We start from the raw sequence: 69,878 nt of genomic DNA on the forward strand, positions 1-69,878 counted from the left end.
ATGTTATTTTGGGCATGCGCATCAAAATTCACGTAATTCACTGTGTGTATATATATATATATATATATATGTTACCTAATTACTTGTGTGCATGTGTACATATATTTATATAGTGTTTTTAATACCCAATATATTATCTTAATTGTGAAGGCCCAATATAAACACTGCAATAGTATCGAATAAAAATAAATATATAGTGATTATATGTAATAGATAATATAAGGCTCTCAACATATAATAAATAAATAACGTTACAGTTATTATTTAATCTACAAATATATTTATATAAAAAAATATTTTTTTTTAAAAATAAATATTATTAAATATAAACAAATCAGATAATAATAAAAATACCGTTGATAAATATGTTAATAGGTTAAATGCTACCCACTACATTATTACTCAAAATAAATAAGTTCAATTTTCGGACAATCGAAATATATATATATATATATATATATATATAAAGTTTAGACAGTATATTTGCACCAAAATATTCAAAATCTTCACACGAACAAACAATTAAAAAAAAAAAAATTCACATGCTACTTGACGAATTAAAAGTCTCGTGGCAAAGATTGAGAATCATTAGGCAGCAGATTGGTTCCTTTAAGCCTAACTATTTATATCCCTAACTGTTCGGTTAAGTACAAAAGTACACTACCAAACAGTTCATTTTACTGTATATATAATTGGCCGTAAGTGGTACTCATGTAATTCTGTTGGCCCTTTTTCGGAATTTCGTCTAACTCTCTAGTGGGGCCGATAAATCTATGCAAATGTTTGCCTTAAAGAAATTCCTGCTTGCAATCCAAGCAATGAAACCATGGAGATATATCAAGCATTAAAAAAAATAATAATAAAAAAAATAAAATAAAAAAACTCAGTTACAAAGTAAAATTAGCACTTCTTTTTGCTGTTGGCAATATAATCCTCCGAATTTTAAAGAAATTAAAGCAAAATAAAAATACAACGCTCCAAATCACATCAAATGCAAATATCAAAAATACTCATTTTTTAATAGATGGGTTTTTGGCTTAGCTACTATTAGACATTCTTCACATTAACTCTGCTCTTATAACTATATGAGTATGAATTATCTATGTAGAGGAAGAAATAAAGTGGCTAGTATTACAATTTAATATGCTGCAACTCTATGGAACAAATGTTTGTAGCTTGAAGATGAACCAGTTTGGTGTTCTTATTTTTTCCATCAAGGAAGATTATCACTATGAGTCAGCCGTTTTGTTTATTAATAAATTTTTTAATTACCTTCAGGGAAAAAATAAAAGAATAATAAAAAAAATTTTAATAAAAAAAATTTTAAAAAAAACATTTTTGAAGAGGAGTTAAAAACGATTGCCAAAGTTGTGGGTGATAATTGATTTCCCTCCACTTTATGGAAACTATTGATCTATTTATTGGGCCAACATCAATATCCCAGCTCAATTAATCTGTATTTTAAGTTTGGAGCCAGGACCACTTGTAGATCAAAGAACAGAAGATTAATATTTAAGAGCATATATTCCATGCAAAAGAAAACAAAAAGAACGTAAACAGTCCTGTTTACAGTAGCTTTGCCCCAAAACATAAAGAAAATTGTCATAAATTTAAAGAAATGGATGAATAAAAAATATAACTAACACAAAAAGTTTAGCACGTAAGACAAATAAAAACAAATGTGGTCCAAGAAGTGGATTGTGGGCTAGTATGTACGATATCTTTTAGGGTTTTTTGGAGCAATGCCTTTGCTTAGGGTAATGTTTTAAGGCCTATAATATGCAGCCTGAACACTTGGGGCCCATGAAAGATAATGTGTTTGAGCAATTGAAAATTGCAACATTTCGGTTTTTCATTATTTAGGTCTGCCTTTGTCCTTATCATGAAAGAAAAGGTTAAAAAAGGCCCCATTGTGAGAATAATAATACAAAGCATTAAAAAAATATATTTTCTCTGGAAAGGCTGGAATGATTCTCTTTCAAAAGGTAATAAGTCCACTAGTTTTTGCCGCTTTGGAAATAGTTGGGTGCAGGCTATTATTGTAAGGGAAAGACTGATTTTCTCTTTTTATTTTTATTTTTATATTTGATCTTTTTACTTATTTTTTGCTTGAGAGGGAACCCAAAAAAAAAAAAAAAAAAAAAAGAAAAAAGAAAAAGGAGTTGAGTTTTTTTGTTCAAAATCTATGCACAGAAATACTAGAAAAACCAAAAATATTAGCAATTTTCATATATTTAACAAATCTCATTGATGAGATCTGGATAAGTGATAGAAGATTAACAATAACAATAACAATTTGGGTATTTTTTATATCAGTTAAGAGTGTTTTAAAATATGCCCCAAATCTCATGAATTGAAACAAACGTTAATTGGGCTTTTTATAGAGTGGAAACTCCATAGAACATAAATATTTAAGTAATATATCTAGCAAAAGTAACATACTATAAATTAATAGCATTCTCGAAAGCAGTTTGTTTCTGTTCAACTTTCATGGACTTGGAATGATTCGAAATTGCCACTAAACCCAACATCTAAAACCTACTCGTTCAATACCAAAAAAACACCTACTCATTGACCCAAACCACAACCATCATGTGAATCAGTTGGCCTAACTAAGAGACTTAGCTTCTTAGAGTTCCCCAAACTACCTATGATGCCAAACCTTTGAAGTCATAAAAATAAAAAGAAATAACATGTAGACATATATTAAGTGCGTAGTCTTCTGGTTAGAGTTTGAAGGAGATGGCAGCTAATAAATGCTGAAAGAGCATCTTTCTGAAGATCAATGGGAAAAGGACATCAAATACCAACTTCAATCGACCATCAAATCTCTGTCTAATTGGAATTAGACATTTCAACTGTTCCACTATCTATCATTATAACCTAAACTGACCCAGAAAAGAAAAAGAATTTTGGAGGGATTTAAGGGTGAACCTTCTTTACAATCAGAATTCTTTACAATCAGAATTCTACTCGCACCCAATGTGATAAAGGTGCAATCTTTCCCCCAAAATCAGCAGTTCAGTACCACCACCAGCATAATCGTTGCCCAAACAGACAAACTACCATCAGTATAATATAAGTGCTGGTAAAAAAAGTAGAATTGGGACTTTCCTCAATACCATCAAATTTTATTTATTTATTTTTTTTTTACTGTACCATCAAAATCTATGTGCCTGATTTACAACATTGTACCACCATCAAGCTTCTTTCTTATCTTACTTAAAAGTGAAGCAAAACATGTCATTCAATTCAGGAAATCAGCTTTTCAGAGAGTGTACTTAAATACCGCGTTAAAAGGGCTTCTTTTCCTTAATTGATTCCCTGTATAATACTGAATGATAGAGCTTCAATGAATTACAGAGCACCACAAGAACTCCCAACCTTTTTCAATGGAAATTTACCACAAAACATTTGCTTAGAAAACACCACAATATTAACTATCAATTAATCAATGTACATAAAAAGAAAATTAAAAGATTTAAAAAAAAAAAAGATTAAAAAGGAAAAAAGAATTTCTTGGAAATCATTAATTGTAATAAAAATTTACAGAACAAGAGTAGGGGAAAGAGAGAGCAATTAAAGCACTCAGCAAAACCTACAGTGACCATGCAAGTACACACCGAGACTTTCTTTTTCTTTCTTTTTTGAAAATTTGGCCTTTTTTTTTTTTTCAAATCCAATAATTTACCTGGCTCAAAATCCAACCCCAGCCGCGCCAACCCCGAGCGTAGCCGGACGGTGCGGCTCAAGCTTCCTATTCTTCCAGAAACAGGCATCAGGTGGAGGGAACTTAGCCGACGACCTCATCGGCTCCGACTTGCACCGAGTCAGAACAAACGGCTCGTAACCCTTCGAACCCACCAGCTTCTCCTCAACAACGGTAGCCATGGAAGCTGGAGCCGCCGGAGCCGGGAAGGAGCAAGAAGACCTTGGCGGCTGCATCAGCTGGTTCGCTAATTGCTTCGAACAAGGTCGCACGGAATTCGAGTCCTCATTGTTGATGATGCTTAGCTGCTGCTGCTGCTGATGATGCTGATGCTTCTTGGGTTGATCAAGGCCGTTCCTTTGGTTGACTTTTCTCTCGGGCGGCCATCTCACGAAGTCAGTGCTACAGACCCAAGTCTCCTTGGAAACCTCCATGGATAGCTTTGGCTCGCACATCATCAACCGCAAGCAATCTGGCAATACCGGACTACTTTCTCTCTCTACCTTCGGCTCCGAACGCGCCACTACGACCTCCTCGTGGGTATTGTTCGGATATTCGGGTTTGGATTTTTGATGGATCACTGTCTCTTCTCTAGTCTCTTTCTCCTCCTTCGTTGACCCAGCAGCTTCTGCAAATTTTGCCTCAATCTCATTCTCAGCTTTATCATCCTCTCCTTCTTCTACTCCATGAATGTTATCTTTTTCTACTGGTTCTTGTTCTACTGACTTTACAGGCTCCGAAACGCTTGCTCTTCTCTCTTCCTTTAATTCTCTTTCTTTCTCTTCTTCTTGATGTGGCGGTTTTTGTTCATAGCTATTTTCTTTTTCAACTAGCTGAGCCGCATTTTCTTCTTCATCTAGCACATTCTCTGCATCTACTAGAATTTCACTCAAAGAAACATCGAAAACAGATTCTTTTTCCACTGCTAGTTGTTGGTTCGCTTCCAATTCTTGTTCTTCCTCTTCCTCTTCCTCTTCCTCATCCTCTTTTTTTCCCTTTTGTTTCTCTTCTTCTACTTCTCCTTCACTTTCTTCGCTTGGGTCTTCTCCGGAAGAAACAATTTCTTGTTGTAGCTCATCAAGTTCTGTGCTTTCTGGGTTTTCTTCAGCTTCTTCTGCAACTTCCTCCTCTTCCTCATCCTCTTCCTCTTCTTCCTCCATAGCCAAGTTTGCTTGCTGTTCTGCAACTTCCTTTGTATCTACTACCTCTGCTTTTACTAGCCCTCGTTCATCATCTTGTACTGCTTCCTTATCTCTGCGACCATCCTCATCATCCCCATCTTCTTCTTCGTCTTCACCTTCTTCATTTTTTGGAGCAGCAGGTGATTCCCAAAATCGGTTAGCAAGAGCAGCCATTTTCACAGGATCAGATCTGCACCTCATAAGAAGCAGAGCATTCTTAGGCGGGATACAAATACTCACCCTACCTTCTTCATCCTCCATACCACCCTCCTTACTTTCTTCCTTGATCTCAATCCCTTCGAGCATCTGTCTCCTCCTGCTACTGCTCCTCCTCTCCGTTGTCCTCTCTTCCTCTCCGACCACCAACTCTATCTCTCTCCCTTTTCCATCGCCGTCCTGCAACGCCACCAACCACCTCGCAAACACAGCACCACAGGAGCTCCCATTCTCCTCCGCCACCGATCTCTCTCCTCCTTTCTCTTCCTTATCTTTCTCGCTTGTCATACAAGAAGACCGGCACGGCAAGAAGCAGTTGAACTCAGCCCCAAAAGCCCTCAAAGCTTCACAAATCGTCAATGGCAGATGAACCCACCTCTGATTTCTATGGTGCGGCAAGCATTCCTGCTGTTGCAGATTCTGGAACTGAAAACCCTGATGATTATTCTCATGGTTCTGATTCTCTTGTTGTTGCCCGGAAATACTCTGCGAATTTTGCTCTGATTTTCTGAAACTGGGTTCGCTGCTTCTCCTTTTCGATCTGATTCTCATCTTCTTCCCCTGTTTCTTGGTCTTAACCCTGACTTGACCAATGCAGGTGACTTTAGGAGAAGAAGGTTCTGGATTATCAAAAGCACAACCTTTTTTTTTACCTCCGGTTGGGAACATCGGCGAAGCTTGACCGCCTTTGATGCTCCCACTGTTTTTCAGTCTCCGACTGAGAGACGAAGAAAGAGAGATTTGGGACGGCTCTCTGGCTCGGCCAGGACTGAGAATAGACTTGGAGGAGATCTTCATGGAGGAAGAAGAGAGACGCGAAGTGAAGCAAATGAACAACTCACTCGTACTACCACTGCTGTTGCTGTTGCTACTTGTAGTGCGATGGGGTCTTTCCAACTCCATTTACTTTCATGGAGTTTTCGCCATTGAGAGATTTGTTAAAGCTTTTTTTTTTTTTCAGAGAGGGATTGGAAGCTAGTTAGTCTCTATGGTAGAAGAAGATCTCTGTTTGGTTTCTACGGTTAGGCTTTGTGATTTGTTGCAAAGGTACAAATTTAGAGAGAGAGAGAGAGAGAGAAGGGTTTAATGGAAAGTGACGAAATGCTGTTTGTCCTTAAGCACAATGTAACTGAGCGACTCCAGTCTGTAGGGTCCTCCTGGGCTTTTCCAGTGAGACTTGTTTGTGCTGTGCTGTGCATGCTTGGTTTTTTTTTTAATTTACGGTAATACCCTTGGTGTTTCTATAAAATTATTTTGGACACTTAGTGCATTCTCTGGGCCTATACATGATTCTTACTCTTATGTCTATCTCCTATATCCAACACAACAGTCATAGGTGGGGGTTTATCAAAAAACAGTCATGTAGGTTGGGGCTCTGATCTGGTGTCTCAACGTGCATGAGATGCTTTTTTAGGTGGCCAATCTTGGCAGGCAAAAAGTTGGAAAAACAAAAACCAAAAAGGTCTTCAAAGCCTGAAGAATTAGAGAAACAAATACATCAGTACATTGAAAAGAAAAAGAAGAGGAAAGATAGAACTTTTGACAAATATGTCACCCTCTTGGCCCCTTTGCCTGATACTGCCTTCTTACCGGCACGAGCAATGTTTCCTCAGCTTATATGAATTTTTAAAAATTTAGTTTTTTTTAAAATAAATAAATAAAATAATTTTACTCCACATTCTAATTATTATTGTATGAAAACATGAATAAATAAATATAAATGCTATAGATACCACCAATTAATGTGATAATATGATTTTTTTTAATTTATTTTATTGATTGAAATTTTAATATAAGATAATAATATAAAAATATTATAATAACTTACTATATTGATTATTGATTAGTAAATAACTTACTATATTGATTATTGATTCTAGCATTATTGGTAAAATTATTAGGATAAGTTGTGTTATGTCATTTACCTCATCATAAAAAGCACAGGACATAAAATCTGATATAGAATACCTTATTGGTATTAATCATGCATCACCAAATCAGCATTCAAAGTTAATGATGATAGGAAGGAAATCTTTTTTTATTTTTTGAAAAGACAAATTCATCCAGCAAAAGCATAATTAATTGCTGAGGTGATATAATTGTTCCTTGGTTCAACCCCTCAAGTCACCTTGCCATCAAACAAAAAGAAGGATTAATTGTCATAATTGCACTATTAGATCACATGCTACACCGTTTGAAAACTTTTACCTTTTGATTAACTTCTCTCAACATAGGAGGCAATTTTGGAATATGTATATATATACATACACATATAACAGCCCAACAAAATTATAAAAAAACAAGCCCTTAATTTATACAACAACGATACCTAAACACTTTTTGGTAATGAAACCTAAACACTTTATTTACCAACAAATACCTAAACACTTTTTGGTAATGAAACTTAAACACTTTATTTACCAACAAATGTAGCAAATGATATCATATTATATTATTGATTTTGAATCAAATTTTTTATTTATTCATTTAAAATTTTGGTTATCTATACATGATTTGTATTAATTTTTCACTAAATGACACACCATTTTACCACATAGTTTAGACCTGGCAATTTGGATCATGACACGGCGACACGATTCGAAAACGACACGGAATAAATGGGTTTGGGTTTATTATAAATGGATTCGGGTCATAATCGGGTCAACCCGTTTAACACGATTATTAATCGTGTCATTTTCGGGTTAACCTGTTTAACTCGAAATTGACCCGTTACGACTCATTTATTAAACGTGTCAGTTTCAACCCGACACGATTATATACCTATTACAACCCATTTAAATTTAATTTTAAATTAATATTTTATCACTAATATAATATTTAATAACTAAAAAATATTATAAATTAAAATTTTTATAAAAATAATTTTCTATTACTAATTTTTTAAAAATAAAAAATACATCTTTAATAAAACAAAAACATAAAAATAAAAAATAAAATAAAAAAATTTTCGGGTTAATAGGTTAATTTTCGGGTTAACGGGTTAATAGGTTAGTTTTCGGGTTAATAGGTCAATTTCAGGTTAACGGGTTAATAGGTCAACACGACCCGTTAAAATAATCGTGTTAAACGGGTCGTGTCGTGTTGACCTGTTTATAAACAGGTAGGGTTAGTGTTTTAGGTACCTGACACGATTAATAAATGGGTCGTGTTCGGGTTAGGCATTTTTGACACGATTATTAAACAGGTTGATACGAACACGACCCACCAACCTGAATTGCCAGGTATAACATAGTTGGTAACTAATTTGGCAAACAACTTAATGCTTGTAGAGTTACTTTATTTTATATATGCATTTCATTTATCAACAAGCACAATAGGCAAACACAGAATATTATTAGTTATAACAACCAACAGAATTATACAAATTTACACACAAAAATAAGAAAAAACAAAGAATTATACGAAAATAAAGTCTCAATTTATATATCAATTTTATTTATCACCAACCAAAATAGGCCAACACATCGCTTTCGCATGTCATTCCTTCATCACAAAGATTAAAAAAAAAAAAAGTGGGCAACATTTTCTCTCTCAACAAGTCATTTTTTTAACTTTTGCATTACCTTTTTTCCCAAACAATGAAACAATTCTCGATCCTTTTTCCCCTATTTTTTTCCCTCTTTCCTTTTTGCATCAAAATCACACACGAAGCAAGATTGTGACACATCATTTTCATTGAGATGGAGTGTGATGGGTCCTCCACGTTAGTGCACTAACGTGGCCAGATCACAGGGAAGCAATAAAAACAAAGTGTAAGCAAAAAATAAAATAAATAAACAAAATTATAAAAAAAAAAATTAAAAAAAAAAAAAGGTTCGAGCATCTTGGGAACACCAATCTCCCCATCCGTGTGCCAATTTAATCCCCAACTTTTCACTCAACCAGTGGGCTTGGAACTAGCCGTTTTCCATTTTTTTATTTCCTTGAAAAAAAAATGACGAAGTGGCAGTTTCGATATTATACTCGAAAAAGATGGTCCTTTTCTGAATGTCATGTCACATGGAGAGGTCGATAGGGACGAGGTGACAAACAAAAAGAAGAATCCAAAGGTCGCAACTCGCACGTGACCATCATGATCATGGTCATGGCCTGGTCATTATAATGGATAAATAGATTCGTTGGACTCACGCGCCAACTTAAGGGCGTGGAAACCCTCTTCCTATCAGTACGGTCTGTACTTAGGTGTTGGTTTTAAGCGATACTCTCACGCGCTTTGAAGAGTAGCATGGGCTTGAGTTGGTCGAATAAATGAAGGCCTCGTTGGCAGAGACCTGTGCTTATGTATTGTACCACTCCCACGCATCACATAGAGAAGCGCACACTTACAGCGCGTGGGAGAGAAAAAAGATAAAGGAAGTAATTATGCTGTGTGGGAATGGGCAACTGTGCATTTTTACCATTGCACTCCAATAATTACATGCCACGTCCAAAACAACAGTTGAATTGTTATTTTTTTATTTTTTCTCTTTTCTATCTCAGTTGCAGAATTCAAATAAATAAACAAGAAAAAAAAAAAAAAAAGAAGCTTTCTAGGAAAACAGTAATAAGTTTCTAAAATATTTTATAAAAAAACTTAAAAATAAACCTGAAAATTCACATAATACGAAGCTGAAATGAAAAATTTTCATGTTTATTAAAATATAATAATAATAATAATAATAATAATATTCAAGAGGTAGTAAGATAAGTATGTATTTGCAAAATGGGAATTTGGTTGTTCAAAAAAATTAATGATTTCTTTATTAGCAACGACATGTATCAAATTGGTGATTCAGTGTCACATTGCATAGCCTACCAAATAGTTTTTTTTTTTTTTTTTTTTAATTTTTTATGCTGCCACATATTTTGCTCAGTAATATTTTAATACAAAGTCCAGCTGCCAACAAGGGGCTTCACGCAATCAAAGTAGAAAAAGAATTCACCAAAAAAAAAAAAAAGGAAAAAGAAAAACATCGAAGTAGAAAAAGAACCCAAACTTCAAAGGGAAAATGATGGGGAAAATCATAAGTTGGTCAAGGTTCCTCAAAAAGTAGGGGTTTGACCAACATTTACACCACAACCAGACAAAATAAGTATTAAAAGCAGCTTAACACCAGTTAAATTATTAAATTATTATATTTCTTAATGCCCAAAAGAATATTTTGGGCCCTTAGTAAATGAGGCCCAAAATTCAGATAAAGCCAGTGGAATAGAACAAAAAGGGTGGGTCTCAGGCCTCTTTTATCAAAAATAAAAAGTGAAAAAAACAAAAATGAAAATGAAAATTCATAGATGTTTAGGTGGGGAATTAGGTTATCATCAACCAATCAACATGCCACCATAGCTCAAGTGGTCCTTCAGTTCAACACCATCACTAAATTATTTTAACTCGACCCACCTCAAGCCCAATGCTTGTAATTTGGAGTTGGACCCCAAATAGAAAATATACCTACCAATGCTTCAAAAAGTTCAAAATTTTATTCAATTTATAGTTTTTTTTTTTTTTTTGGGTGGGGGGACAACTATTCAATCTATAGGTTGAAGTATCCAATATGCCACTGTTAATTAATGTTAGGGATACTAACTTATTTACTAACTATTTTAAATGGCAATTGATGTAACATTATCATTGAGTTTATTTATCTGTTTAGTTAGGTTATACTAATTTTTCAATCATTAAAGTACAAGGTATCTAAATTGCTGGTAAACAAGTTGATTTATAGCTACAATAATGGCTAAGAACTTCTTTGAAGTGAAATACAAAAGAAAAACTACAAAAATGAAATAGAAAAGTTTTGAAATCCATATAAATATGATTAGCATAAAATCAACAAATTTGAGTGTGGAACTTATTATGTGATTCAATTATATTATTATTATTTTAAGATATACTTTTAATTTACTTTTTGAGTTTACATATTCACTATCACTAACAATGATCATTAATGGGATCACAACTAATATGAAATAATTAAGTGAAAACTAAAAATCTATACGGAAGATTAAACTTATAGTATTTACAAATTAAATTGCCACATTAACTGTAAGGTCTAATGATAATACTATAATGGGTCACTGGCGAGAGTTCTCTTTAATTGTTGGTCATAACTCATATTGTTTGGATGGCAATGAAAACGGTGAAAACAAGCTTGATCTAATTGATCCTTGGAGTTTGAGACAATGAGGTCCAATCCCTATCCCCTTATTTATTGCTTTCTAATGTGAATAATTTAATGAATTTATTTATTTATTTTTTGGTACTAAATTTAATGTCATATTTAAGTCAGATGGATTTATGGGAAAATAAATAAATAAATGAGTCAAAGTTGGTCCAAACTCAAGGACTTGTATAGCGGGGAGAAATTATGTCAAACTGCCATATCCATAAAACATATTCACCAAAAGTACCATATCCATAAAGTATCCTCTTTGAATACCCAATGGTAAAATATTTTTCCAATATCTTACAAGTTATAACTGACAGTAAATTTGAGGGGAAAAAGATATCTAAACCCATAGGCTAGTAGCGTCCTTTCCTCTTTTTTTTTTTTTTTTTTTTGAAAATATTTTCTCTAAATGTTTGAAGAGTTCATTTTTATATTAATAAGTTTTGAGATTTACATTTTTCTTTATTAAATTTTGACGTCATAATAGATTGTCATATATTAGAGCACTAGCGGGAGTCAAGAACCAGGGGCAATGTGCATTGGTGATCCATCTTCGAAAAGTTGATCTTAATTCATTCCTTGAGCAAAAATTTTACCTTTATCCACTAGAGCTGTCTTTGATTTGTCATTGAAAATTTTCCCACGTCTTGTGAAAATAATTATGATTAGTTTATGTGAAATATAAAAAGTAAGCAAAGGGCACCATGATTGAATGAGAAGTGGAAATCATAAAATTCAAATTGAAAGAGGTGAAGCAACTTACCTAGAGAAGCCCCTGGCTGATCCTGGAAGCTGGAACAATATGTCAGTTAAAGCCAACCACTTTCTAACCAGAGTCTGTGGCATCTTTTTTGTTTCCCTGCATAACAAAAGCTCCAAGTTCTGAAGCTATTTTGAACCGCAGTCTCAGTGATTCTTTAAATAGAACAAAATAGCTTTCAAACTTCATATTTAAATGGCATTTACTTCTCCGCTTCATGCTATGTTAATATGGAAAATTTTATACACCCATACAAATTCAATACCCTATAGTCTGCTAGTAGAGATTACAAGGTTCTTAAAACTTTCAGCCTAGGATTGCTCAAGTTTTTAGTCTGAATGACTATACAGAAGTTGGGACAAAATATAACTTTATCGGGTTATAAGACATTAACTTATCCAGTATACAGACATTCAATTGCCAGTCTACGACTGATTAATGTGATCATACAATAGGTAAACTATGATAACTATCAAAAACTCTGACTAAAACATTCTCAAAGTATTTACAAATTGCCAACCGGGTATTTTGCTTTTTACCCGTAGAAATATGTTTAATACAAAATTCTAGTATTTGAGTGCACACAACCTAAAATGAAAGCCTAGACTGCAGAATCCTCCATAGAAAAGCTGAAGAACAATTAATATGCAGGTAGAGATGATAAGGATCTTTATATTATTTAAAAATAATAATAATAATAATAATCCGTAAGGATCTGAACCTTTACATAGCAGAAAACAGACAACAGTAGTGCAAGCTGGTAAAATATTCTTCAGTCGAGTTCTAGCACAACTTTTCCTGGAATTTGCTTTTTATCTTTTGCCTCGTGAGCTTCTCTTACTTGTGCAATTGGAAATGTCTTCTCTACAGGTATTTTTAACTTTCCTGCTTCAGAAAGCCTTCGAACCTCATCTAAACCTTCTGAATCAGCTCTCATATAAGTCCACCAGTATTCTACACCATCAAATATAAAAGAAACAGCATGAGAAATAGCTTAATACTGCTATTTAGGACATCTTTATATTAATATTTGTAAAAAGAAGCATTGAAATATGCCAACAGGAACACATAAAATTGTGATAAGTATACATTTACAATGAAATACTTTGAAGATTATGGAAATATGAATGATCAAGCATATATTTTAAAATGAAACAATTTTCTCCTACTTTTATGGAACAATTATATTATCATTTGAATTTGTATTATAATATCAGACCTCATCACTGTGTGATATCTTATAATTGTTGATTGCTTGCCACTCAATTTCCACAAATTTGTAAGGTTGATGAAGAGATAAAAATCAACTGAAACCAACCACCACTTAGATTCCAATTTAATTTCATTAGTCATTCTAGTGACCACAACAAATTAATTTCCCATTAATTATTCTAAAAGCTAAAAAGTGAGTTTTAAGGAAAATATTTAGATTAGTTTGCAAAAGATTTGCATGGCAATCATAAAATACCCAATTAAATTGTCCCCATCCATAACCCTTGTTCATGTGTGTGTCTGCACGTGCAAGTAAAATTCTTGAATAATCTACTCAAAAATATAATTTTCTTCTCCATCCCCAACCAACAATTTATCTTTTTTTTACGTTTTTACCTATTCCATGAGAATACCGGTACTGAAACTGTTTTTTCAATAGAATAGCTGTAGCTATTGGAAGCCCGACACCGAGTCCATACCTATCTGCCAATGATGCTGCCTCACCCTGCAACATGAGAAATGAAATGACAGTGTATGTAAAGAATAAAACCTCACTAAAATTACAATGAATTCAAGCTTCCATATGGTACCTGAAGTGTCATGTAGTGTCCACCTCTGTTCAAAAAATTGATGCCTACTCTTTCTGTCTCTGGTACACCAATGGTGTCTAAGACAGCATCAAACTTCCCCTTTATTGCCAATTCAATGTCCTGTAAATTAAAATTTATTAATTCCTAGAAAGAAATCATTCTCCTTTTGACCTAATATACAAATTGAATCAGTTTTTCACAAAAGGAGTGTATATCTTAGACAATGACAAAATCGTATGCAGTAGACTTGTAATTGATCATAATATCACCTCAACAATATAGTCAACAGCCTGCTCAGCACCAGCTGCCAATATTTTATCGATACTTTGACTACCACAGGTAGCTGTAACATGACACCCAGCAGCTACTGCAAGCTGAATTGCAGCAAAACCTACTGCTCCTCCACCACCGACCACTAATACCCGTTGTCTGTGAAAAAGGAATAATGAAAGAATATATCATGACTATTAAACAGACATATGAATCCTCTCCAGTTATAATATCAATTTTCATAATTAAATAAGGATAATAAAGTTTCATTAAACTAATATGTATGACATATGATATGATTACTCTATAGATTATAAAAGAGGCTTCATTTTGTTATACATCTAGTTATCTATAATCCTAAAAGGTTCATCAGCACATCCTAGAGATGACAAATATCCTGAAGGGAAAATAAAACCTAGGAGAGAATTTAAACTTAAAATTTAAAACTACTAGGCACAAGCAGGTTGCTACTTGATGCAAACATACCCGTCAGCTATCCTAGCAGTACTTTTTAAAGCACGCCATGCAGTCAATGCAGCAAACGGAATGGCACTTGCTTCCTAGTAGAACAAAAAATAAATTAAAAATAAAAATTAAAACCCAAATTCTGTAGTAGTAAGATGAAATAAGAACATAAATATTATATTCATTAAAGTATCACAATAGGATATAATGCCAGTGAGAGTACTAGTAATGAAACACATCATTTCTATGCTAAATCAAGCTTACTACTTGAAAATTGAAAACTATCCAGTCAGAGTCAAAATGGGAGTGGAAGCAGCAACTGCAATTTTATGCAATCTCTGCAGTTTTGGAAATCATATATATGTATCATCTGGCTTACTACTTGTTGACAAACAAGCAATTAAGTTCCATTTTGTGTCCTGTTCATCATCTTGTAAGCAATAACTGTCATAGAAGTTATCAATTCCACTGAAAGGTGAAAATTTGGATAATAACTTTGCACCCTAGGTATTTTCTTTTGGTCCCATTAACAAATCTGACAACTAGTGAATATTTAAGTTGAAAATAGAGTTTAAGGAGGTGATAAAAATTCCCCACTTACTGAATGGAACCAAGTAATTGACCATAGAGAGCCAAACAGGACCGATAAAAAAAATTAAACAAACCATTTAACAACATATAATTCTTCATATAGAAATGCAAAATTACTACAAAATTTACCACATGTGTAATTGATACTGGCTTTGGAGCAAGTTCATCTTCTGATAGAATTGCATAATCTGCATAAGTACCCCTTATGGCTGTTGGATGCAACGCACCAAAAACTTCTTGCCCAACATTCAGTGTCCGAACTGAAGCCCCTACAGCCGCAACTTCACCGCTAATGTCACGGCCCAATATGAGAGGTAAAAGAGGTTCAAATATGGAACGACCATAGCCTGAACGCATCTGAAAAAAGTTTTAAATTTATAAATTTCGGAATCTCATAATTCTAAGTACCCATTAGGAAGTGTGTGTTAGAAACGGACGGTGTCCAAATTATTTAAGACAGAAACATTAATGATTAATGATCTTCCAAAATTAGTCCCTTCATAGCTCAAAATTAGAGATGCCGACTTTTAGTTCCACAAAGTGCAATGCATTGATTTTACTGAAACAGCCAAAAGGAATCAAATAAAGTTCTAAAAATTCTAAACCTTTTCTCTAGTTTTGACACACTGAGCAAAAGAAAATTTAAATAACCATGGCATTTCAGAATGGTATAGGCAAAAGAAGCAAACAGAAACTGTACTTGGAAACATGCTCCACATGATTTCCTTCATAGTTCAACCAAACTAGAATCGAAACGATAATACAATATTAATACACACCGAATGATTTATTTACTTATTTATGTTTTAAATATAACATTAATAGTCCAATTGGTCTCAATTCAATGTCGTCCTTACTCAGTAGCTACTAAGCAATCATTTCATTTCCTTTAGATACACCACCAATTCCTTTCCCGAACTTTCTCAGCAATCAAACAGTATTCCCAACAAAAATACAGAGGCAAAAAAAAAAAAAAAAAGAAAAAACAAGAAAGAGCAAAGAGAGCTCACTCTTGTATCAAGAGGATTAATGGAGACAGCACGAGCGCGGACGAGAACCTCATTGGGCTTGAGATCAGGAATATTAACATTAGGCCTGAGCTCCAGCACTTCAGGCCCACCGAAGTGTGGCAAGACCACTGCTCTACAAGTGGTGACGAAGCACCTCAGCCCTACCTTCATGGACGGGCAAAGCGAGCTGTAATTCGCGTCGGAAAACCAAACTCCGATGCTCGGAGATCTCAGAAATCGCATTTTCACCGCTCGATAGAAGCGAAAAGCTCACAGAGCATACATATGACAGAGAAGAGAGAGAGAGAGAGAGAGAGAGAGAACAGAGGACGTGTCAGTGTTTTAGTCCGCAGGGAGGGACAGAAGGCGAGCGATCAAGAAGGGTTCGTTACGTTTTTGCTTTTAATAATTTGGGTTCAATGGGGATTTTGTGGGGACGGGTTGGTGACGTTGCTTACTTGTGCGTTTGTGTGGTTCATTTGGATAATTAGCTTAATACTACGTAGTATTTTATTTTTAATTTTTAAATTAAGTGTATTTTAATATCTCTTAGTTTGAAAATGTTATTTTTGAAGGGGGGGGGGGGGGGGGGGGGGGGGGGGGGGGGGTGGGGAAATAAAATTAAAACCTTGCAATTTAAACCTTCAGCCTTTATGGAGCATGGCTTGTTACCCATTAATTTAGTTAGGTTATGTGGAGCATCCATATTGAAGAATTTGAAAAGAATTGGATGAATGTACATCAAATTAAAAATATAGAATTTAGTATGGTGGGTTTTAAAACCAAATACTTAAATTTCATTATTCTGGAACCAAAAGGTAGCAAAATACAATTCAACTTTTTAATTTCTTTTTCATTCCTCTTATGGTATGATAATCGATTTTTCAATTGATCTCAAAACTTCACATTTCACCTTTAGTGAAAAATTAGTAGGCAAAAAGTTGTTCGATGATTTATTGGTGAATATTAATTAGCTATTGATATTCAAAAATAACGAATAGGATTCTAGCTATTCTTATTTTGAATGGCCAAAGTCCTTTGGATTTGATAGCCCAGTGTTATGTTGATGACAAACAAAAAATTGGCAACCAAAAAAAAATAAAAAATTAAAGCTTTGAATCTCTTCTACAACTGGAGCTGGCGTCGAAATTGTAAGCTTTCATTTCTCTTTTTAACTAACTTCTCTGGTCAGTCAGATATAGTTTACAGGGAAACATATGCTCAATTCACAAGCTGATGATGAAAACTCATTCCTTACTAGCTACCAGCATGGAAAGAGACATTAGCTGTTAGCTTTGCTCTTAAAACCAATTTGCTGGAATTTTCCTAACTTTCCAACGTAATGGACCACAAAATTGTCAGATTAAACCTACTATCTTCCTTCCGACATGGTCTCACCGGAGCTACCAGGAACTGTAACACCGGAGCTACCAGGAACTGTGCTTGCTATAGAGCCACTGAGAACTGTGCTTGTCACAGTGCCACCAGGAATGTTGCTAGTTCCAGTGCCACCAGGAACTGTGCTTGTCACGGTGCCACCAGAAAAGGTGCTTGTTACAGTACCACTGGGAATGGAACTCATTACAGTGCCAACAGGAATGGTGCTCACTACAGTGCCACCGGGAATGGTTACAGTGCCACCTGGAGTGGTGCTCGTTACAGTGCCACCAGGAACTGTGCTTGTTACAGTGCCACCAGGAATCGCACTAGTTACAGTGCCACCAGGACCCGTGCTTGTTACAGAGCCACCAGGAACGGTGCTCGTTACAGAGCCACCTGGAACGGTGCTTGTTACAGAGCCACCAGGAACGGTGCTTGTGACAGTGCTATTGGTGATTGTCTTGCCAACAGGAGGAACATTAGAATTCCCCATACTGACAGCAATGCTAGTTTCAGCTTTTTTGGGTTCCAGGACAGGAGCTTGGGTGGTTAAAGAACTATTAGGATGCAAAACTGGAACAGCTGGTGCTGCTTCTACAATTTGCTGCTTTTGCATTGTTTCAGCAGGAGTAATGGCTGCCCTTAAACCACTGACAGTGAAGGGATCCATGTTGCTTTTCTGCTGCTCCGCTGATGCTGCCTCATTCACAGCATGAAGTTGTTGCAACCGATAATCAGTTTCAGGCCGTCGACAAACCTTCCTCAGTGGCACAATTTCCTGACAAACAACAGTCAAGAACCAATTGATATTTACATTTAAAAATCACAAACTGAAAAGAAATTACATCAGACTTTATAAAGCAGGAGAACAGTTTAATATTATTTTTTGTATCCTCTGCATCTACTAAATGGAACGTTATTTAGTATGCGACTTTCAACAAAATTCCCCCCTGACCAAAGGAGCAGCCCATTATAAGACAACTACAGAAATTAATAGTAGATATTCCAAGGATTAACAAAAACATGATTTCCATGCCATAAAAGCTTAACATCAAATTTTACAAGAAGTATCACAGGCTTGTTGCTTCCTTCATTCCTTAGGCTTATGCCCACCTAAGAAAATTTTAAATACTTACGAATTCAAAATCTTTCCACAATAATAATGTCATGCTCTACTATCTTACGAATTCAAAATCTTTCCACAATAATGTCATGCTCTATTATTCTTTTTCCCCTGGAGGGTGGGGGGATGGGTGAAGTATGTTACCCTACATTAGCCCCAGCCAAGTCAGACGAAATGCATTAATCGTAGATCTTACCAGCCAAAGGCACTTTTCTACCATAAATTATTTTAAAATTGTTAAAAACTCTGATAATGTACCTTCAACACCATGCCATTGCAGGAGATAAAGCAATATATATGCTTAATCAACCACTCCAACCCCATGCTCCTAGTCTAAAGACTCAATGCTTCATTTCTCTTGCCGCAGCTTATTGGCAATCAAATAATCATATTCCAAAAGACATAAAAACGTCAAGTAGAAACAACTAATCCATAGAATAAATATACCTATAAGGATATTACACCATTTCTTGATTAATAGAAAACGATCCACTGAGATTTATTACCACCGTATTACTGATAATAATGCAAGTAGCAACACACTATGATACCACCCATACAAATTACCTTAGCTCCGACCTACTGAACAAGGACCATAACATCGTACTTTATATAGAACAAAGAGAGAGAGTTTTGAAGAAAAGTACAACTACATATAATAAAAAATTATAGATACCTCAGACTGATCATGATCATAACGCACAAGAAACCTACAACGACATCCCCTTACATCATGCCTTCGCCTTTGTGCATCAAGTACATGGGCATCAAAGTAAAGAGCCTGCTCTTTACCTTCCTGTGTATATTTAGTACAGGATTTCCAAGAAAAAATTATAAGAAACAACTTTTAGTGATTTATTAATGTTTCAAATTTTGATATTATGGTCACCTAAAAAGATAAGTTTGCACCTGAAAACAGAGTATGAGATCGCCAGGAAGAACTGCAACACATTCTGATGATTCACATGGAAGCGAGCGCTGTCTGACATGCTTTCTTATGTTAACCCACTCATCCTCCTCAGGTCCAAAACCAGAAAAACGAACCAATACCTCCTAAAACAGCCAACAATATTCAATCAAGAAAACAAAACAACCACACCAAGATGATATCCAGATGAAGAAACTGCAGCAAATGAATTCAACAAAACACGTTATGCAAATGAATTCAACAAAACACGTTATGCACTAACAAAGTGTAACCAAAACAATAAAACTAATTAATTTTCAATTAATGGGAGTCCTTTTTCTGGACATCTTTGAAGATTACGTCCTCCCTCATAATATCATTTTCAGTCTCTCCTCACCCCTTTCGCTTCGAATTAAATAATCCTTCTAAACTTGCTTATTTAGGTGTTCACTCACAGCATAAAACAAAGCAATCTCATGCAAACTATATATTAGTCACTAATCTTAGATTCTCATCTCATACATCATCCAAATGTTTCTCAAACATCCAACATTATCTGTTAATAGCTGGACTAGATTTCAGTCTCTTAAGTTCTATAAACATGCATGTGCAAGTTCATTTTACTCATATTTTAGGGAAAATTACACTAATATTCCCCCCTGTTTTTCCTGATTTGAAAAGATACATCCCTATTTTCAGAAATTACAGAAACACCTTCTTAAATTTCATTTTACTTGCAATGTCAGCCTTTCTATACATAGTTTTTTGAAATTTTTACATGTGAACTGAACTGAGTGTATGTAAATGTCAGTGACATAGTAACTGATTGTTTTTACATGAAAATACGATAATTTACAGGTTAAAAATTCATAAAATATGATGCAAAAGGAATTAATATTGCAATGAAAATGAAATTTGAGGTGGTGTTTTTGCAATTTCTGAATATATAGAGGTATTTCTATAAAACTGGTTAAAAAAAAAAAAGGGGGGATGTTTCCGTAATACCTTCAATATTTTATAACTAGCCTCTTCCCTAAATTCTTTGCTGTTGAGACCACATACAATTTTTTTACCCAAAAAATAATAATAATAAAAGACAAAAAAAGATATTAACTTAAGTTACTTCTTATTCAACAATAAAGTATGTAAGGGCCACATACAGAAATCAAATGCAAATAGCAACAACAGAAAAAGGTAATTCAGTAAATTAACACTCTTTTTTTTTTTTTTTTTTTAACAAAAAAATGGACTTAGAACATTACCGGATCACCAGACTCCAAATATCTATGGGACAGAAAGTTAGAAACATCGTACCTGTGCACAATAGACAAAAACATAAGATTCATTTACTATGCAAACAAAAAGAATATTCCCAAAAACATTTATATCCTGAAAACTCTCAACTAATGATTGAGAATCCATAATATTTTGCAGGCTTAAATGTTTTTTTTAACCAATTTGAAGGTTCCATTCAATGCTCCACTATCTCCTAAACCCACTAGCTATTATTTTAATTCTAGTCAACATTTATTATCTCAAAGACCATTTTAGTTTGCAGTTCCATACTTAAATCCATTCCTTTGCAATTATAACTACCAAGGAAAACAAGTTATCCATGCTATTTACTGATAAATTGTTTACCATAAGAAAGCTAATATCCTTTGAAGGACAAAGAGAAGCATCAAAGTCAGCAACTAAAATTCCTAGACATGAATGACAAAAGATACCAACCATGCACCATCCCTCCCAGATTTAGCTTCAAACTCCATCACCGAATTTTCTGGAGTACCCCTTCCTGTTCCTGGAACTGGTTGAAAAATGAAATGAGGTAAATACAAATTCAAAACATGATGACAAAACGAAACAGCAACTTAAGAATGGGCTTCTATAGCAAAGTGGATCAGTACAATGAAAGTTGGGAAACAATACATAATGAAAATCGATCTTACTAACATTACATAAGCTGATAAACCATTTTGTGTGCATGGGGCAAATAAATACCATTGAAGACAAAACACTAGAGTCTCTGGAATTTATATTTCTTGAGCCTGTGGTGCATTTTAAATTCTTAGATTTTAACCCAAATCAGGATCCAAACTATAGGCTAAGGACAAAAACAGTATGTATTTCCACAGAAGGCAGTAGTTTCAGACACATTTCACTGGTACTCATTGGTACCGTTACTATTTTCCTTCAGAGTTTCTTAATTGCAGTTTTTTTTTTTTTTTTTCTCTTAAAGAATACGTGATTGCATTATTATCTGCCTTATAAGTCCAAGGCATTCTAATATTCACATTGACACATATGGTGATTGACAAAATATAGGAGATAGCATTCCCAATTTGGACTTCTAATGTAATTTCAGACAAATACGAAATGAGGTTATAAGGCCACCATGTAAGCAAGCTCCAAATTAGAGAGAGAGAGACAGAGAGACAGAGGATTCTAAACTTAAAGCATAAAATTTCAACCTGAAGGAGCAGGTAAAGGAGCAGATATAGGTTGAGGCACAGCTCTAACTGGAGTTGAATCATCACGTGGCATAGGTGACACGTTTAACTTTCCAGGATTTTTACTTGTTTTTGCCCTTATAGCATATCTCCTATTCTGGAACCAATTCCAAACCTGTAAATGAAGGTTTTAAATCAGAAACAGATTCAAAATGATTTCTCATTATGCAATTACATAACGAAAATAGTCATACTTGCTTCATTTGTACTGTAATCTTGCCTTTTCGATCCGCAGATCCACTGCAAATACAGAGTTCATCAACTAGAGTTCTACAACTTACCCGGAAGAAGGAAAAAATACATACACACGCATAACTGATTACTTAAGTTCAATAAAACCATAACATACCTGAACTTATCTGCAAGACCTACAAGAACCTCACGTGCAGGCATTGTATTATTGTGTTCTTGCAGAACGGTTTCCATCTCCGAAACCTTTAAAATTTAGTAATTTGCACAACAAATCAGCTCGGATGTAATAATAGAAACTTAAAGATGTTAAGTTATGATATATATTTACCAAATTTATAAGGAAGTGGAAATCACATATCAAACAGATCATATTTAGACACAAACAGGAGGTGTAACAAACTTATGATCTTCTCATGCAGCTGCAGCTGTTTGGGATTCCCCATTAATTTTGAAAAGAACTGATATAGTCCAAATATAAGATGACGTTTGACAGCTAACAGAATTTATAAACTAATATATAATAACTAATAAGAAGTGAAAAAGAAAGGAAAGGTTCACTTTAGAGAACCATGACTAAGAGCATTTTTAGAACGTAAAAAAAACATTGAACAAAAAATAATTTACATGAAACTTTATTCCTGAAATCACTATACTTCATTTCTGAACCATAGAAGAACAGGATCCGTGGGAGATTTTTTATAGCTTGTTCAATAGTAATAAAGTGACAAAAAAGAAGTATTATCACAGTCATGGAAACTATAGACGATAGCACATTTCCGATCTAGAATTTTTGTGAAGTACTCAAATCACACTTTTGAACAGGAACAAACTCAGGAATAAATTCATGAACCTCTCAAACATAGTTAGAACGTTAATTGCTCAGCTTGTGATTTAATGTTATGTCTCATATCAATAATCCAAATTATTAGAATGTTAACGTAGCATAAATTTTATTTTCTTGAAAAAGACAAACCATAAAATAACTTTCTGGGTAGATCAGTAAGTTACATCAAGCACACCTAAAAGCTTTTAATAATCAACACCTTCTATAAATTTATAAACAATGTTTATAGAAATCAAGCACAAACTAGATAATCAGAAAGAAAAAAGAATGTACAAAAACCAGCAAATACAACCTACAATAGAACGGACCCATTCATTAATTTCAACTTTAGATTCAAAATTTGGCAACCATACAGTCAAATATATAGAAAATTACAAAACCCCATTAAAAAATTTCACCATCAAATTCAAAAAAAAAATATATATTGGTATATATATATATATATATATATATATATTAACACGAACATACGAATCAAAATATAAAAACCCATCCAGGAAATTTTAACTTTAGTTCAAAATTTTTATTATATATTTTTTTTTAACTTTCAGTTCAAAAATTTACTATTCCTACATGCGCAGACATATAACATAAAATCTACAAGCTTATAAAACGTTTCAAATGAAAAATTAGAAGAAGAATAAAAAAGAAGGGGGGGTGCAAAAACAGAAAACTTGAAAATACCTCAGCAGGCGTGAAGCGGAAGGCAGGGCCTCCATTACTCGGAGGCCTACCCATGAGAGCTTTTTCTTTGTGACCCTCTCTCTTTTCTTCTCTATCTGATTACTCAAAGACGACTCAGAAGCCCAAAAAATAAATAAATAAATAAAGGGAGTGCTTAGAATCGGATACAGACAGCGGTTTGCTTTGGCAACTTCTTCTTTATTAAAAGGTTGAGAATGTTTTAGACGCAGACAAATTTGGTTCGAAATCTAAACGAATTTCCTTTTTTCTTTTTTTGTCAAAAAAAAAAAAGATGTATACATGAAAATTAAAAGAAAAGAAAGGCATATAGAAAAGAAAAAAAGAAGGCCTGTTTGAGTTGAAAAAAAAAGAAGCCTGTGAAGCCAACAAAATCAGGGGCAGGTGACTCCTGCAAGGACAGGAGCTGTCCAAACTTTTTGTCTAATCTAGGAAAAGGATAGACTTGTCCACTTAACCAATCACCCTACTTCTTTTCTATTTGAATTTTCCATATCTTTCGGAATATTAATAAAATATTAATGTTCTATTTTATTTTTTTTTTCGTCTAATTTAATAAAATATTCACATGACATTATACGCTTTGATAAATTTATTAGATATATTATTCTTTATCTGCAACGAATTTTTTTTTTTAAAGAAAAAACTAATTTATTTTTGTCATGGGCATAATTACACTCAGCATCCCCATGTTTCTAATTAACTACATGTAAAATTTATTTTTTACTTAATCCTCCAACATGTAAAACAATATCCGAGCATCCGCTCCTCTGTTTGCTAAGGAAGCCTTTTCTTATGTATTACCAAAAAGAAAAAAAAAAAAAAAATTGGGTCCAACAATCTCACATAGAAAGTAAAGCACATTATACAAAAATTCCAAAGTTCTCATTTCTCATAGTTTTATTCAATTCAATTGAATTTCATGAGACTAAGTAACCTAGTGTAATTAGCCATTCATCAATCATATGCCCAAATGCCCAATAACACAAGATGAATAGCTATTAAACAAATGATATTAGGTAACCATTATATATAGGAAAAAATAGAAGTTTTTAAACTCCACTCCAATATATATTTGAATTAAACAAAAAATAATAATAATGTCCTCAATTATGGCAGCGTAGCCTCACCACGTGAACTGGGTGCAGTAGAAAGATTAAATCATTCAATGTCTCAATTTGATTAACACGCATCATTGACCTTTTTTCATTTGCTTTTTAAAATTTCTTATCTTGATGCTCCCATGTATTCTTTCCTTCTTTCCTTTTGCTATAAAAATCTGGTCACTTTGGATTTCTTGGGATCTTGTTTCATTTTCACGTGACATCATCACTCCAATACATTATTTTTATTACAAGCTTTTTGTTTATGTCAAGCCTGTAGCTTATTAAGACATCCCCAAAAAATACTCATATATTGGTTGCAGCACTTAATATTAGGCCAATAACCTGGTAGTTGGTGTAAACATCAACATCAAAATCCTTATACTAGTGCAAAATATGAGTTCGTTTATCACTAACCGAAAGTATTTCCTATAGAAATAAAACATATTGTATTTCTTACCAGTTACCAAAATATATCAACACAAGCAACATAGTTTGAAAGTTTCGGAATTCTTAAGACATCCAGATTAAGTAACACGTTACATACACATCTTTACCACACCTACAATCCAAAATATAACTATGCGGGTTCTACAACAGGTCTAAAAACATAATAAAGTTTTCTGAGACTTTGGACTGTTGACTTGGATTTGAATGGCACCCCCCTTTGGCTTTCCCATTCCAGAAAGAAAACCGTCTTATATGTTTCCATACTAAGCACCATCATCTTCAAGGGTGTTGACCCGCTCACATTCATCAATCCATTCACTATATCTGGCATCATAACAATCAACAGCCAAATAAACAGAGACGGGTAAGAAATCCAAGCAAAGAAAGATGACAAAAATTTGAACAAAATCAATATGAATATTCACTTACATGTCTATGGCTTCAGTCAGAGCTGCAAAACAGAACCAGAACACAAAAAAATAAAAAATAAAAAATTAGTACACCTGAAGAAAAACAAGTATAGACAAATATTTAACAGAATTGCATTTAACTTCTGTCTTAAACAAACAACAACTACCAGTTGTAACCAACCCACATCCACATTTAGCTTTGTAAGGGGTACCAAAATTGATTACCAATCAGATGAATGAGAAAACTAACAAAACCAGTCGTGGAAAAAACTAAGATTTTTTATCTATATTTTTTGCCAACTTTAAGCAACGTGACCAGAGTAGTCAGTTTGGAAGGAAGACCCATGTTATAAAGTCATGTCTTCTTGAAAATTCTACTTTTTAGTATTTGAGATTTAAGTGTCATGCCACTTCTGGTTATATGCGACCCCACTCTACCATGCACCTATTAACGTACAACACTGAAAATGTCAAGAAGAAGATTTTGTACTCGATGTACACAAGGCATATCAAGAGCAAGGTTTCCATCAGATGCCTTTCATAGCAAAGTTCTATGATTATTAGAAAATAACTAACATACCTGTGATAGTTGTGCTAAAACTCTCTTGGCAGATCCTACATACAGCCTCACCAATCAAGTTCTTCATATCACTGAAACAAAATAAATCATTTTAATTCAATCCATCAAAAAGTGAACATATCATATATGTCAACCTAGCTTGCATGTTACTAAATGTCAAATTATTGCCTTAATACATGAAAGTACACAGAGAAAGTGAACTTAAGATAAGGGCAGTCAATGATCATAGACCACACAGCAAGCAAACATTCGACCAAAATGTAGGAATTCCTTCATGCCAATCGTTTTAGTAAGAACCAAATCCCATAATACGCAATTACCCAAAAAAAAAAAAAAAAAAGATATTTCAATCATATCACATTCAAAGTCAGGAATAGACTAAAAAGGATTTCTTGCTCACGGAACTTATTAACATAGCTAGAAGAAAGAGGGAGAGGCCTATAAGGTTGCTATTGTGTTACAACCTGACTCAGATACAGGTTAATGAACTTCACAGAAGAGTTCTTAGAGGCTACATGGTACCATATGTCTGGAACAGAAAAAAGAAACCAATCCCAGATAATTTCTATGCTATCTCAAGTGCATGAAACTAACAAAAGCAAAAACAATTTAAAAGAACTAACATGCGGCATTCGACACTGGTTCCATGGTTGCAAAAGGGACAGCTGAAAACAGTATCAAGCTTATCCATTCGCTTCTTTGGAGGAGGCTTTGCCCTTGACTTCCTTTTCCCCATTGCTCAGCAGAATCTGTCCAGTTTATCAACATTCCAATAAATTTGTTAAGTCGCATGGTCCAAGAGACACCCACATTATACACATACAGTCACTGATTATCCTACATTAGAAATTACATTATACGTCAAACAATATTCACAATCAGTAAAGATATTAACCAAAGCAAAAGCTATATTTTATTTTCCATTCGAACTCTTATCTTATTTCTAGCTATAACTTATATTCTCAGAAAACAATCTAACATCTATTCACGAATTATAAATTTGACGAAAAAATTACAGATAGACAACATTGATCAATATTACATGTTACCCTCATGATACAGATTTTTATCCTAAAATTCCTATCTAGTTGATAGAGATTAGGGCAACAGAGAAAACGAGAAAAACAATTAAAAAAAAGTTTATAATTATATCTAAAAACAAGAAACCCTAAACCCTACACTGAAATCGAGACAAAAAAAATCGAAAATATAATACAGGAATGCAAAAAATAGAGAAAAGAAAAGAAAAGAAACCCTAGATTCTGGAAGCAATAGAGCGCACACGAAATCTTAGAGTCGAATGAAAGAAACCCTAGAAACAATTAGAAACCCTAAACTATAGAAGTCAATGAAGAAGAAAACGAGTCGGTGATAGGAACCGTACCTGAACCACAGCCGATGAAAATTTTCTTGGAGAGAAAAAGCTGGTGAAATTGCTCGCAAGAAAAAATTTCTTAGAACACAACAGGGACAGCCTTTTATAATTTTTCTTTGTCAAATTTCTCGATAACCTTTTTCGTTTTTACCAATTACAAAAGGACACGAATAGCAAAAATATCTCTCTCTCTCTCTCTCTCTTAATTTTCTATTTGGCTGGTAAAAAAAATGTATATTGTTTATATTTTATATTCACTGAGGACAACAAAAAAGGAAACTCCAAAGAATTACGGCCTGAAAATTAAAAACTATGAACATAAACCTTGCAAATTATCAAAATTATTCTATTTAATTGTCTTGGCAAAATAAAATATATTGAATTTATTAATATAACAAGCACAAAATATTTAAAATATTTTCACCATTTAAAAAAAAAAAATGATGGGAGAGAGAGAGAGAATTATTATGGTATGTTATTATTATTATTATTATTATTATTAATATACGAGATAATATGTTTCCTATATTTACATGAAATCAAAGTTTTTTTTTTTTTTAATAATTGCCAAAAAAAAAGTATATCTTTTTTTATCATGCGAGTTCAAATCCAAATTTCACCGAATGCGTCTTTCAAGATAAATTTTTTGAATTTGTCTCCAAAAAAATATTTTAAAAATAAAAATATTAAGACACAAAAAGGATAATATACTTGTGCGAATTACAATATTTTCCAAATTGAAAGAGACTAACCCACCAACTAAAATCATTACTAACCAAAAAAAAAAAAAAAAAAAAAAAAAAAAAAAAAAAAAAAAAAACTACGAACTTAGAATTGTGGACCTAAAAAGTTTATCAGATAAATTTCATTTGTCAAAATTTGCTCTCGTGAAAACTAACAATAATTGGTTTTACACTTGTCCCTCAAATTACAAAAGTTTTTATATTACCACCTAAATATATATATATATATATATTTTTTTTTTATTAGTTTGGTTCCGTAGTGTATTTCAACAAATAAATTTAAATGAAATAAGCCCCCTCACAATGTATTTTAGTTTAGAAATAGCTTTCTGTTATTTTGCTTTATTTTTATGTTTTATATACAATTTTGTCAAATTTCTTAAAAAAAAAACTATAAGCAAAGTTATATTATTAGCCCATAACCTACAACGAAATGATAATAATGCAAAAAAATTTGTAGTTTTGGAAGGTAAAATACAAAACAACGATAATTTAGGATGACAAAAGTGTTTAATTCTGAAGAAACACGGAAAAAACTCGGCTTCCCTATAAGCTCAATGCTGCTACTTATGGCTGTAAAATAAATAATTATACAATAGAAATCATTTTCCAAAGCCATCTTGCTCGCTTCGCACATGGTTTTCTTCAAAAGAATGAAAATGTAAAAAGAAAGTTCTCCAGTGTTGTCAGGATTCAATGACTGTGCCCTTGGATTTCTTTTTATGCTTTCGTTTTTTCTGCTTTTGTTTGAGCCTTATTTGATCCTTTAATTTTTTCTCCCATTCTTTTCTGTTTTTCTGATAAAGCATCATTGCAGCACGAGCATCTTCTATCTGAAACAAGATCGTGAGATAGACACAGTATCAATTTCATTTTCAAAGTTCTAATATAAATCATGCATGAGAACTGGCAAGACAACATGCAGCAAACAAAACACATAGACTGCACAAGATTGATAATGAATCGAGAATTCACAATGGCACTTGCTTAAGATGCAAGATGTAGCATTTTGCAACTTGTACACATTAGGAACATTCTATAACAGCTCCCGGGGCTGCTTCAGAAGCCAAATATAGCATATTAACATCGATTTGAGATGGAAATTTTTTGGGCTGACAAATTTTTTCTTTTATAAGAGATGCAATAATAAATGTCATTACAAATCAAAGACACTAAAGATTTGCATAGCATGCAAATTCAATGATCAGCGCACCACTGATTTAGATCACTAACCGGGCAGTGCTCTCCGTTTTGGATCTCAACTTTAAGAAACTCAGCTGCAAGATGCCGAAGCGCCCTTCTATATCCTTCCCTGCTTCATCAATCATACATATCATTGGGAGATACTACACTATATGCAAATATCAGTAGCAAGAGAAGGGAATAATTACTTTAGAAAGGGTTGGTACTCTGAAGTATCTCGAATGTCATTCTTGGGATGGCTTAGTAGCAATGCCTGTCCAAATTGAAATCCAAACATTAATGGTTCACATCTATACTTCACTACAAGTTTAAAACCATATGAAAAGGATAGATACCTTAAGATCATTGCGCAGGGCATGACCAACAAGAATTCTTCCTTTAATCAACTCTGCCACTCTTTTCTGAACAACGCGAAAATCCTTTGCTGTGGAGAACATTGAAGCAACAACAGGGCATCAGAACCGTAAATATAATTTCACACATTGACCTTGTGCTTATAAATTTGAATCCATACTCATCTAATACATTCAACCTGACTTGATATAATGTTCTAATTAATTATAAATAAAAAATACATAACATACCTATAAGTACCCATATACTTGTTATATATATATATTACCCATATAGTAACACAGAAGTCTCAAGTTTCAGGATTTTTATAAGCAACAAAGAAGAAAGTAAAATGTCAACCTTTCTTCAAGTCACGGGGTCGAATGCCACTGATTTGAGTTCGAAAATCAACAACACGTTCTACTGGACGAACAAACTCGTCATAAATAACATTTCCCCATTTATTTACCTGTCATTAAATGAAGTGCCATTAGCAATCAATGGCCTAAACAAACTTAAAAGGGTTTAACTGTAAGATTAGCATTAAAAAATAAAATAAAATTAAAACTACATGGAGTCACTTTCCGGCTATCACAATAAATAATTCTGACTATGGAATTCTAATTCAGATTATATCAGGTAATCCATAAATAGAGCTTTTCTTCACACCAAAAACTTACATATGCCTCTGATGAGAAATTTGTGACAGGAAAAAACCCGTTATTCATCTTTTTTAGCTCCTAATAAATCATGATAGAACTATTGACCAAACAACCACCAATCTGAGCAAATGTTCCAGAGCAAGAAATTAATGATTTTTCTTTAAAAAGTTTAAGAATGTGGGAAGCAGAATTTTTCTCCTAGGCAAGCTGAATATCTTGGGAATTAAATTCTATTACTGACTATATAATAGCAGTACTCCGCATGGCTAGGTTCTCCTTTCAGAAACAAATGAGTGAGATGAAGAGGAAACTGGAATTCCAACGAAAAGGGATCTTCCCTTCACCAACCCACCTACTTTCCTCTTCATGCTCAATTAATCTTGTTGTTCTCTGTTTGCATCAACACTAAACAGTTTGTCTGCAAGGAAACCTTTTCCTTTCTACCCATTTTCAATAAAATTTGTTTCATACATAATAATTTATTTAAATCTGCAAGATTTTCTTAGATATTCTTATGATGCCGAGTATCAACCTCGAAGAAACATGATGCAAGTGCTAGAATGACAATATGAACATCCATAGGAGAAACATGGAAGAAACCGATTAATACCAGTGTCACTCGTCCAAGAGCACTTTTGTTTCCTTGACTGACGCCTACCATTTCACAATCCATAGCTACTGCATCTGTTACACTGTCAAATATTTCATACGTCATTTGAATTGTACTCTTTGACAGTGTATGAGAAATGCAACCAGATCAAATTGACTCAGTTTTTAAAAGGCAGTACAACCTGGTGTAACATGTCTATTTCCAGATAAGAGCAAGTACATGTAACAATTCACTCTAATATTGATTGAAAGAAGTACGCTCTTCCATTTTATTTTCCAACAAGACAAACGAGTAATTGAACTTGGAAAAATTCCACAAGCATGTACTTTCTTTCTTTCGATAATATTTAGAAAATGAGCATTGAAACAATGATTCCACATGCATATCCAAGCTTCTAATTTAGGCAAAACTTCCCTGCATTCAAATACATAATAGCTATAACAGTAAACATAATTGATTTAGGACAAACTTTATAATACCAAATCTGTCATAGAGCACCCCTAGCAGACCAGGTATAGCAGAATTACATTCAATATGAAAATCAACAACATAATCGCTGGCAAATCTCTAAAAGTTCTTCCTCACTAGTTTGAAAGAAATGCACCCATATGTGTAGAAAAATAAAAAAAGAAAAAAGAAAAAAGAATCCAGATAATAGGTACAGGTTTTTCATTGCTATTTTAGCAGAAAAAATCATAATTTTCTCTATCAGACTGCAACTAGTTTTTTCCCTCAAAAACTTAAATGAAATTTTTTTGTCTGTAAATAACCAAATATAAATAAATTCCAATTTTCCCAGAAACCAAACAATGGAACATATATTAAAGCTCTTAGAATAATCACCTAATATCATCATTAACTGGAGTGAGAGGATTGATAAGAGTCCCAGAGTCATTGAGCTCGGCATTCGGTCTCTCCTTGCGCTTCCCTGTCAACAAAAAAGACCCTCAAAATTATCAGAGTAAATATGAAAGAAAACTAATAAAAATCAGTGAAACTGAGGCATGGCTATGATTTCCCTTTCCTTCTGAAAGCAAAAACAATTGGTTGCTAAAATGAATAACCTCAAAAGAAAATTCTTCCCTAAATAGAAACTACATTTTTTTTTAATGCACTTAGAGCATTTTTTTACCCAGAATGGACGTTGGAGATTCTGATTCTGAATCCTTAGAGCGTCTTGAAGGTTTTGAGCTATGGCTTTTCAACCTCTGCAGAACACGAAAAAGAACCAAATGTATAAAAGTTATAGAGAGAGAGAGAGAAGAGAGAACAGTACAGTGTGTAAGAGAAGTACTTGTTGAAGATTAGCCCAGTTGGGGTTGAGCTGTAACTGATTAGGGTTCTTTTTCTGCTGAGTTCCCATCGTTTTCTGTTTCTTCCAATTTCCAGCTTCCCAGCCGGCACCAAACGGCGAGACCGAGAATGGAGCTTCGCGCAGCGATAACCGAGTGCCTCTCTAAACGTTGTCGTATAAACCTCTCCAAGTCTTGGACGATCAGGTTGACAAAACGAGTCGTTTCCCTCTTTTCTTTTTCCCTTTTTTTTTTTTTAAACAAAAATAGCAAACTTTCCTCATTTTTTTTTTTTTTTAATTTCATCAGAGATAGCAAGTTACGTCTATCTTTTTTGTTTGGACGTCAAATCACATCTTTTTTTTTTTTTTTTTTTTTTTACGGTAACTTCAAATCACATCTATCTTGTAAGATTCCAAATATTCTCCGTAAAAAAGAAAAATAATTAAATATATTCTTCTACTTTCTATCTAATATTCTTGATAAGGATAGCTTAGATTTTATATTATAAAAGTATTTTCAATTGTAAATATCTGCTTTTTTTTTTTCATTGATATAATTTTTTAATGTTAATAATAAATTTTAGCATTGGCTCTACATACTAAAAAATAATATTTTTAAATTATAAATATGATTAAACAGTAATAGGATATACTTTTGCTAATAAAAAGAAAATTATACTAATTTAAATATTAAATGATGATGTATCTCACTCATTTTTATTTTTATCAATTAAAAAAAATTAAAAATTAAATTTTTTATTAATAAATAATTTGTAGCCAAACAAACTTTATTATATAGACCTACCATTAAAATTTGCTAATTGTAAATTTGGTGCCAAACTTGCATAAGAGTAGGAAAAAAAACAAATGCTCTTATGCTGTACTTTAGCAATGCAATACCAAAATTGCACCTAATTGGATATGTTTTCAAAATATCTCTAATAACTTTATTTATTTTCAAAATTTTTATATAAAAAAATAGATAATTAATAAAAAAATTATTCTTTAATAGATCTGTCTAAATATTTTATTAATATCTACTTCTGTCAAACATTATAAAATTTTTCTAAAAAATCATTTAAATCTTTTTTGATAAAATGTATTAAATTAAATAATAATCATAAATAACATTTTACATATTATAATTTAAGAACAATTTTAAAATAAAATATCTATCTATGTCCAAAAATTTTAGACAATATTAATTTTGATATCGTATGAAAAAATTATTAGAAATGCTCTAATATTTCACTGTCCCACCTGTGCTATCTTAATGGGAAATACTCCCAAACCAAAACTATCTTTTGCTAACATCATTCCTGGTAAAAGAATGTACGACTCTACCATATTTGTTCAACCAAGGGAAAGTCCAAAAAAAAAAAAAAATCAGTTATTATTATTTTTTTATGAGAATTAATTTATTAGCCTGAGACAACCAAGTAAAAATGAGAGAATTGTTGAAAATCATAAAAAAATAAATAAATGAATAAAAGAATAAATCCATTAGCCTAAAGTGTAATGTTTATACATGAGTCCTATTTTCAACTTGGAATAAACTTCGGCAAGTTGATAATGTTGGTGGGACTTTTCCTATAAAGCTTAAGGGCATCTTTGCATGGATTTTTATAAAAAGAAAGGCACAGAGGTTATTGTCATGGTATGGCATATGAGGAACCCAAAAGCAAATGCATATTATGTGATATGCAAGGATTAATTTTAGCTCAAGAGGAAGGCTGGCAAAAAACTATGGTGTGATTCTGATGCCAAAAACATTGTATCAGCTCTCAACAGTCAAGACACACACAATTCTCATTGAGCAGTAGAAAGTATTTTAGAGGAGATCAGTTCTAAGAAAATAGGTTTTCAGAAGGTGTGTTTTAACTGGATCCCAATGGAACAAAACTTTTTGGCTCAGTATATGTGCAACTGATGTATTAGAAATGATGTTACTGGTTTTTTGACAGTTAATTCTCTTCCCAGTAATTTTAGTTATTTTGCAACCCAGGAGATGGGCCTTGTGCCATCATCCTTTTGATGGCTTAGTCATCGGGTTTTTTGGGTTTTACACCTCACCTTGTAAACAAAAAAAATTATGTGATATGCAATGCTAGAAGCAGTGGATTCTGTGATAATCCACAATCCTTTGAAACTAATATCTTTATCAAAAAAGAATCCTTTAAACTAATATGCTTTATTCAAACTCAATAAAATGGATGGACCAAAATTTAACAAGTCGTCTATCCTATTAAAGAAGTCGTTGCGTATTAATTAATAACACCGAATATTAGCATAAAAATATAACATTTTATAATTTGCATAAAAATTCAAATAATAAAATGGAATGATATTGGAGATTGTGTTTAATTAGCATGCATTAGATTATCACAGCCATAAAATATGGATTTGAGATACCATACTTGATTATAATTTGTTATAATGTTAGAAATAAAAAAAAAATCTGAATAAGAAAAATTGTAGAGAAAAACAGAACATATTATTTATTTATTTTCATTAAGATTTAAAAGCCGAAAACATCTCAGATTTGAAAAAAAAATTATAATTAATAAAAAAAAAAAGTGTCTCTGTTTATTTATTTATTTTTAAAATTTTTATTTACGGAAATGCCCATGTTTACTCAAACTAGTCAAAAGCTCGAAACCAAAATTAACAAGGAGAAGGAGTGGCTATTTAAATACGAGGGTTCTCAATTTCCAAAAACCCAAGCCCAAACCCTCATCATCCTCGTCTATCAAACTTTCTTCTTCACCGATCTGAGACTTCGAACCTCAAATCGATAATGGGAAGAGGAAAGTTCAAAGGAAAGCCCACTGGCCACCGCAACTTCTCCACTCCCGAAGAGCTTCGTAATCTCACTTTTTTTTTTTTTTTTTTTCTCTTAATTCTCTCTTTATGTTTGTTTTTACAAATTCTTGTATTTTTTCCAGGGGCTTATTTTTGTCCCGTGATTAATAATTTAGATCTGCGGACAATTTTTTCTTTGTTTGTTAAACTTTTGATTATTTATTTATTTATTTACTGTGGAATTTTATATGTTAGCAATATATATTTATTTATTTTTGGTGGAACGGTTCTTGTTATTGGATCAATTTGAAGTTGGACTTTGGTCAATGAAGTTCGAAGTTATTGTTTTGCTTCTAGTATATTAGTACTTATTTTTGCCCCGAAATTCAAAGCAACTTTGTTGAATAAACCTTTTTTTCCCCTAATTCAGCTCGAAATTGGTAGTGGAATTATCAGATATAAAATAATCTTTTACCTACTAGCTGGGTCACCCTGCTATATATATGGTTGAATTTTCTCTTCGATAATTGTCCCCCTTTCCTGCTTTAATATATTTGATTAAAGCATTTAATTGAAAAATCTCAATGTCCTTGAGGATGTTTTCTCTGGATTTGTGAGAGAAAAAACTGTAATGTTGGTTTCTTGATGGTCAAATAGTTTGAAGGGATAGTTAAACAACAGTTGTCATTGCCATCCGAGCTGCCCCGACGGGGCAAGGGGGTTGGTTAATTTAACATACCAACGAAACACTTTGATTGAGGATTTTTATTTTCTTAATTTTCCCTTTTAATTCGGACCTAATATTGTTATTTGAGAAAGTTGCTACATTCGATGTTAAACTTTCATCCTAGTACGAACTGACTGTATTGTGTTATACTTCAAATGCTTGCAGGTGCAGGTACCTCTGCTCGACCACGCAGTTTTAAAAGGGTATATAGCTATTTTAATTTTTCTCGTATGGTTTACCTACTTGACATGATAAATATTAAATATTTCGTACTTTAGTCGTAATTGCCATATCTAGGGACCATTCAATATATTATAGTATTTTGTTACTTTTTTAGAGTTATTGATGATTGGATATCCGAGACTGTTTTGGACCCGAGTTGGCAAAAGTATTGGGAACATTGAACCCTCATATCACATATATTAATCCCTCCAGTAAACAATTTTGGAATTTTCATGAACTTAAGCTGAGTATGGGATTTACTTTCAAATATAGATCGATACAATTAGAAGAGTTTACTTTTTGTGAATTATATTAGACTAATAAATATCATCTTCCAGATCCTGGGTGGCATTACAATGGTTTATATCCTTTTCCTTTTTTCTTTTCTTTAGCTACTACTTTTATCCTAAAGTTTGAACAAGAATACCAAGTGAATATAATGTCATTATTACCTGCAAAATACCAAAGTATTAAAATGTCCTGTGATTCCCAACTTGCTTTATTGTCATGAGATGTTTCACGTCTCTATTAATAAGTGAATAATTTTCTTTTGGTATTAGGGTCAGCTAGTTAGCAAAGTTGCTTGGCAATAATCTTGACCAAAGAAACTTATTCTTGAAAATGAGAACATTATGATTCTGTAATGCTATAGCTTGAGCCTTATGGTGGTTTGGTTGTTTTATTTTCAACTATATTATTCAGACAGGTTTATTATGCATGTCCCCATTGTGTGGTTCTTGCTTCTTCCTATATAATTCCTATATCCTTGCCATTCTCAGGAAGAAGTTGCAGAGGAGGAAGAAGTAGAGTCTGAAGAGGAGGAGGAGGAAGAAGAAGAAGAAGAATCTGAAGTTAGTAAACCCTTTGTTGCATTACTATATACTTATATTCCGTTTTTTAGTTAAATCTTATTTTCAATTTTTTTGTTGTTGACATTATACCAAATTTTGGCAGAAGAGGAAGGGAACTCAGGGACTTATTGAGATTGAAAATCCCAATGTGGCGAAATCTAAGAATGTGAAGGCCAAAAATGCAGATGTGAGCTTGGCAAAATTTGTTTTTTCTATACTGTGTCGGTAACTCAATCATAGTAAGTGTTGAATCTTTTATTTTGCATGTTGCAGATTGAGAAAACAAGCGAACTCTCGAGGCGTGAAAGGTATACAAATATTTTGTGGCTTCTGTTGCATTAGATATCTATGATCCATATTATAGTACATGTGAATAAGCATATATTGTTTCAAGTGGTTCTAACCTTTAGGTTTCTATGTATAAAGTCAACTACTACTGCATCTTACGGTGGAATGTTTGGTTGTTTACTTTCATAGGATATTAAAATATTGTTATTGTATTTTAATTGACATCATTAGAGTTTGTGCAAATGGGTTCTTTGAGTATATTGGTTTAACTTTAATATAGGAGCTTTGTATGGTGATGATTGAAGGTTATAAGCTGCACTATTCATCAGTTTATGGGTTTATGGTGAAGTGTGTGTATGAACAGATGAAGTTGTGGGTGATGGATAAATTAGGTTAACGTGTTGGGCACTTAACTTGATTAGGTGGCATTGTAGATGGGCTCTTTAATATGGTGGTGAAGGAATGGCCTGGTTTGGTGTGATAGTGATATAGTTAAGGTCTTTTTTCCCCCTCTTTTGCATACCCATGTAACCTTTGTTTTTAGTACTTCTTTACTATTCTGAACGTATAGACAAATTTAATTAATGTAAAAGAAAGCACTTTTATGCTTTTCATGAAATTTTTATCCTGATAAGGAGAGGCAATGAGTCACCATCCATGACACATTTGATTTGCTAAAAGCCCCTCTACGTGGAATCTCACTTATATTGAATCTTTACTAAATGGGCAAGACAAATCCAGCTAAACATGTAATTTGTTGATACAGCATCCACAGGTGGACTAATCCACGTTCTGATGCATTCTTTTGTTTCTTTTTTAGCTTGTGATTGGGATTGGAAATTAAATAGCATATGATCATTGTGGACTTACTAATATTATTGGGTGGTATTATGCTTCCAAATTGTGAACATTAGTGTTAAAAGTATCTTATACTGGCACTTTGTACTTGCCTATGCAATTGAATCTTAAAGGCTTGTGATTGGTTTATTCAAATAGATATGTTTTTTCAATTGAAATTTGTATGTGAATAATTATTTTCTTGCCTTAACTTGATTGTATATTTTTTGCAGAGAGGAGATAGAGAAGCAAAAAGCTCATGAGCGATACATGAGGCTGCAAGAGCAAGGAAAAACAGAACAAGCAAAAAAAGATTTAGGTAATTATAATGAATCTTCTTTTGTTGATTTAAGGTGCATTTTGTATGCACTAAATGAAACCACATAGTGGAACAATATCTGAAATACATGGACCATGGGAAATATAATTAAAAAAAGGTAGAAGTCAAATCACCAGGAACGGAAAGATGTGTGCAAAAGTGATATTATTAAGATTAGTAAGAGATTCTTTAAAGAGTTTGCTTGCAATGCTGGTTGCCTCATACTAGAGTTTAAACTGCACCAAAGCCCAAGGTTGGTTAGAAAGATTATTTTTTGTGTAACCCAAAATAAAGCATGAGTTTTCTAAGTTCTAACATCTGAGAAAACTTATGGTCAATCAAATACATCTAGGAACATTTGGTTGCATTGTTGGTTGCTTTACCTTCTCCAAAATTTTAAAATCTTCTACGCACTCTTGAAAATATTGTGTTGCTTAGCACCAAATCCTTGCTGCCTCTTAGATAACAGGCCTTATCAGGGTATAATTTTCAAATTTGATTTGGCCTCTTGATGGTTGAGATAATCGTAGTTAATTGATTCTCTTGATCCATATATTGCTTTACGAAATTGTATCATGCATTTTTACAACAATGGTAAGAAGACATTTGTATACATATGTTAATATTATTATTAGTATTATTTTTGATAAGTCAGCTGACTGCTTCTTGACTTTCGTAGAGGTTTGTACGGGAGTTGAATGTTGTTTAGAATAAATAACAGTTGGTGTAGGGTTTATGAGACATAAGGTTTCAACTTTGTGTCTTGATTCTATGGTGCACCTTCTCATCAACAATGGGGGATTATTATGTTGCTTAGGTTAAATAACGTGTAAGATTCTATAGTATTGAAGCTAGATTTGAGAAATAGAAAGACATCTATCGTATGATGTCTAGTTGTGTTTGCTTGTGCTCCTAGGATTTTAGATGTTTGGCAGCTCTCTTGAGCAGCATGCTTGCATGTGTTCTTGTGTGTTGGCTCGAGCATGTGCCTATTGGTGGAAGCTTGCCCTTATTTGGACAATATTTTGTTTAAAAGTACGGAGGAAGATTCAGCAAATACCAGAACAATATGAGTACGGTCTTGGCTTGTGGATTCATGTCTTGCTGCCAACAGATCATGCACCCTTGGTGAAGAGTGGGTGGCATGGGGCATGGTTCTTGATGATGTGAGATCTTTTTACAATAGGGTGTGTCTTGGTTAGGTCTACTAGTAGGTAGTTGTATCGTAGCATGCATTGGAGACATGTTTAAACTGTTTCTCTGTTTGGATTTCTTGCTCAATAAGTTCCTGTAACCATTAGCACCATGCTGTTTCCTATACAGCCAGCTTCTGCAACCTTTTTTAATAACCTGGAAGGAATAAACTTAAGAGACCCACGCTTATCCATTCTTCCCTTTATTATTATTATTATTATTATTATTTGATCTCATTTGAGCATCAGCTTTATTTATAATTTTCATTGTTTACAGAACGCTTAGCCATGATAAGGCAACAAAGGGCAGAGGCTGCTAAGAAGCGAGAAGAAGAAAAGGCTGGTATGATTCTTGTAGCATATTGTCTGCTTTAAAATATGGTGCGTAGTTCTCTTTTGGCTCCATTGCATGATACTTCTGGCCTCCAGTCAGTATCTCAATAGAAGCTTCTGTGGAGTGGGAAAGAGCTACCCTAAATCGCCATTGTATATATATATATATATATATAGCGCTGCCATAGTAAGCGAAGTCTCCCATCAAGTTGTGGGCAAACCTCCCTGCCAACTCTTGCAGGATGTGGAACAAGGAACGCAAGAGTTGGTGGTGGGATGTGTGTTGCCCACCACTTAGTGGGAGACTAAGCCCATTTATCAAAATTATATGTATACATGTATATAGGTATATATATGTTTGTTTGAAGGAAACTGATTTTAATTTATTATTTGCATGTCAGCCAAGGAGCAGAAAAAGGCAGAGGCACGCAAGTAAAAATAGGTTGTGAAGACTTCCAGTTTGATAGTCTTGGCTGTTCTCCCCTCACCTCCCCCTCTTTTATTTTAATAATTTAAGTTTGACCTTTTTATCTGTAACCTAAAGCTAATTTCAGATTGCCTTAAAAGGCTGTTACTATTATTTATCATTGTAAGGAAATGACAAAGGTTAAATGACTGAAGTTAATGCTACCCATTTTAAGAAAAAACAATGGCTGCAATATGAGGATTTCTTGAATTTGACTTGAGTGTACAAAGAATATTCTTTGTGTACGTTTACCATTTCTCTCCATGTGTTAAAAAGGGGGCTGTAACTATGAAACCTTCCAAACTTGTTTTCGTTGTTGTCTTTTAGAATTCTAATAGATATACTTTTTTTCATTTTTGTATTTGCACCCAATAAGTTGAATTATCTAATCTATCATGTGGATTTTTTTATTTTTTTTTTAGCTTTAACTTATAGTGGAGTTGAGGTTGTTGAGGGGTTTCGTTGTTCTTTCCTTTAATTTAATGCTGGAATAAAGCGGTGGTACTAGCAGCCTCCAGAACAGACAGAGCCAGCAAATTTGTGCATTTAGGTTGTAAAGAAATGTGAGAATCTGGTGTGAACCACTGGTTTAAGCAAATTACATAGCTGGACAAAGGAATATACTTTGATGGTTAGGCATATACATCCTAATTAGGCGTCCATACCCAGATGCAGAAACCCACCACAATTAGTTCATGGGAACTTTTGCTTTCTGCCCTTGTTATTTATGTACAAATTCTTTTTCGTAAATTAGGTTTGAAAAATATATTATCTGGTTTTAAATAAAAAATTAGTTAAAACCTAAGTAAACATGGAACTGAAAATTAACTTTTACATCGGAATGTTATGTATGATTTGTTTTAAGCGTTTTACTAGAGGTCTTAAATTGCCTCATTACTTTTGTGTGATATTTAATTTAGGTATCCAGCTACGTTTGGAGCTAATTTAGATGGTCTTGGACTTTGTCATATAATGTGAATTCCATATGTGAGTTTCACACATTTTTATGGGAGAGAAGCACATGATTTTAAAACCATTTTATGTTTTGAAATTTTGGTATTAATGTTTAATAAGTTTTAATAAAATAAATGTTTTATATATTGGCCTACCTTAAGTGGGCTTTTTTATTTTTTATTTTATTTTTTAATCCCTAAGTCGTTTAATATGATAACTATCCATTCTGATTTATTTATTTGACATAATGTTGATTTTTTTTTTTTTTTTAAAAGAAGACATAATCTTGGTGCAGGGATTAGGTTTTTAAACATTAAAAGTGGACCACACTTCTTTTATGTTTCATTTTCATATTTAATTGATCAAATAATAAAACCAATATTAATTAATGAGATTGGGGTTAGTGATAAAGCTCTAAAAATTTATATCCATATATTTAAAGATATGAGTTTGAGTTATGTTTTTTTTTTTTTTTTCCCCTTTTAGTTTAAAAAATATGGTAATCCTGGATTAAATAAATAAATAAATAAATAAAAGAATAAAACCATTGCAAAATAAAATGGTAAGAAAGAAGAGATAACAATAGCAAAAAGAAAAAGGAAAAGGATGAAGAAGGCAATTAGTACCCCTTGAGCCTTGAATCCTGTGTTACAAGGTGAGTGGAATGAGAATTGTACATGTGTCTAAAGGGCATAAAAAGAATATCCTTTTGGTATTCGTGGAAGCCTATTTTTTATTTTTATTTTTCACTATTCCTATTGATTATATTTCACTTTATTTTTTATTATTTATATTATGGAAATTCATTTTATCTAAAAAAACAAAGCCTTGTCGTGTTGCTGTGGTGTTTGGGTGTTGTAGACCCTACTTCTGCGGCCATTAATTATCCATTTCGAACAAAACGACAATCAGAAGCGTTTTCCACTGCCTATCACACAGAAAAACTGTAATTTCATACAATAATACGCCACCGTCCTCAGTCAAGTCCCCTCGCTTTTCTGACTCTCTCTTCTCTTCAATGGTAAACGCGGCGGCGCAATCAAACCATGCGACCGCCAAGAAAATTAAATAGGTAAAAACGCACACCAAAAACGTTTTATTATTTTTTAATTAGACAGTCAGTTTCTGTTTTTGGTCAACAAATGGCTACAACACCCCCCCCAGCCCCCCTTCTCTCAATATATATATATATATGTATGCATTTAGATTAGAGTGTAAAGGTAAACATACCAAATTTTGTTTATCAAAAGTCTTACAGTCAAGGCAGAAAAAAATTAATTGTATAATATCAATTTATATATATATATATATATAAATTAAATTTTTATCATTTAACTTTCAAATGACTGGTGGGTTTTTATTGTTCGTCCATTAATTTAGTGTTTTTATGGTTCATCGGCTGAATTAGATTAGGAGAGCTCCAGCACAAATAAAATGCACCTAAAGTTTTAGTGGAAGAAAATACGTCTACAGTTTTTACCAAAAATAATAATAATAATAATAATGATGATGATGATGATGATGATAATAAAATATAGAATAATAATAATAATAATAATAATAATAATAATGGTTATGATGATAATAAAATATCCTATATTTTACACCTAATATGCTTGCCACGTGTAACCATTCAAACAAGACTAATTAATGTTCTTATAGACTTTTTTTTTTAAATAATAATTCATATTCAATGTGTAAGAGTCAAAATTCAACAAAGAAAATAAAATCTTATGAATATTAGTGGTTACTATATTTTAAGTTATTATTATTATTGTTTTTGTTGTATAATTTATAAATTAATAAAATTACTTTGTTGTATCCGTGAAAATAACTGTCAGTATTATTTAAGCAAAGAAACTTACATATAAGACGCCTCTTTAATTCTTTTTTTTATTATTTTAGAATTTACAGTTGCATGCTTAGTTTTTAAAGTTTCTTTTTGTTTGCAACAGAAGTATGCTTTATTAAAAAATAATGTAATATCATAATTAGAGTCTTCATTACGATAGTTATATTAAAAAAAAATTCATGAAAAAATTAATATGTCATTAAATCTTAAAAATAAAATTACATATTCTAATATTTTAATTACAATAACCCCTTATAGCATTAATTATCTGTTTATATTTGATTTCTTCATTTACCTGTCTAAGGTGTGCTCTTACGTTTTGCCCAAAAGGGAAAACCGGAAAATGCAAGAAAAAAAGAAAGAAAAGTGTTTTGTCAGTTTAATATATGACTATATAAATATCTAATATGTACATAGAGTCTAAATCTATGTACTTATTCAAACTAATATCAGAAACTGTTTTCATTTTTCAACTCCAATTGTTTTTTTGTGCCTAGCCAAAAAAAAAAAAAAAAAAAAAACGTTTTGTGTGGTATGACTTAACTATATAATAAATGTGCATGAAAGGATGATATATACATAATACCATGCGGGCCAAAATTCAAAGACGCATCGCCTTCAATTTTTTTTTTCTTAAAAAATTAAATGTGTGGAATAATTTTGTTCTCTCTAAAATTATAACCAAAAAATAAAAATAAAAATAAAAATCGTTCTTCCCAAAAATGGAAAAATAGTAAAAATAAAAAAATATTAATAAAAAAAATTGTTGAACTATAAGACTTATTTCGATAGCTGATTTTGATGGAGGAGTAAGATTTAAATTGAAAAAATAAGAGAAATACTATAGCAAGTCGAATTAATTGTTTTATTTTCTCTATTTCAGTTCTAAAATAATATCAGATCCTTTAGTTGGATTATAGAATTCAAATATATCAAGTCCTTATTTGATTATATATTTTTAAAAATTATTTTCTAATACATCCCTTAACGAAGCTCTAAAGTTTGTAATAAAATTCATACCACAAAAAGTATATATGTCTTAAAAAAAAAAAAATAGCATTGAGAAAAAAAATAGAAAAAGATGGAAGTAGTTGCAAAGTTGCTAATTAGTTGTTGAATAATAAGGTTCAATACATAATTGAGAACTAATCCTACAAAAAAATAAAAATAAATAAATAAATAAAAAATAGTTGAGATTGCCAAGAGTTTTTCACTAGTTGAAAAGAAAATTGTATAATAATCATCCCTATACTTACATAATCAATTTTTCTTATATATAACAAAAAGCGTTACCTTGCACTAATCATAAGAATATATTGATAATTTTCAGTTAATAAATAAGATTTTTTTAATGAAACTATTTATTTTAAATGTTTAATAAAACTAAGTTACACAAGAAAAAAATGTTTTAAACTTAAAAATTTATTTTTGACCGTAAAATTAGAGAAGATTTATAATTATACATTGATATATCTCGTGAAAAAAATATAGAATTAAATAGTTTCAAATAATTTTTTACTTAAAAAAAAATGAATGTAATCTTGAATTTTTGTCAAATTCAAACATATAGTTACCCAATTTAACAATAATAAGCATGTCAAAAAAATAATAAGAAAAATAGTATTAAAAAATAAAAAAAATTTCCCGGATGAGAGAAATTTAATTATTATTATTATTTTTTTGGGAACAAAGGGTAATTTAATTAACTGAAGTTCTTTTATTACAAGAAAAAAAAAATAATTTTTTTTATCTTAGAAAAAAAATAGTTTACAAAAAGGAAAGGGAGCGAGGTTTTTTGCCAGGGGTATTTTTGAAATTATGAGAAACTGTAACGGTCATAATTAGGAAACTCTCAACCATTAAACCGTCTGAAGAAAAAAACAAAAAACAAATAAAGAAAATCTTTGTTTATATATAATGAAACAGAAGCAATCCAACTATTTCTCTCTCTCTCTCTCTCTCTCTCTATTTTACGCCCAATTTTTTCTTTCTCTTTCTACAATTTTCGTTCTTCGCTCTCGCTCAGATCCCTAAATCTCTCTTTTTTCTTCTTAATCAGTCTGATCAATCTTTGTTCCGGTTAGTTCTTCTTTCTTTTTGCGCTTTTTTTTCCCCCAATAATTTGATCAAGCTTTTTTACTTCAAATTTGTTTGCTTTTCTAGCAGTTAGCGATTGTTCTAGGGTTTTTTTTTTTTTCTCCCCTTTTTATATCGTTATCAATTTTATATTTCAACAATCCCTTTTTCTTATATTTTCTGGGTTAATTATAAATTAGGGTTTTTTTCTTTAATTTTTTTTCAGGCACTGAATTTCGCTTGGGTCGAATTTTTCCATTGCATTATTCGGTGAAATTTCTGACTTCTGTGGTGTTTTTTTTTTTTTTTCATGATCATAAGGTACGTATAGTTTTATGCCATTTCCTTTAAAGTTTTTTGCATTATAATTTGCACTTAAAAATTTGGAATATAAAAAAAAAGAAAAAAAAAAGAAGAAATTGAGCAAAAGTTTTAAATATCGTCTTTTTATTCTTATGGGTTTCTTGAAAGACATCAGGCAAACCTTATGGTGGAAAAAAATTACATATAAAAATGTCACATGAACTGAAAAAGCTTGGTATCTCAAAAATTTCCCCCTTTTTAAACAAAGGGGTACTTTTTTTTTTTTTAATTTTTAATTTGTATAGAAAATTTTGTGATGGCATTACGGTAATAAGTTGGATTGCTCCAAATTTATTAGTTGCATTTGTGTTTTTTTTTTTTTTTAAATTTTTTAAACATGTTATAAATATAATATCTGTTAATATTAGATTATCTGGTCCAGATTGCTACTTTTTGTGCTCCATTATGATGTGTCAAAAGAGATTTTTTATTTTTATTTTATTTTTTTATTTTTGGGTTTCTTTTCTCCTTGTTTTGTCGCTCTTCACGTATAGGCTTTTATTTATTTTTAGGTTATCCTATTTAGTTTGTTACTCTTGGCACTTTGGCCGATATATATTTTCTCTTGTAGCTGCCTGCTATTTTCATACTTGTGCTTTGTTTGTATTCCTTGTAATTTTTGTTATCTTGCAAATGTGAGGTAAAAACTCCTTTCTGTGGTGCTATTTTGGAATCGTCTTTTGTTGTAGGTTACCTTTGATGTTTTTGGCATCTTGTTTCAGATGAGAATGGAGGTCTTGTGCCTGATCCTTTCATTAAAAAAAATTAGGAAGTAGGTTTACTGATGGGCAGCAAATGATATACAACGTAACATATGTCAGTAAAGTTTTTGGAAGATTAGAATTTAGTGAATGCTGACTGGGCCTGAAAAACTTGATTTTTATTTTATCAAGTATCTCCCTGGAAATTAAATTCTTGCTAATGGAAACTCATGGCTCACAGTATTTAGCCATTTATTTAACTATTTAAAATCTTTTGTTTTTATTATTTCTATTTTTTTATTTTTATAATTATTGGCTGTACTTTTTGAAGGAGTTGGAGTTGTAAAGGATAAGTTTAAACATACAGTTGAGTAAGTTAAAGTGAGATGACCTGTATTGGTCTCGTATTATGTTTAACATGACCACTTTTGCTGTATAATGCTGGTTAATAATTCTTCTACAAAAAGATACCGAACGCATATCAGTTTTTCATTTTAGTTGCTGAGGCTGCCTCAGCTTTGTGAATCTAATAATGGAGTATGCAGCTTTCATATTTGATTTAGAAGTTTGGATGCTGATCCAAATAATTCATGATCAAAGTATATGTTGCCGCAATATAACTTGAATCTTGAGTGTTTCTGACCTATGAAACTTAACCATATTTTTCCCTGCCTTACTTTTAGTTTAAAACTTCAGCTTGAGAAAGACATTTAAGGAAAAATTAGATCTTATGTCAAGTCATCTGTTTGATTTATTGATACTGAAAACAACCTGTTATTCCAGAATTGATCAGTTGCTGGAAATTTATGTGTACATGCTAGTTTATCCTTTTACTGTTTACCTAATTGATTTCTGCTAATTTTGTGGCAGGGAAAATTTCCATCAACATGGGCCAAAGAAATATGCTATGCACCAATCAGATTATTGATCTAGAAATGGATCAACAAGGCCAAGGTTATCTCTATCCCGGGCCATCCATCCATTTGGGGGCCACAGCAAACTTCCCTCAGCCAAATATGCGCACAATGGTCACAGCTACAAGGAACACTGCTAACTTTGATACCCAATATTTGCCTGAGCGTCATGACAATGCAATGTTTTATGGGATGACACAGTACAACACTGCTCAACATCACCATAATCTTGATTTAGGCATGACAGCTCCAGCCAACTTTTATTATCCTTACATTACGCCTTCATCTAGTGCTGGCGTGTTACCTGTTCCTTTAAATGCTGTTGGAATTTCTGCAGACGATTATGGAAGGAATGCTAACTTTGTGGATGATGTCAGAGGTCCATGCAAAAGAAAAACTCCTGAAGGCTTTCCAGGAAATTATCAACATTATAATGCCTCTGCAAGCCATAATTCGTCAATGCTTCCTTTGAATGCAAGGCATCCTGATGGGGTTGCTGTGATGGATGCTGCATCTTTTTCGCTGCCTCCGTACATAGGAACTGGAAACCCGTCAGTTATAGATGTAGGACCTCAGAGTGGTGTGAGGAATAGGTTGGGTGCTTCTGGTTTGGATTCTGTTCTGACGCATGACCATAATCATCTTAATCAAGGAAACTACATGAGTCAGCACTTTCAGCCAACCGGTACTCTCTGGTTAGAACAACACATAAGCAGCAGTTCTGGTGATCCTGGTGCTTCAGCTTGGAATCAAGCCCCTTCTATACCTTTTGTGCATGGTTAGTCTTTCATCCCCTTAGATCTTTGATTGTAGAAATGGAAGTATTAATGTTTTTAACACCTTTCTCATTTTTATGATGGAAAATTTGCGAAACTATTTTTTCAAGCTTTGGTTTTGTTACAAGTTCTTTGTCTTAAATGATACATATATTTTTCTCAAATGTGGTTCTTTCATTCCCTAGTGTTCTATATTGGTTTTTATTGTTTTTCTATGAAAATAATATTTATGTTGCGAAATTGGAGCCATTTGTAAGGATTTCAGGTGATTTTTTATGTAACTTATAATCATCATCCTGTAATAGCAATTGATTAGTTCTCTCTCTGACTACAGGGGGAAATGTCAGTGTAGGTTCTTTAGAGACTGCAAATATGGGTATGGCAAGATATCATGAAACAGCAACCGGTAGAAGTTCTCAAGGTATGCGGCATCCTTCTTCAGGCAACCACAGGCTTCAGAATCATCATCCATCACCGTCTATGCAAGGACCAAGAGGCCATAATATTCATTTCCATCCCCAAGTGGCAGCATCTTCATTTAGAATTTCCTCAAATTCATCACGTAATATTATGAATTCATCTCAGAATCTTTTGGAGGTAGGTCATAGGCAATCAGGTACTGTTCCGCCAACTGGCTTCAGGATATCCCGGCCTAATCGAGGAGTCATTCCTGAGAACGCTTTGAGGCATCAGAACCTTCCTCACTTGAGACTTTTCCAGGCTGATGTAATATTTCTTTTCATCTCTGCCATTTATGATTTTTTGTCCTCCTCCTCCTTGCACTTTCCTCTATTAGCGTATTGTCTTTTTTTCCTGGAATTATATGGTAATCATGTTGACAGTTATGCTGACTAAATTTAATGGATGATATTTTTCTAGGAGGTTGCAATACTAGAGATTCCAGATCTCTATGAAGTGGGAAATTTCACTGACCACCACAGGGACATGCGCTTGGATATAGAGGATATGACTTATGAGGTATAAGTCAATGAGGAGAGTTTGACCTTATCTGATCTTATCACTTGAAATTTGATTTTGTAGATAAATTATCAATTTTATTTTAACTTTATATCTTAAATATGGAACTGCAGGAACTTCTTGCACTTGGGGAGAGGATTGGCAATGTAAGCACTGGGTTATCTGAGGATGCCATTATCCGTCAACTAAAGTTGAGGACTTATTTCTCATCTTCAACCACTATAAACTTAGAAGAGGCTGAATGGACGGTTAAGGAAGCTGAGGCTTGCATTATATGTCAGGTACTTGATTCAAAAATTCTGGTAAAGTGTTTTTATTAGCATAAACGTTTGAAATCTGTTTTTCCTGTGTTTTGAACATAAGTCACATGTCTGTAATTTGTTTACTTGCTACACGGTTTTATCAATTTTTATTAATTAGTAGGGTATTTTTGGATTTTACAGGATGAATATAAAAACATGGAGAAGATTGGAACGCTGAAGTGCGGACACGAATATCATGCAGAATGTTTAAAGAAGTGGTTGCTAATTAAGAATGTGTGCCCTATCTGCAAATCTGAAGCATTGGGCACAGGAAGGAATGATTTATAGGAATGGGATCTGTGTGGGATAATGAAGTCAAAGAGACTCGTCCTTTTGGTTTTAATTAATTATTTTGTATATGTACCTTGCATATATGATGAACAGTCCTGTTCAGCTCATTTATTTGTTGGTTTCCAAAACATTGGTCCTGTATCTATCAAAGTTGTACAGATTTCTCATTTTGTTTATGTGATATATTAACTTTCCAGTAATTATGACGTGCTATTCTTTAGTTGTCTATTGATGATGCATAACCCTTTTGTGAATGAAAACCGCAGTCCTGATTCATTATTGTGAAAGTAGCCGGAACTCTAATCACATTTATGCAGGTGTTATTGTATATTTATGGCAACTTTTTCTAATTTTACGTCTAGATAAAAAATTGTTGTGTATTCATGAATTAGAAAACTGTGTTTTGATTTATTATTATTATTATTATTATTCTTTTTAAAATTTTGAAGAACACAAAATTGTTTGTGTAGTGAAGATTGTGCCGATAGCTGTTTGCACCTATAGCTGGCTAACAATTTTTACTGTTTTGAGAATAAATTTGTGCTATAGATTAATTTGGTTGGAAATTGGCAAGTGTGCCCGGTTAAGATTAGTTTTTGTTAATTTTAGCTATTTCTTTGTTGGTATTTTAGATTCTCAAAATGTGATTTAGCGTTGGCGATACATTAAAACATGCACGGTTCTAATGTAAGTTTTTGCTGCCAACCACGGAAAAAAACTGGCAGGTCATCAGGGTTTGTAGAGAGAGTTTTTACCAAATTTTTCTGCATGCTCCAAAAATCATGCTTAGCAAAGATTAAGATTAATATTAAGATTATTTCAATATATACGCTTCCCAAATACCAGGGAAATTGAACCAAAAAATAAAAAATAAAAAAAAGTCCTCATCAATCTGTCCACCAAGGTGATCAAAGATCTTAAGACTAAAAGTGAAAATAAAGAAAGAAAGAAAATCTTAAAGACTAAAAGTGAAAGAAAGAAAGAAAAAATGTTCTTCAATTAAAACCAACCAAAGCAACTTAAAATGCTCATAGGAAGAAATATGAGTTATCTATGTTCATAAGAAGAAATATTAGTTATCTAATTAGAAATTGAGTTTGATTCGATTGGTTATTCCTCCTGACTAACATGGAACCAATCCATCATTTAACAAATCCGGATGGGTCAAAGGACTGAGATTTTGCCTAGAGAGAACTAGTCTTCGTCAACTAATCATTTTTATGATCCACATCAAACTAATCAATAATCTCAGATACACAATTAAAAATTCCAAAACTCTTCCTAATCTACAAAACCAAAGTAGAACAAAAACTAATTGCAAAAATGAAGAAAAAAATATGTAGAGTGGGGACTAAAAAATAGGAGCAAATAATTAAGAAATTGACATAAGGAGTCATGACATTCCTTAGACGCCAAACCCTAAGACCAACCACTGAAAAGCAAAAAAGGTTTAGAAGGAAATCTATGAGTTTCCTGGTGGAATCTGTGAGATATGGCAGCAGAAAATGAATAGATAATGTATTTAACCTTGATCTTGATCTTTCAGTGTCATGGTTAGGCAGAGCAGCAACCAACTTTCTTGACAGCTGAAACATCATCCTTGCCTCCAACATTTATGGTTTGCCCCTTGGGCAAGGCTGCAGGGTCATCTCCGATATCAAGCACTTTCCGGCTGACCACATGATAAACTTGAGTTAAGACTTGAGTGAACGCATTCTCAACATTCAGAGATTCAAGGGCTGAAGTCTCCATGAAGAAGGCATTCTCTTTCTCAGCAAAGGCTTTAGCATCCTCAGAAGAAACAGCACGCAAATGTCGCAGGTCTGCCTTGTTACCTACAAGCATTATCACAATATTGGCATCTGTATGACCACGTAGCTCCTTCAACCATCTGTCAACATTCTCAAAAGTGACATGCCGGCTGACATCATAAACAAGCAAAGCACCAACAGCTCCACGGTAGTATGCACTTGTAATTGCACGATATCTTTGACAAAGATCAGAAAGAAGCAAAATTACTCATTGAAGTTACAAATGTTTAGAACCAGATCATTAATATGAATTTAGATTAATCGTCCTCAACTCATAACTTTTTCTGCCTTCCACTTAAAAGATATAATTAAAGATCCTCCATAGAATTTTATTTTAGTTGCATTATTCGCCATCTGCATACAATTTTTTGCAATCCTAATATAAATTGAATGAGAAGAACAGAGGGAAATGTAACAAAACTAAATCAATTGGAAATCTATGTAAAATTTAGAAATTCAAAAGGGTTTGTCTAGTAATTCAAAGAAATGAACATGCATATATTTAATATTGAATGTTATTCATACCTTAAAATATTTCTCTGTTAAAAAAATGATATATTTTTTCTTCTCTTCTCAAACTCATGTTATACCATATAACGGTCTATAAAATATGTCAGAATTTCAAGGCAATACGTTATTTTGACCACCCTTCTGATTGCAAAACCTTACAAGTCAGGAAACCACATCAAAATATTTCCTCAGAAATCTTCATATTACCATATTCATAAGAAAAGCATAAAACACATTAATAGAACTAAATATCAAAGCCAAAATGATTCCATTTGAGATCTACAAGCTTAAAACCAATAAATATAGCCATTCTACACCTAGGGAATGAGATTGGCATCTAGTCAACTTTTACACAAATTTACTCCTTTAAAAAGCGAAAAAGTTAAAAGCCATCACTAAACGATCAATTTATTGCTATTCAGTATCAAGCAGCCATAATTATATATATCATGCATTTCACCAAACAATCATTCTATGCCTGCTTGAACTTTTTTAAGTCATGATCACTGTCCAAGACCCAAAAGGGTCATGTTTTAAAGCCTCCAAAACATATTATTATATACGTCTTCTGATAACAAAATAAGAAAACTAAACGTCGACTCGATAAAGCTAATTGTCAACTAGGAGCTCATGATTTCCACATCTCAAATTACATGATCCCAAATTTAAATTTTTTTTACGTACCAACCATTCCGTATCTATATCTAATATATATATATATATATATCAGCTTCATCTAAACAACGAATATAATGAAAAAAAAAAAAAAAAAAAGGAAACTTTTCTACTAAATTCCCCACATTTTCTGGGAAACCAAACAGACAAGAACTCAAATCCAAAAACCCAATCACATAAAAGAAAATTAGGTTGTGGGGTGAACCTTTCTTGGCCAGCGGTATCCCAAATCTGGGCCTTGACAATCTTATCGTCGACGCTGATACTGCGGGTGGCAAATTCGACTCCGATTGTGGACTTGGACTCGAGGCTAAACTGGTTGCGAGCGAACCTCGACAACAGATTGGATTTGCCCACTCCCGAGTCTCCAATCAGCACCACTTTGAAGAGGTAGTCGTAGTCGTCGTCCGCTCTGTACGCTGCCATGATTCGGGTCGGATCGTCCTCCTACGTATCAGCCGTTGAAATTGACAGGCGGCTCCGATAGAATCCGGATTCAGTCGTTGTTGGTTATTTGCTTTAAAGACACGGAAGCCAGAAAACGAGAGAAAGAGATAGAGTGATCATGGCTTTTCAGTATCCAATTTGCATGAGAGACCTACACCCCCTCTCCCCCATGTTATATTCCTCCACGTCCACTTTCACAATATTTTTATAGCTTTTATTTTATTAAAAAATTATATTAATTTTAAAAATTAAAATTATTATTTTGATATATGTTTCATGTTTGGTGAATTATATATATATATATATATATAGAATATAGAGAGATTCTATAGTCAGGTCGGTCCTAACTATAATGGATGCGGTCCAAAAATATGAGGAAATGCTTAGCTATTGGATTTCAACTTATTCAATGAACGGCTTAGATATTTTCCTGTCACATGTGAGAAATTGCAACCATCCCGCAATAAAAAATCATTTCCTTTTCTGTGCCGCATAACTGTTCACAGACCTCATCATTTCAAAATTTCGAAATCCATTCTCACCGTTTCAAAATTTCAAAATTCTCAATAAAATCTACCGTTTTGAACTGTTTCAAAATTCCCCATTCAAATCCCACCATCTCTTAGCGTTTCTAAGTTCCCAAATAAAATCCGCCATCTCCCGCTCCTAGCCCCAGATATCTTTGCTTCCATCATCTAGGCCTTCTCCTCGACAATCCTAAAGGTTAGTAATTTTGAGCCTCTGCTTTGTTTTTTTTTTATTTTTTTATTTTTTTATTTAATGTAAACCAATGGCTTATTAAATCTTGCATTGTCTTATTCAGAAATCACAGCTGGAGATTAATTATGTAAGCATGTCAACTAGTACTAGTGAAGTTCAACCGATCCGGATGTACTCATGTGGACAATATATATGCATTTAAAAACTTCAAGGACAGATAAGAACCCAAATCGTCAATTTTGGAAATGTTTAAATGGAGAACAGGTCATACATAATTATGAATGTGTTGAACTGTTATTTGTTTTTGCTTATAAATTAGTTAAATTTTCATTTGGTTTTCATTTTGTAAATTCAATTGACACAGAAAAAAGGATGTGGTAAATTCATTTGGGCAAAAGAAGGAGAGCTTAAGGTTGACAAAATGGATATACTTATCGGTGAAATTCATTGTTTGTTCTTGCAAGTGGGGAAATCTAATAAGATTCTTGAAGCAATTTAGAAGAATACTAAGAGGAGCCACCAATATGACCATAAGACTGTTATAGTTGCGGTAATTTTATTATTTCATTTATTTAAAATGTTTGGCTATTGACCAATGACAATAAATATGTGTGTTGGTAAACTAATTATGTACTAAATTCTGTTATGTCCTTGTTAAGAAGCAAATGTATCCCAAAAAAATTTGACTTATGTTGTTGAACTATGCAATATGACTTCATTAATTAAATAGCATTTTTCTATTTTTTGTCGATTCTAAATGAATCATATAAAATGATACTAATTGATACACTTGGTAAAGTTCAATGCAACTGCAAAGCAATTGTTCAACTTCTATGGGGTCCACTAGGACAAAGGGATTATCTGGCAGAATGGAGGGGGCAAGTTACTCATACAAGATGGTTTAATATCCTGCTACTCCTTCAAGTATACTAATTTTAGCAAGTTGAAGTAAAACATCAAAATATTTTTTCCTCTTTTTTTTTCCGTGGAAAGACTAAAGCTGATGTCTGAGGTAGATTGACTATTTAGTTAATGTTGCACGCTATATTGGTAAATTTTACATTTAAAACATGCAATACAATGGTTTAACATCTTGTCATGCATTCAACTTTACTTGTTTAGCACAATAAATCTTGTCTAAGCTAAATGTAAATATGTTATGTCTAACCATCAATGGTGGAAAATTTTTTTAATGATTTTAGACAAAATAATGATAAAGGTTTTGAAACAAAATTTATAAGATCATTTAAAAAAAAAAAAAAAAACAAAATTCACAAACTTGAACCAAAGCCGACGTTACATACACGTAAAAGCGTCGGCGTATTACATTTTTTTATTTAAATTTTGTTTTATTGTTATTCTTTACTATTGTAATTTCTATTGATGCTTGTAAATTTTCTAATGATTTTATACAAAATAATCACAAATAATGTTAAACAAAATATACAAAATCAATAAAAAAATAAAATAAAATCATGAACAAAATTAAAACATTAAAAAGTACACCAACACCGACACTTTTTATAAATAATAGTGTCGTTTATTTTCGACTCTGTTATTTTAAATTTTTTTTTCTTGTTATCCTTCACTATTGAAATTTCCATTGATGCTTGTAAATGTTTTACAAAAATTGTTAACAAACCATAAAATTTACAATAGTTCCTAAGGTTAAATCAATTAGCAAAGCCGTGCTTTTGACATATAAAGCTTACCCCTTGTTTTTATTACTTGTTTATGAATGTTATCTTTCACCACTCTAATTTCCATTGATCTTGTAAATTGTTTGAATGATTTTAGACAAAATAATGACAAAGGATTCTAAACAAAATAAAAAAAATCATTAGAAAGAAAAGAAGTTACAAAGAAAATGAAGAAATTAAAAAATGGACCACCGCCGATGCTATAGAAACAAACAAGCGTCGGCTTTAGGACAAAAAGTTTCTTGTTATATGTCAATGTTGTAATTTCGATGATCTTGTTAAATTGCAACATGATTTTAGACCCAAAAAAAAAAAAGATTAATTGTAAACAAAATATAGAAAATTGTTAAAAAAATATAATCAAACAAACAAAAGAACCGAAATGTACACCAACGCCGATCCTATTTAGATATTGTAGCGTCGGCGTTTGTATCTGTTTTTTTTTTTCTTCAAGTGCCTTTTTTCTTGTTATCCTTCACTACTATTGAAATTTCCATTGGTGCTTGTAAATTTTTTAAATGATTTTAGACAAGATAATGACTAAGGTTTTGTCACAAAAATCGTTAACAAACCTCAAAATTTACCAAAATTTCTAAGATTAAATCAATAAGAAAATTTGACGTTAGATTAAACTTTGCACCAATTATGGAAAAAATAATTACTGAGGAATTTAGACAAACTTTGCAAAATCCTGCAAAAAATAAAGCAAGAACATAAAGAGGTGTTATGATAATTTAGTGGACCAACGACAACGCTACATTGAAGCTTCATCGTCGTCTTTTGTACAAACGCCAACACTAGATCAATGACCACTCGTCGGCTTAAGGCCACAACATTAGGATAATTTATTGACTGTATTGCCTTTGTAATTTCATTTGCTTCTTGTAAGTTATTACACCGATTTTGGACAAAATAATTATTGAGGAATTTAAACAAACTTTGCAAAATCATAGGTCAATGACCACTCTTCGGCTTACGGCCATAACATTAGGATAATTTCTTGACTGTATTGCCTTTGTAATTTCATTTGCTTCTTGTAAGTTTTTGCACTGATTTTGGACAAAATAATTACTGAGAAATTTAAACAAACTTTGCAAAATCCTGTAAAAAAATAAAGCAAGAACAAAAAAAAATGATACCTTTATTAGGGGACGAACACCGATGCTATAATTTTGACTCATCGTCGTCTTATGAGTAAACACCGATGCTAGTTCAACGACCACTCATCGGCTTACGGCCATAACATTAGGATAATTTATTGATTGTATTGCCATTGTAATTTCATTTGCTTCTGTAAGTTATTGCATCGATTTTGGACAAAATAGTTACTGAATAATTGAAACAAACTTTGCAAAATCATGTAAAAAATAAAGCTAGAACAAAAAGATGTGTTACGTTAACTAGGGGACCAACGCCGACGCTATGGTTTCTCTTCCTGGTCATCTTATGTGTAAACGCTGACGCTAGTTCAACGACCAATCGTCGACCACAACATTAGGATAATTTATTGAATGTGTTGCTTTTGTGATTTCGTTTGCTTCTTGTAAGTTTTGTACCGATTTTGGTCAAAATAATTACTGAGGAATTCAAACAAACTTTGCAAAATCATGTAAAGAATAAAGCTAGAACAAAAAGATGATGTGTTATGTTTACTAGGGGACCAATGCTAACGTTACATTTTCGCTTCAGTGTCGTCTTACTCATAAACGCCGACGCTAGGTAAATGACCAAGCGTCGGCGTAAGATAATTTATTGACTTTATTGCCTTCGTAATTTTGTTTGATTCTTGTACGTTTTTGCACCGATTTTGGTCAAAATAATTACTGAGGAATTCAATCAAACTTTGCTAAATCATGTAAAGAATAAAGCTAAAACAAAAAGATATGTTATGTTTAGTAGGGGACTAACGCCGACGCTACGTTGACGACTACTCGTCATCTTATGAAGCGATGCCGATGCTATACCAACGATCACTCGTCGGCTTACTTCCACAAAAATAGGATAATTTATTAACTGTATTGCCTTTGTGATTTCGTTTGCTTCTTGTAAGTTTTTGTACCGATTTTGATCAAAATAATTACTGAGGAATTCAAACAAACTTTGCAAAATCATGTAAAGAATAAAGCAGGAAGAAAAAGATATGTTACGTTTATTGGGGGACCAATGCTGACGCTACCTTTTCTCTACATCGTCTTCGTATGAGTCAGCGCCGACGCTAGTTCAATGACCAATTGTCGGCTTATGGGCACAAAATTAGGATAATTTGTTGACTGTATTGCCTCTGTGATTTCGTTTGCTTCTTGTAAGTTTTTGTACCAATTTTGGTCAAAATAATTACTGAGGAGTCCAATCAAACTTTGCAAAATCATGTAAAGAATAAAACTAGAACAAAAATATATGTTATGTTTATTAGGGGACTAACGCCGACGCTACGTTGACGACTACTTGTCGTGTTATGAAAAAATGCTGATGCAATACCAACGACCACTCATTGGCTTACATCCACAAAAATAGGATAATTTATTGATTGCATTGCCTTTGTGATTTCGTTATCTTCTTGTAGGTTTTTGTACCGATTTTGGTCAAAATAATTACCGAGGAATTCAAACAAACTTTGCAAAATCATGTAAAGAATAAAGCAGGAAGAAAAAGATATGTTACGTTTATTGGGGGACCAATGCTGACGCTACCTTTTCTCTACATCGTCTTCGTATGAGTCAGCGCCGACGCTAGTTCAATGACCAATTGTCGGCTTATGGGCACAAAATTAGGATAATTTGTTGACTGTATTGCCTCTGTGATTTCGTTTGCTTCTTGTAAGTTTTTGTACCAATTTTGGTCAAAATAATTACTGAGGAGTCCAATCAAACTTTGCAAAATCATGTAAAGAATAAAACTAGAACAAAAATATATGTTATGTTTATTAGGGGACTAACGCCGACGCTACGTTGACGACTACTTGTCGTGTTATGAAAAAATGCTGATGCAATACCAACGACCACTCATTGGCTTACATCCACAAAAATAGGATAATTTATTGATTGCATTGCCTTTGTGATTTCGTTATCTTCTTGTAGGTTTTTGTACCGATTTTGGTCAAAATAATTACCGAGGAATTCAAACAAACTTTGCAAAATCATGTAAAGAATAAAGCAGGAAGAAAAAGATATGTTATGTTTATTGGGGGACCAATGCCGATGTTTCTCTACATCGTCGTCGTATGTGTCAACGTCAATGCTAGTTCAACGACCAATCATCGGCTTACGTGCACAATATTAGGATAATTTATTGACTGTATTATCTTTGTAATTTTGTTTTGTTTTTGCAAGTTGTTTTACCGATTTTGGACAAAATAATTATTGAGGAATTGAAACACTCTGTGCAAAATCATGTAAAGAATCAAGCTAGAACAAAAGATATGTTATGTGAACCAACGCCGACGTTACATTGACGCTTCATCGTCGTTGTGGGTAGAAATGCCGATGCTATATCAACGACCACTCGTCGGCTTACATCCACAAAATTAGGATAATTTAATTGAGTGTATTGCCTTTGTGATTTCATTTGTTTCTTGTAAGTTTTTGTATCGATTTTGGTTAAAATAATTACTGAAGAATTCAAACAAACTTTGCAAAATCATGTAAAGAATAAAGTTAGAACAAAAAGATATGTTATGTTTATTAGGGGACCAACGCCGGCGCTACATTTTCTCTACATTGTCATCGTATGTGTCAACGCCGATGCTAGTTCAACAACGACTCGTCGGCTTACGTCATTAGGATAATTTATTGACTGTATTTCCTTTGTAATTTTGTTTGCTTCTTGTAAGTAGTTTCATGGATTTTGGACAAAATAATTACCGAGGAATTCAAACAAACATTGCAATATCATGTAAAGAATAAAGCTAGAATAAAAAGATGATGTGTTACATTTATTTAGGGGACCAACGCCGATGCTACATCTGCGTTTCATCGTTGTCTTATTTTTCAACGCCGACGCTAGCTAAACGACCACTCCTTGGCTTATGACACAACATTAGGATAATTTATCGACTGTATTGCCTTTATAATTTTGTTTGGTTCTTGTAAGTTATTTCACCGATTTTGGACAAAATAATTACAGAGGAATTTGAACAAACTTTGAAAATCATGTAAAAAATAAAGCAGGAACAAACAGAAATGATATTTTTATTAAGGGACAAATGCGGACGCTAGTTCAATGACCACTCGTTGTCTTACAGCAGCAAATTTGGGATAATTTTATGGCTGTTTTGCCTTTGTAATTTCGTTTAGTGCGTGTAAATTTCTCAATTGATTTTGATCAAAATAAGTATACATAAATTTAAACAAAACTTTCAATCTCATTTATAAAATGCGGAATTTGTAAAATAATTCAAAATGGTTTTATGTGGAACAAAGCCGATGTAAAGGTAAATCTTGCACGGTGGTGTCTATACATGTCGACACTACGTTAACAAGTCCACGTCATTTTAATATGGAACTAATGTAAGCAAATCATCCAAAAAACAACAAACTTTAACAGAGATTAGAAAACTTACAAAATACTAAAACCGTCGCTGTTGACTTGTACTCGCGTCAGCTTAGTTCTCGTCGTTTAGATATATTTTGTGTCATCCTGCACTGTTGTAATTAACATTGATGTTGTAAAATTTGTAAAATTTTCTAATGAATTATTGTAGACAAATTTATATCAAAGGAATTTAAACAAAAGTAAGAAAATCATTAAAAAGTACAAATTGTCCAAGAAAATTGACAAAATTTAAAAATAGTAAAGCCCACGATGTTGACATGAACCTACGTCGGCATAGGCCTTAGTTTTTTAATTTTTTTTTTCCTGTTTATCCTTCACTATTGTAATTGCCATTGATGCTTGTAATTATTCGAATGAATTGTTTAAGACAAAATTATAACAAAGGAATTTAAATTTTAAATGACAAAAGCCAACGCTATTTACATGTACCAGCGTCGGCGTAGGCATCCTTTTTGTTCTTTTGTATCCTTGACAAATTTTAAAAGAAAATTGAAAAACTTAGAAAATATTGAATCCAACGCTGTTCGCACATGAATTCGGCAGCGTGTGCCTCATTGATGCGTGTACTTATTCGGATGAATTGTATAAGATAAACTTATAACAAATGAATTTAAACAAAAGTAAGAAAATCATTAAGAAAACAAAAGTTTAAAAGAGAATAAAAAAACTTTAAAAATACTAAAGCTGTCGTTGTTGGCTTGTACCATCGTCGCCTTAGGCCTAGTTTTTAAATTTTTTTTTCCTTTTTATCCTTTACTGTTGTCATTACCATTAATGCTTGTAATTATTCGAATGAATTGTTTAAGACAAAATTATAACAAAGAAATTTAAATGATAGTAAGAAAATCATTAAAAAAAAAAGATTTTGTAAACAAAAAATACAAAAACCCGTACAATACATAAATACAAAATATTGTTGACAAAAGCTGCAAAATCATTATTGAATAAATTAATAATAAGTACCAAAGAATAAAACAAATTTTACAAAAGCCAATGAAGCCACCAAGTAGAAATTGACATGAGTTTGAAATAGGTTTTATCATAGCTGATGCCCATTCAGCTCGTAATTGGTTGACAACATCTTGTGGCCACTTCACTCCCTCATATTGCGCATGGGATTAGTTTATTACAAATTGGGTACACATGTACAAAACAGTTTAATAAAAAAAATTAATTGCACTGAAGTATAGGGAAATTGGTGGTTCTTACATGTATGTTTAAGTTTTTGCGAGGTATTTGTTCCCTAATGATGTCCCGCATTATCGTCATTATGTAGTAACTACATTCCGTACTACCAGGCTGCTTAGGAGTCTACGTTTGCAACCATAAATGTTAACGTCATATTATGTAGGAAATACTACATGTGTGTGATAAGTATGTAAACTAAAAAAAATAATTCTCAATTTAAACCATTATACTACATGTGTTTGATAAGTATGTAAACTAAAAACAATAATTCTCAATTTAAACCATCCTAATTTACCTGTGTATGGATTTGCCAGTCAATTTTTTTTTTTTGTGGTTACGCTTTTGGTCTCTTTCTTCCATGCAATGAATATACTATATCAACACATACATTGTAGCATTATTATAATATTATGAAATTTTTGTAAATTTCATTACAAATAAATTATTAAAATTAAGTTTCTATTGAACTTACTTGTCGATCATCTTCCTAAAGTCCTTATGGATTTCATCGTTATGACTTGCCAAAGAATCAAAAAACCAAGCTGTTGCATAGAATGGGTGAACAACCCCTAACATCCAATGATTGCTACAAACCAATAATATACTATTAGTTAATATGTGCATAACTATTAAATTACCTGGCTGACTAATTATTGCAACTTAACACCACATACCCTGGACAGTACGGAAAGAACCATAATTGGTTGCGGATTGCAGATCTCCATCTACCCACAATATTTTTTGTTCTAGCATTTGGGTCTGCATAACCAACCGGTGCAGTCAGTGCAGGATGAACAAAGCAAAACTTTCGTGCACCATGTGTGGTTTCCAATCCCGTATATGAGTGTCTGCCAAAATCATTTGAACTATGTACAAGTAAATATAAAATTTGATATTGATAATTATAATTGATTGAATTGAAATTTTAGACATTCTAGGCCATGGATGTAGTTTTGTTACCTAATATAGAACAATATGCACTCTGCAGATATTTCCCGCATGTTACAAAAATCAAGGATGTCAGCCTTCGCTATGCACAACTGGTCTACATCCCCCACATTTCCTTTTTCCATGTCGAACATCCAAATATGATTTGTATCCATGGGCTCGATCCGGCTTAGCAACAACCGGATGGGTGGGGTAAAAACTAAAGGATCACCACATTGGTCATCCTCGATATGGGTTTCCTCCCTGAGAGATACACATGTATCCTCCACATGTGGTACTTGTGTCTCCTCCACATGTGGTGGGTTAGAACCATATGGAACTTCATCCACATGTGTCTTCTCCACATGTGCCTCCTCCACATGTGTCTCCTCCACATGTGTATCCTCTACAGATGGTACATATGGTAGGTTGGACATTTCCTATAAATATCAACAGAACATTATTTTTAGTAATCAGCACCACCCTACACAGATGAAAGTTATACATGCAAATATCACAAATAATCCCATGAAATTGTACCTCTATATTTGGAATAATGACAAGATTTGAAGGCCATGCAAGTAATGCACATGCTGCTTCTCCGACTTCCATATATTTAGACATCGGAATAGGCAAAGGGGAAAATGACTGGAACACCTCATCTACAGTGACCTTCAAACGATGCAAACCTAGCATAACACCGTCGCATCTATCCGTTGGGAGAGAAGGGACCACAGTGCCACGTGCTACAATATTATAGACACTGCCTTGGGCAAGCTGGCATTCAACACCTTGCGTAACAAACAATGTTACAAATTAATTAGTACATATCTAATTGTACACTTCACATGGATGTGACAATTAAATACACAAGTTCAATAATTTTTAAGCAGTGAAAATAAAAGTAGAAAAATTATATATGATTTTGATAAATTTAAAGTTGACTTATTTTTGAGTCGTAAAAAAACCTCTGAAATTGTCTTTTGTGGTGGATGGACAGGAGGAGTATCAAGGCCATGATGTGATGGCGTCAGGCGATTGCCAACATCGTCGTCATGTATCACATCCTTATCATATGCCTCATTTGATTCGAGGGTAAAACCACATGCATCTGCTAATTTATTGAGCTTTTCAACATTGGGATTCCCTTTGACGGCCTCCCACAGACCATAGATCATCAACCGTAGGTGCTTAATTTCGTCAGACTTAGCCACTTTTTTGGGACGTGGCCTATGGATTTCAAAAAAATTTTTAATGGTATAATATTGGCCTCGACCCCTAAGCCGACCTTCAGTCTCCTCGATCCCCAATGCTTGCGTACGGATATCATCTGGAGGGGAGGACTCAATTTCCCCTTTGTTGGCTTGGTTCCTTAAGCCATCCTATAAGAAAATAATATAATTTCACTGCGTGTCAACAACAATAATGTGTAGCATTTAGGCATAGGTAATTAATTTCAAACAGTTGTATCATGAATAAAATAACTTACAATCATTTCCACTACATGTTCAACATCTTCATTTGCAAATTTTCCATCCTTTCCCATTCGTGCTCGAGTCCATAGGTCCTCTCGGTCTATGTAATCTTTGGTGCATCTTTCCTTTTGCTACGAATATTGAAAATAAATATGAATTTCATGTGTAACGAAATTAAATAATACATGAACTTTAAAAGTAACATTATTATATTTCATACCATGAGCACTTCCAATCTCGCATATCCTAGTGCACCCATTCGATATGGATACTTGTTTAATTGTCTTCGTTTGGAAATTTTTTTACTTATTTCCTACAAAAAATTGACACACATGCAATAAGTTAAATATGCCAATAAAAATTGAAGTGCATTCGGATTTATAAGGATTACTAAACATTAATGGTGGATGAAGACAAAAATACTTGGTAGTCGTAGGTCACCCTTAGACTTACAAAATCATCCCAAACGTCCTGGGTTATAAAATCATATACTTGTGGTTGGTGCTTCGAAACTTCAGGCGTGCCCAAATACGGTCTGACATAGTTTACACACATATCACTATTGAATCTCCTCCATTTCACAGCACAATCTATGAGAGTTTGCTTTTTCAATCTTTCATCTTTATTGGAAGATTTCTGTAAATTACAAATTAACAAACACTTCCAAGTTTCATATACATATTGAATGAGAAATATCAATTGATAACTAATTTACAAATAAACTTTACATGTATTACCTTTATCTCTTCCCATAGGCTGTTCTTGAGATCTTCAGGCACATCTCTCCACTGATGTATAGAAATTGGTATTGTACTTCTAACCAGCGATCCGTCCAAGTTGTTCATGTGCATGGCTGCATAGTTTATTGCAACTCCGAACTCATTATATTGAGGTGGCTCATCTGTCGTAATACGTTCCATCCTTGTAGGTCCTCTTCGTTTGTGTGATTTGGATCCAGGATTAGGTCTGACCATTTCAACCTAGGCTACTCTATCATCATCAGTAGTGGCGAGGCCATTTTCAGCACATGGATCCATAACTTAAGTACTGCAAACACTCAGAATGATGATTGTAGAGGTGTCAACAGACGGCAACGAGAACATCAGAAGTAACCACGTTTCTGTTCCAGTGACCAGAAAGCAAACGGCAACGCCGACCCTAGCGTCTGCTTCCAAAATATTATGTACCTTTAAAAAACCTAAACGATGAAGAATAGTCCAAACAAAAAATAAATAAATAAATACATCCAATATGAAGAGACGCGGGTTGGTTCTTCAAGCGTCTGCTTTTTTGTAAATGTTGTTTAAAATATTTTTGAATAAATACAGGTAACAAGGAATATTAAAATTAAAAATAAAATGAGACATAAGCCGACGATAATATGTAAATAGCGTTGGCGTTGGTCAATTTTTTTGTTTTTCTGTATTTTGTCAATATTTTTAAAGGTAATCTACAATATTTAGAAAATTTTATTTGACATCACGTGGGTTTTAAAATCATTAAGGATAAAAAGGAAATTTAAAATTTAGAAAATATGTATGTAAGCCGACGCTATAACATACCAACGGCGTTGGCTTGGGTATATTTATTTAACATTTGTTTAAACTACAATCTTTAAAAAAAGTTATTTGACATCATGTGGATTTTAAAATCATTACGGATGAAAAGGAATATAAAATATTTAAATACATGGGCCTACGCCGGCACTATAACATGCCAATGGTGTTGGCTTTGTCTAGCTTGCTCTACTTTTGAATGGTTGAATATTTTCGTAAATGTTGAATAAATCGTGGACACAGTCAGCAAAAAGATTTGCTCAGAACATGAATATCATGTCCCATCCAATTACACGCGTCTAAACTAGCCAATCTTGGAACAGTGAAAATATCTATGTAATTAATTTTTGACAGAGAAACCTAAATTTTTAAGCAACATATCAATTTCCATCCTCATTGCGTGGGATTTGCTATTAATTATCACATACGATAGTAACTAAAACCGACTCTATGTACATATACTAGCATCGGCTTTGTACGTTTCTTATTTAATTGTTTTCCTTGTTATCCTTTACCATTCGAAATTACAATCTTTTAATGTCGTTTAAATCGTTCCATGCAGATATAAAAACAACCCCAAAAACAGAACATAGGCTTTTATTCTCATCCCATATATGCTATTTACCATATCATCATTCCTAGGACAGACATGCACGTTTGTTCATTGTTATTTTCATATGAATTGTTGGTTGTTATTTTCATAATAATTCTAACCCTGTTTTGTTTTGTTTTTTTTTTAATGTTTTATTATTTTCATTCCAGATTTGGCACCATGAGGTGTTTAAGAAAACTGAGAGTCCTCCTCGTCCAGGCATCGATTAGGAGAAGTACAAGCTCATCCTGATTCTCGGAACAGATTTTAGAACCAAGGATTTTGACAAGGTCGAAGGGATTCTGGTGGGTAGAGACTAGGAGTGAGAACCAGAAATAGAGACAATGAACGAGAGTTATCTGTTATAGGAAGAAAGGGATTCTCAGAGAAGTTTTGTCTGCTCTCATTGGCGCCTTGCAACTTTATCTCCTATGTGACCTTCTCTGAAAATCCCTTGCTTACTAGAACAGACAAATATTCCTTCATTGTCTTTATTTTTGGTTCTCACTCCTCGTCTCTACCCATCGGAATCCCTTCGACCATGTCGAATTCCTCCGTTCTAAAAGTTGTTCCGAGAATCATGATGAGCTTGTTCTCTCATAATCGATGCCTGAACGAGGAGGACTCTCAATTTTCTTAAACACCTCATGGTGCCAAATCTAGAAGGAAAATAAGACAAAAGCAGACGCTAGTAAATGCACATAGAGTTGACTTAGGTGCATGCTGTAATTCCCATTTGTTATCTTTGTAAATAGGGTTCTAATTTTGTTAATGTTTTTTTATACGTTGTGTAAAACGAGCCTAATAAATAACTAAAAAAAAATATTTCTTAAAATAATTTATAAATAAATACCGACTAATAAGCAGGAAAGAATGTTTCTTAACAAAAAAAAAAAAAAAAAAACTTACAAGGAAAGAATATTTCTTAACAAAAAAAAAACAGTTACATATATAAATAAATGTTGAAAAACAAATACCGAAGCTACCTAATCCCTACAACATCGTCTTTAAATTGGTAAATTTTAGAATAGTTTGATAATTTTTTACTGACTGCGTATATTATGTGTAAAATCCTAGATCATTATGTTGTTCAAATCATTAACAAACTTTGCAAGCTAAATGCAACTTACAAGATATAATAAAAACAGGTGTAGCCGACGCTATGTCACAACGATAGCATCGCTGTAATTATGTATTCTAAAATCATTAGAAATATGTACTTGACATAACGTTGGTTTTAAAATCATTAACTATAACAAGGAAAATAAAAAGTAATGAGGCATTAGCCGACGCTATAACATGTCAACAGCGTTGGCTTTGCTTTTTTTTCTTTTTTCTGTTCATGTTTGCTAGGATTTTTTTGTTATTTTCTCTGTCAAGTGACGTTTTCAAAAATTGTGTCAATTACTTGCATAATTGTCAAGCGGGTAAGGTTTCTCAAAAATTAACAATTCAACAGTTATGTTACAAGCCGTGTGCATATGGATAGGACAATTTCTTTTCACTTTTGGGGAGATCGATTGGCGAAGAATAGTAAGCGTCATTAATATTGATGGAGTGGACACATTTTCCATCCCAGGGTTTTTTTAATTATTTACATTTGAATAATTAAGTAGGCGATATTTTTCGAGCAAACATATTTACACTTACTGTGTCAACTCCTCTACTTAATGGTAAATCTAATATTGGAATCAATCAACCAACGAATTGAAGTGTTGGTAGTGTGGCGTCCAAATTTCTGTAGTCTTAAATTAACGTCGATGTTTATCTGATCGACTTTTGAATGTTTGACTGATTTCTAACATTTTGTCTCTCTTGTTGACCCACTCAGCGAAGAGATTTGCTATTGCCAATTTTGGAAAAGTGAATAAATCACTAAATAGAAGTAATAAATGTTTGTCAGAAAACCCTAAATGTTTACGCAACATATCAAATTGTACCTGACCAAATTGGGTTTCTGAGCAAATCGAGGACACTGGTCAGCACTATTATTATGCGCGTTTTTTGATCCACAATCTTCTCTTTTACTGTGTCTGCTACGTCACTGTGTCAACTACTCGTTATAATGATACAACCTATACTAAAGTTCATATGAATTGTTCATTGTTACATTCAGAATAATCTTACCGCTGTTTTGTTTTCTTTTTTTCTTTTTATTATTTTGTGTTTGGTTATATTTTCATTTTGGAATTGCAACTGATGGGGTTCTTAAGAAAGTTGAGAATCCTCCTCGGTAAGGCATCGATTCTGCAGACAATCTCATCATGATTCTCCGAACAGCTTTCAGAACCGAGGATTTTGAAAGGGTTGAAGGGATTCTGGTGGGTAGAGGCATGGAGATGAAGCCAGAAATAGAGACAAAAGGAAACGGATTTTTAGATAAGGCTCAATAGGAGATGGAGTTGAAAAGCGCGAATGAGAGAGTAGCAAAACTGCCCGTGTGAACATTACGCGAAGGTTCATACGAGCATTTGTGCTTTTCAACTCCATTTCCTATTGAACCTAATCTAAAAATCCCTTTCTTTCTGTAACAGACAAATATTCCTTCATTGTCTCTATTTTTGGCTTCATCTCCGTGCCTCTACCCACCAGAATCCCTTTGACCCTTTCGAAATCCTCGGTTCTGAAAGCTGTTCCAAGAATCATGATGAGCTTGTCCTTCTCAGAATCGATGCCTCGAGAGGAGGATTCTTAACTTTCTTAATAACCTAATCGGTGTCAATTCCAAAATAAAAAAATAACCAAAGCCGAAGCAATTTCATGTCCACCGCGTCGCCTTTGGTGGATGTTCTAATTACCATTGAATAAATAAATAAATATGGTTTTAAATTTGTTACAAATTGTGGATATGTTGTGTCAAATCCTTCGTAATTAAGCTTTCTAAACTATTTTAAAATTTTTACACGATCATTGGAACTGACAAATGCAATACAGTAACTATTTTGATTGATAATCTGTGCAAAACCTTACGACCATCAAACAAAATTACAAAGGAAATAAAGTCAATAAATTATCCGAATTTGCGGATGTAAGCCGACGAGTGGTCGTTGATATAGCGTCGGCGTTTATACCTACGACGATGATGAAGCGTCAATGTAGCATCGACGTTTGTTCCCTGATAAACATAACATATCTTTCTATTCTACTTCATTCGTTACATGATTTTGCAAAGTTTGTTTGAATTTCTCTGTAATTATTTTGACCAAAATCGGTGCAAAAATGTACATGAATCAAACGAAATTACGATGGCAATAAAGTTAATATATTATCTTAAGTTGACGCTTGGTCATTTACCTAGTGTCAGCTTTTATGCGTAAGACGACGCTGAAGCGAAAACGTAACATTGGCGTTGGTCCCCTAATAAACGTAACATCATCTTTTTGTTCTAGCTTGATTCTTTACATGATATTGTAAAGTTTTTTGAATTCCTCAGTAATTATTTTGACCAAAATCGGTGCAAGAATCAAACACAATTACAAAGGCAATACAATAAATAAATTATCCTAATTTTGTGACGTGAGCTGACGAGTGGTCGTTGATATAGCGTCGGCGTTTCTACTTACGACGACGATGAAGCGTCAATGTAGCATCGGCGTTTGTTCCCTAATAAACATAACATATCTTTTTGTTCTAGCTTGATTATTTACATGATTTTGCAAAGTTTGTTTGAATTCCTCAGTAATTATTTTGACCAAAATCGGTGCAAAAACTTGTAAGAATCAAACTAAATTACAAAGGCAATACACTCAATAAATTATCCTAATTTTCTGAATATAAGCTGACGAGTGGTCGTTGATATAGCATCAATGTTTATACCTACGAGGACGATGAAGCGTCAACATAGTGTCAGCGTTTGTTCCCTAATAAACATAACATATTTTTCTGTTCT

At 33.0% G+C, this 69,878-nt stretch overlaps 8 protein-coding genes across 14 annotated transcripts; 2 read left to right on the forward strand and 6 right to left on the reverse strand.

Annotated features, from left to right (window-relative positions):
• Window positions 1–3,497: 3,497 nt before the first annotated feature.
• Window positions 3,498–6,343, reverse strand: LOC107432563 (uncharacterized). The gene has a single exon (XM_016043732.4). It carries the CDS (start codon window positions 6,007–6,009, stop codon window positions 3,697–3,699), a length of 2,313 nt encoding a protein of 770 aa, XP_015899218.3. The 5' UTR covers window positions 6,010–6,343; the 3' UTR covers window positions 3,498–3,696.
• Window positions 6,344–8,534: 2,191 nt separating this feature from the next.
• Window positions 8,535–16,566, reverse strand: LOC107432512 (uncharacterized). 3 transcript variants are annotated; one of them, XR_007238348.2, is made up of 9 exons: window positions 16,172–16,566; window positions 15,291–15,518; window positions 14,592–14,665; window positions 14,105–14,264; window positions 13,836–13,955; window positions 13,642–13,750; window positions 12,755–12,987; window positions 12,037–12,132; window positions 8,535–8,839 (listed from the first exon to the last, which is right to left on the reverse strand). XR_007238348.2 is itself a non-coding variant. In XM_016043662.4 (7 exons), the coding sequence occupies exons 1-7, from the start codon at window positions 16,412–16,414 to the stop codon at window positions 12,806–12,808; spliced, it is 1,116 nt and encodes a 371-aa protein (XP_015899148.1). In that variant the 5' UTR covers window positions 16,415–16,566; the 3' UTR covers window positions 12,690–12,805. The 3 variants fall into 3 exon arrangements, 1 of the variants encoding a protein (XP_015899148.1); XR_007238347.2 differs by lacking the exon at window positions 8,535–8,839 and adding an exon at window positions 11,699–11,919; XM_016043662.4 differs by lacking the exons at window positions 8,535–8,839; window positions 12,037–12,132 and having other exon boundaries at window positions 12,690–12,987.
• A 743-nt stretch (window positions 16,567–17,309) lies between these two features.
• LOC107432565 (protein SAWADEE HOMEODOMAIN HOMOLOG 2) lies at window positions 17,310–24,166 on the reverse strand. The gene is made up of 9 exons (XM_016043734.4): window positions 23,812–24,166; window positions 22,441–22,526; window positions 22,286–22,331; window positions 22,053–22,206; window positions 21,313–21,388; window positions 20,844–20,895; window positions 19,584–19,727; window positions 19,351–19,470; window positions 17,310–18,329 (listed from the first exon to the last, which is right to left on the reverse strand). Exons 1-9 carry the CDS (start codon window positions 23,863–23,865, stop codon window positions 17,544–17,546), a joined length of 1,518 nt encoding a protein of 505 aa, XP_015899220.3. The 5' UTR covers window positions 23,866–24,166; the 3' UTR covers window positions 17,310–17,543.
• Window positions 24,167–25,357: 1,191 nt separating this feature from the next.
• LOC107432510 (transcription elongation factor 1 homolog) lies at window positions 25,358–27,915 on the reverse strand. Of its 2 annotated transcripts, none has more exons than XM_016043656.4 (5): window positions 27,757–27,915; window positions 26,996–27,121; window positions 26,373–26,443; window positions 25,812–25,833; window positions 25,358–25,706 (listed from the first exon to the last, which is right to left on the reverse strand). In XM_016043656.4, exons 2-5 carry the CDS (start codon window positions 27,106–27,108, stop codon window positions 25,646–25,648), a joined length of 267 nt encoding a protein of 88 aa, XP_015899142.1. In that variant the 5' UTR covers window positions 27,109–27,121; window positions 27,757–27,915; the 3' UTR covers window positions 25,358–25,645. The 2 variants fall into 2 exon arrangements, with proteins under 2 accessions (XP_015899142.1, XP_015899143.1); XM_016043657.4 differs by having other exon boundaries at window positions 26,996–27,209; window positions 27,757–27,899.
• Window positions 27,916–28,924: 1,009 nt separating this feature from the next.
• Window positions 28,925–32,872, reverse strand: LOC107432521 (uncharacterized). Of its 2 annotated transcripts, none has more exons than XM_016043671.4 (9): window positions 32,593–32,869; window positions 32,431–32,506; window positions 32,142–32,226; window positions 31,299–31,380; window positions 30,387–30,495; window positions 30,029–30,117; window positions 29,882–29,946; window positions 29,724–29,802; window positions 28,925–29,323 (listed from the first exon to the last, which is right to left on the reverse strand). In XM_016043671.4, exons 1-9 carry the CDS (start codon window positions 32,659–32,661, stop codon window positions 29,177–29,179), a joined length of 801 nt encoding a protein of 266 aa, XP_015899157.1. In that variant the 5' UTR covers window positions 32,662–32,869; the 3' UTR covers window positions 28,925–29,176. The 2 variants fall into 2 exon arrangements, with proteins under 2 accessions (XP_015899157.1, XP_048321160.1); XM_048465203.2 differs by having other exon boundaries at window positions 29,184–29,323; window positions 29,704–29,802; window positions 32,593–32,872.
• A 2,390-nt stretch (window positions 32,873–35,262) lies between these two features.
• LOC107432581 (uncharacterized) lies at window positions 35,263–40,842 on the forward strand. The gene is made up of 8 exons (XM_016043758.4): window positions 35,263–35,456; window positions 36,287–36,324; window positions 37,123–37,194; window positions 37,298–37,381; window positions 37,468–37,502; window positions 38,553–38,638; window positions 40,109–40,174; window positions 40,566–40,842. The coding sequence occupies exons 1-8, from the start codon at window positions 35,390–35,392 to the stop codon at window positions 40,598–40,600; spliced, it is 483 nt and encodes a 160-aa protein (XP_015899244.1). The 5' UTR covers window positions 35,263–35,389; the 3' UTR covers window positions 40,601–40,842.
• A 4,513-nt stretch (window positions 40,843–45,355) lies between these two features.
• LOC107432549 (probable E3 ubiquitin-protein ligase ZFP1) lies at window positions 45,356–50,037 on the forward strand. 3 transcript variants are annotated; one of them, XM_016043709.4, is made up of 7 exons: window positions 45,356–45,515; window positions 45,739–45,833; window positions 47,447–48,268; window positions 48,619–48,992; window positions 49,146–49,244; window positions 49,358–49,525; window positions 49,688–50,037. In XM_016043709.4, exons 3-7 carry the CDS (start codon window positions 47,464–47,466, stop codon window positions 49,832–49,834), a joined length of 1,593 nt encoding a protein of 530 aa, XP_015899195.2. In that variant the 5' UTR covers window positions 45,356–45,515; window positions 45,739–45,833; window positions 47,447–47,463; the 3' UTR covers window positions 49,835–50,037. The 3 variants fall into 3 exon arrangements, with proteins under 3 accessions (XP_015899195.2, XP_015899193.2, XP_015899194.2); XM_016043707.4 differs by having other exon boundaries at window positions 45,357–45,515; window positions 48,601–48,992; XM_016043708.4 differs by lacking the exon at window positions 45,739–45,833 and having other exon boundaries at window positions 45,359–45,515; window positions 48,601–48,992.
• An 856-nt stretch (window positions 50,038–50,893) lies between these two features.
• LOC107432507 (ras-related protein RABA1f) lies at window positions 50,894–53,459 on the reverse strand. The gene is made up of 2 exons (XM_016043653.3): window positions 53,039–53,459; window positions 50,894–51,824 (listed from the first exon to the last, which is right to left on the reverse strand). The coding sequence occupies exons 1-2, from the start codon at window positions 53,257–53,259 to the stop codon at window positions 51,392–51,394; spliced, it is 654 nt and encodes a 217-aa protein (XP_015899139.1). The 5' UTR covers window positions 53,260–53,459; the 3' UTR covers window positions 50,894–51,391.
• Window positions 53,460–69,878: the final 16,419 nt, after the last annotated feature.

The sequence above is a fragment of the Ziziphus jujuba genome, chromosome 11 (genome assembly GCF_031755915.1).
Source record: "Ziziphus jujuba cultivar Dongzao chromosome 11, ASM3175591v1".
In the NCBI taxonomy this organism is placed as follows: Eukaryota; Viridiplantae; Streptophyta; class Magnoliopsida; order Rosales; family Rhamnaceae; genus Ziziphus; species Ziziphus jujuba.

What these genes read in the sequence shown, in the direction of transcription:
- LOC107432563 (XM_016043732.4), bottom strand. Translation starts at nt 6,009, where the DNA reads ATGGAGTTGGAAAGACCCCATCGCACTACAAGTAGCAACAGCAACAGC.
- LOC107432512 (XM_016043662.4), bottom strand. Translation starts at nt 16,414, where the DNA reads ATGCGATTTCTGAGATCTCCGAGCATCGGAGTTTGGTTTTCCGACGCG. An exon ending in CAGTATCAATTACACATGTG is followed by an intron (nt 14,666 to 15,290) that starts GTAAATTTTGTA and finishes TTGTTCTACTAG; the next exon opens with GAAGCAAGTGCCATTCCGTT. An exon ending in CTGTTGACTATATTGTTGAG is followed by an intron (nt 13,956 to 14,104) that starts GTGATATTATGA and finishes TTTAATTTACAG; the next exon opens with GACATTGAATTGGCAATAAA.
- LOC107432565 (XM_016043734.4), bottom strand. Translation starts at nt 23,865, where the DNA reads ATGGGTAGGCCTCCGAGTAATGGAGGCCCTGCCTTCCGCTTCACGCCT. An exon ending in GGTCTTGCAGATAAGTTCAG is followed by an intron (nt 22,332 to 22,440) that starts GTATGTTATGGT and finishes CTGTATTTGCAG; the next exon opens with TGGATCTGCGGATCGAAAAG. An exon ending in ATTTGGAGTCTGGTGATCCG is followed by an intron (nt 19,728 to 20,843) that starts GTAATGTTCTAA and finishes TGGCTGTTTTAG; the next exon opens with GAGGTATTGGTTCGTTTTTC.
- LOC107432510 (XM_016043656.4), bottom strand. Translation starts at nt 27,108, where the DNA reads ATGGGGAAAAGGAAGTCAAGGGCAAAGCCTCCTCCAAAGAAGCGAATG. An exon ending in ACCAGTGTCGAATGCCGCAT is followed by an intron (nt 26,444 to 26,995) that starts GTTAGTTCTTTT and finishes ATTTTGTTTCAG; the next exon opens with TGATATGAAGAACTTGATTG. An exon ending in TTTTAGCACAACTATCACAG is followed by an intron (nt 25,834 to 26,372) that starts GTATGTTAGTTA and finishes TCTGTTTTGCAG; the next exon opens with CTCTGACTGAAGCCATAGAC.
- LOC107432521 (XM_016043671.4), bottom strand. Translation starts at nt 32,661, where the DNA reads ATGGGAACTCAGCAGAAAAAGAACCCTAATCAGTTACAGCTCAACCCC. An exon ending in CCAGTTAATGATGATATTAG is followed by an intron (nt 31,381 to 32,141) that starts GTGATTATTCTA and finishes AATATTTGACAG; the next exon opens with TGTAACAGATGCAGTAGCTA. An exon ending in CCCTGCGCAATGATCTTAAG is followed by an intron (nt 29,947 to 30,028) that starts GTATCTATCCTT and finishes CAATTTGGACAG; the next exon opens with GCATTGCTACTAAGCCATCC.
- LOC107432581 (XM_016043758.4), top strand. Translation starts at nt 35,390, where the DNA reads ATGGGAAGAGGAAAGTTCAAAGGAAAGCCCACTGGCCACCGCAACTTC. An exon ending in CTCCACTCCCGAAGAGCTTC is followed by an intron (nt 35,457 to 36,286) that starts GTAATCTCACTT and finishes AAATGCTTGCAG; the next exon opens with GTGCAGGTACCTCTGCTCGA. An exon ending in TGAAGGCCAAAAATGCAGAT is followed by an intron (nt 37,382 to 37,467) that starts GTGAGCTTGGCA and finishes TGCATGTTGCAG; the next exon opens with ATTGAGAAAACAAGCGAACT.
- LOC107432549 (XM_016043707.4), top strand. Translation starts at nt 47,464, where the DNA reads ATGGGCCAAAGAAATATGCTATGCACCAATCAGATTATTGATCTAGAA. An exon ending in TGAGACTTTTCCAGGCTGAT is followed by an intron (nt 48,993 to 49,145) that starts GTAATATTTCTT and finishes ATATTTTTCTAG; the next exon opens with GAGGTTGCAATACTAGAGAT. An exon ending in AGGCTTGCATTATATGTCAG is followed by an intron (nt 49,526 to 49,687) that starts GTACTTGATTCA and finishes TGGATTTTACAG; the next exon opens with GATGAATATAAAAACATGGA.
- LOC107432507 (XM_016043653.3), bottom strand. Translation starts at nt 53,259, where the DNA reads ATGGCAGCGTACAGAGCGGACGACGACTACGACTACCTCTTCAAAGTG. An exon ending in GATACCGCTGGCCAAGAAAG is followed by an intron (nt 51,825 to 53,038) that starts GTTCACCCCACA and finishes TCTTTGTCAAAG; the next exon opens with ATATCGTGCAATTACAAGTG.